Raw genomic sequence first — 72,089 nt, forward strand, 5'->3', positions numbered from 1 at the left:
GGTGTGTAACATCTTTTAGACACACAGAGGGATGTAATGAGAGGATACTTGTAAAAATTCCCGTAGTAAGAAATATACAGAGTTTTTGCTCTGCCTTCCCTTCTCATTTTGTGTTCACTTTTCTTTCTAGCCAAACAAACTCTGAGGATGATTTCTCAGGGGATGAGTGGTTTCTTGGAGTGAGGGAAGCTAGGTGAAGGACCCGAATGCAAAGATGGGAGTTGTCCTTGCTTTAAATGAAAGTTGTTGTTAACCATTAATGGTTTTTATTTTAAGGTTTAGCTTTAAATCCCTTAAAATCACCTTGAATGACCAATACTTGGTAAACTTTTTGGATTCTATGGATGCTTATTGCTAGATCCATGAATGTCTATTAGTTATCATTTACGAGTCATTGGAAGGTGGTTCAAGGTGAGGGTCTTTAGTGTTTAAAGCCATTAATGGGAAGCAACTATCATTTTCCATGAACCCTTTGGATCAAATCTTAATTACTAAATACAAAACCGGTCCGGGAGATAACCATCCTTTATGTTATTGTCCCCAACGCGAGGAGAAGATCCGAAATCTCCCTTTTTGCCTAAGGAACCCGATCCTAGTGACCTAAAGCTCCAAGAGACCTTTTCTTTGTAGTTAACTTCACTTATTGTTTTTGTTTATCTTCAAATCAATCTTTGCAACCACAATTCCATTTTCTTTAAAAGCTAATTTTCATAATGAAAAACACCATTTTATTTCCTGCACTAAAGTCAACTGTACGATGAAAACCCATCCCTGTGGACGATCTTAGATCCACTATACTATGTTAGCTATGCTACCCTAGTGTAAGGTGATTTAGGTTTTATAAATTTTGTTGATAACACCCGTCTGGGCCATAATCAAATGGTGTCGTTGTCGGGGATGGTGCCAAAGTACACTGACATGACTTTTGGTGAACACTTGTGATCTTCATCACAAGTTTGGTGATTTTTTTTTACTAATTCTTTTTCTTTGTCTCTATTTTAGCGTATCTTTTATTTAGTTTTTAGCTAACCTTAACTTTTTCCTAGAATTGTATTTCTTCTGTTTTCTTTGTTTTTGTTTTAGTGATTTTTAGTTGTGCATGCCCTATTGGATAAGAGATATTGAGGGAAGACTTGTGAAGATTGAAACTCCTCGAGAAACTGAGTTGGAAGTGTGCTTAAACATCATGGATGTTCCACGTGAAGACCAGAATAGCCAACATGGTCAAGAGGATAATTTCAACACATACCGATCCATGAGGGACCGCATGCATCCACCTTGTATGAGTGCACCGTCATGCATAGTGCCTCCCACTGAGCAGCTAGTAATCCGACCTCACATTGTGCCACTCCTACCTACTTTCCATGGTATGGAAAGTGAGAATCCCTACTCGCATATTAAGGAATTCGAGGAGGTTTGTAATACATTCCAAGAAGGAGGAACTTCAATTGACTTGATGAGGCTCAAGTTATTTCTTTTCACCTTCAAGGATAAGGCCAAGATTTGGCTCAATTCTCTAAGGCCAAGGAGTATCCGAACTTGGACTGATTTGCAAGCCGAGTTTCTTAAGAAGTTCTTCCTTACTCATAGGACCAATGGTTTGAAAATGCAAATTTCGAATTTCTTGGCTAAAGAGAATGAGAAATTCTATGAGTGTTGGGAAAGGTACATGGAAGCTATTAATGCTTGTCCTCATCATGACTTTGACACATGGCTCTTAGTGAGCTACTTTTATGATGGTATGTCTTCTTCAATGAAGCAACTCCTAGAAACTATGTGTGAAGGAGACTTCATGAGTAAGAATCCAGAGGAAGCCATGGACTTTTTGAGTTATGTGGCTGAAGTTTCAAGAGGATGGAATGAACCAAATGCTAGAGAGGTGGGAAGAATGAAGTCTCAACCTAATGCTAAGGGTGGGATGTATGTTTTGAATGAAGACATTGACATGAAAGCAAAGGTTGCAGTTATGGCAAGGAGATTGGAAGAGTTAGAAATGAAGAAGGTACAAGAAGTGCAAGTCATTTTTGAGACATCAGTGCAAGCTATGCCTTGTTCCATTTGTCAATCTTATGAGCACTTGGTGGAGGAGTGTCCTACAATTCCAGCAGTGAGAGAGATGTTTGGTGATCAAGCAAATGTTATTGGTCAATTCAAACCTAATAACAATGCTTCATATGGCAACACCTACAATTCAAATTGGAGGAACTATCCAAATTTCTCTTGGAAACCAAAGCCACCTCAGTACACACAACCTGCTCAAGCACCTCAGTAAGCCTCGAATCTTGAACAAGCTATTGTGAACCTTAGCAAGATTGTGAGAGACTTTGTGGGAGATCAGAAGTCTATCAATGCTCAACTGAATCAGAGATTTGATAGTGTGGAGAGTACATTGAACAAAAGGATGGATGGGATGCAAAATGATCTATCTCAAAAGATAGACAATGTCCAATACGCAATCTCAAGACTTACCAACCTCAAGACAGTGCAAGAGAAAGGAAAGTTTCCTTCTCAACCTCATCAAAATCCCAAGGGTATCCATGAAGTGAAGGCTCAAGAAGGAGAATCTTCAAAGGTGAGGGAAGTCAAAGCAGTTATCACCTTGAGGAGTGGTAAAGAGGTTGATTAGCCCACATCCAAGCCAAAGCATGATGAAGAGAGTGTAGCAAAAAAAGAAAAGAGTGAGGAAAATAAAGGGAAGAGAAAAGGGAAAAGTACAAAGAAAGATGACCATGAGTCTAGTGTGGATGAAGAAGCCGAGAGGATAGTGATCAAGGAAGATATGTTGAAGAAACATACGCCTCCACCTTTCCCCCAAGCTTTGCATGGCAAAAAGGGAACCAATAATGCATCATAAATTTTTTAAGTGTTGAGGCAAGTGAAGGTCAATATCTCTTTGCTAGACATGATCAAATAAGTGCTGACATATGCAAAATTCTTGAAGGACTTGTGCACTGTAAAGAGAGGGTTGAATGCGAACAAGAAAGCCTTCTTGACTAAGCAAGTGAGTGCCATCATACAGTGCAAGTCTCTAGTGAAGTACAAAGATCCGGGCTACCCTACCATCTCAGTGAGTATTGGAGGGACTTGTGTGGAGAAAGCTTTGTTGGACTTGGGAGCAAGTGTGAATTTGCTACCCTACTTTGTCTATAAGCAGTTGGGACTTGGAGAGTTAAAGCCAACATCCATCACTCTATCTCTGGCAGATAGATCAGTGAAGATTCCAAGAGGGATTATTGAACATGTCTTGGTTCAAGTTGACAAATTCAACTATCCAGTGGATTTTGTTGTTCTTGATACAAATCCGATTTTCAAAGGAACTAATTATGTTCCTATCATACTTGGAAGACCATTCCTAGCTACATCAAATGCAATCATCAATTGTAGGAATGGAGTCATGCAATTCACGTTTGACAACATGACATTGGAGCTCAACATCTTCCATTTGCACAAGAAGCATATCCATCTAGAAGAAGAAGAAGGTCCAGAGGAAGTGTGCATGATCGACACTTTAATGGAGGAGCATTGTGATAAGAGAATGCAAGAGGATTTGATTGAAAGTTTTGGGAATCTTGATGAAGGGTTACCTGAACCCTCATATTTGCTTGCTACCCTGCCCCCTTAGAGGAGGAGAGAAGAAATTCTACCCTTATTCAATGAGGAAGAGACACAAAGAGTTGATAAGGAGGAGCCCCCAAAGCTTATTCTTAAGCCACTACCCATAGAGTTGAAGTATGCATACTTGGAAGAAGACAAGAAGTGCCCTGTTGTTATATTTTCAGCTCTTACCATTCACTAGGAGGATTGTCAACTTGAAGTCCTTAGAAGATGTAAGAAGGCAATAGGGTGGCAAATTTCTAATTTGAAAGGGATTAGCCCTGTACCCATCATATTTACACGGATGATGAAGCTAAACTAGTTCGTCAACCTCAGAGAAGGTTGAACCCTCACATGCAAGAGGTGGTGCGAGCTGAAGTTCTTAAGCTACTTCAGGTCGGTATTATTTATCCCATATCAGATAGCCCATGGGTGAGTCCTAATCAAGTCATGCCATTTGATTCTAGCCCAAACGAGTGTTATCAATAAAATTTATAAAACCTAAACCACCTTACACTAGGGTAGCATAGCTAACATAGTATAGTGGTTCTAGGATCGTCCACAAGGATGGGTTTTCGTCGTACAGTTGACTTTAGTGTAGAAAATAAAATGGTGTTTTTCCTTATGAAAATTAGCTTTTAAAGAAAATGGAATTGTGGTTGCAAAGATTGATTTTAAGATAAGCAAAAACAATAAGTGAAGTTAACTACAAAGAAAAGGTCTCTTGGAGCTTTAGGTCATTAGGATCAGGTTCCTTAGGCAAAGGGGAAGATTCCGAATCTTCTCCTCGCGTTGGGGACAGTAACATAAAGGATGGTTATCTCTCGAACCGGTTTTGTATTTAGCAATTAAGATTTGAGCCAAAGGGATCATGGAAAATGATAGTTGCTTCCCATTAATGGCTTCAAACACTAAAGACTCTCACCTTGAACCGCCTTCCAATGGCTCATAAATGATAACTAATAGACATCCATGGATCTAGCAATAAGCATCCTTAGAATCCAAAAAGCTTACCAAGTATTGGCCATTCAAGGTGATTTTAAGGGATTTAAAGCTAAACCTTAAAATAAAAACCATTAATGGTTAACAACTACTTTCATTTAAAGCAAGGACAACTCCCATCTTTGCATTCGGGTCCTTCACCTAGCTTCCCTCACTCCAAGAAACGTAAAACCTAGCCACTTATCCCTTGAGAAATCATCCTCAGAGGTTGTTTGGTTAGAAAGAAAAGTGAACACAAAATGAGAAGGGAAGGCAAAACAAAAGCTCTATATATTTCTTACTATGGGAATTTTTACAAGTGTCCTCTGATTACATCCCTCTGTGTGTCTAAAAGATGTTACACACCCCAAATATATAAAAAGATATATAAGAAAATATCTAAGTTGATTACAAGGAGAAAATAGGAAATTACACAAAATATCTGGAGATAAAAATCTAACGGAGTGCTAAAAAGACATGTTAGGGGTGAAACATGAAGACTTAGAGTTAGAGATTAGGAGAAGTAATGGGTAAAATTGAATTAAAAGTGAAATGAATGAAAGATTGAGGTATAATAAATGAAAATAGAAATACCCTCTAATATTATTATGAATTAGTGAATGGTACAATAGCCTTTTCCTTGATATTAAGGATTCTTGATTTCTTAATCCCTCATTGTTCGAGGTTTTATTATTTTTATTTACTCTAGACAAATCTACACAAATAAGAAAAACCTAAGTGTCTAGACTAAAACTTGAATTTCAAATCCTTTCACTTAGATGATATCTACGTTATGGAATAAATCACTTACAAGTTGTGATGCAGATGCAATCTTGAGTTGTGGAACTTAGGTTGATCTCGTTTGACTACACATTTTTTAATACCCTAAGACCAACTATTCCCTACATTGGGTTGTGGAACCTTTAATTTTGGATCAATTGAATTTAGAAATTAGTACCTATTCTGATTGATAATTAAGTTCCTCAAGCAATCTTAATTTTCATTTAAACCAAATTCAAATATTTCCGATTTAGGAAATTACATAGTAACCAAATCATTTTAACCTAGTTTTGATAAAATTCCATGGGCCCATCCTTAAGGATGATACTTATATTACTACAAAAGGCTTTCTTTGGTTTTATCCTTTGTTAGAGTTACTACATAAAAAGGCTTAGTATTTTGGACAATAGACAATTGTGGCCAAGATATGCTTGACTACCTTAGTCTTAGATTAGACTAGCATATATTTACTATACCTACAACATTGTAAATGTCAGATTTGGTACATAACATCGCATACATCAAGCTACCCATTGTAGAAGCATAACAAATTACCTTCATGAGCTCTTTCTCCTCAAGTGTTTTAGGAAATTGATCATGATAAAAAAGAATTCCATCCATGAAAGTGAAAAATTCCTTTTGGAAATTTGCATCACATATTTTACCAAAAGCTTGTTAATGTGTGATTCGCGTATAACTCCAGTTGGGTCATTTAATCAAAAACATTTATAAAACCTATGACCTCATACTAGCGTAGCAAAGCTACTATAGTATAGTGGCTTTAGGGTCGAACTCTGGGATGGGTTTTCATTCTACCAGTGATATACTCAAGATTAGAAATCGAATTTAATGATTTCCTTTATAAAAAACTTAAAGTTTAAAAGAAAATAAAATTTGTTTTGAAAGGTGTTTGAAACTAAACTAACATAAAACTAAGTAAAAATGGAAGAAAGAAAGTCTCCCGGAGCTAAGGGTTGCTAGGATCAAGTTCAGAATGCAAAGTGGAAAATTCCGGATTTTTCTCCTCACATTGGGGATTTAACCTATAGTTATTTCCCGAATCGGTATAGGTTTGACAATGAAGATTTAATCCATAAAAAGTCAATAGAAATGGTAGTCAAGGTCCATTAATGGCTTTAGACACTATGGGTCTTCACCTTGAATCACTTTCCAATGGCTCGTACATGATAACTACTGGGCTGATATGGATCTAGCAATAAGCATCCACAGAGACTTGAAGCTTACCATGTATTGGCCATTCAAAGTGATTCTAAGGGATTGAAAGCAAAACTTTGGATTTAGAAGCCATTTATGAACTCCAACTACCTGTATTTAATGCACGGGAGTTTTCCACCTTTGCATTTGAACTTTTCACCTAGCTTCCTTCACTCCAAGAAACCAAAAGTTTAGCCTCTCATTCTCCGTGAAAACATCCTCAGAGGTTGTTTGGCTTCCAAGAAAAAGAAAATAGTAAAGAGAAAAGAGAAACGAGAGAGCTTTGTATATTTCTAAGTGTAAAATGTAACATACATGTTCTATATCTTTCAAGAGGTGATTTCCACCCCTTATATAGTCTTTACAAAAGCAAAAACTTGTGATTGGTTAGTTACAAGGATAAGAGAGGAAATTACATCAAAAAGATCTAAAGTGGAGTCGGCAAAAACAGAGGAAAATTCACACCACGCATGGGTTGTGCGAATTTTAAAGGTGTTGTGTGAGTGTTGTGTGAGTTTCGCACAAGGTTCGCACAACCAAGGTGTTGTGCGAAAATTTCGCACAAGCCTGGAGCAGTTGTCTTCCGAAGGCCATATCTTCCTCATTTCAGCTCCAAATCATATACGGTTTGAAGCGTTGGATTCTTGGCTTCCTGAGCTTTGAAATGGTATATAGCATATAGAAAATAGACTTTGGAAAGTGCTCCAAAAGTGCAAAAGAAGACTGCAGCTGCTGTCCTCTTTGCTTCTCTTCACTTTGCTTGCTTTTCCTCTTTACTTCTCTTTGCTTCTCTCCTTTACTTGGCTTGTCTTAATGATCCAAAAGGCTGTCAAAACACTAAAACTAGCCACAAATATGATTAGAAGTCATTGCTAGGTCCTTAACATGCCAATTGGAATAAAGATGGAGAATTACTATACAAAAGTGCTTAAAACATAATGAATTAAAGGTGTAAAATAGCACTTTTTGGGTAGTAATCAATGTGGGTAGCTTAGAATAATGTAATTTTCCTATTCTTGTGGTTTCTTACAACCTTAATCCCAAAAATATATAGTGTCTCTCCAAGATGTTTCATTTGAAACTGAGTAGATAATGGAATCTTGACTATAGACAAAATCATACATCATTATCAATGAGTAATATGTCAATGACATATAAAATCAAGAGCATTATACCATGATTGCCTTCACCTTTTTGTACCCACAAGGCTCATATTCACTTTGATCAAAACTAAAAGTTTTGATTGTTTGATCAAAACACTAGTTTTATGAGCAAGATGCTTGTTTTAGTTCATATACAAGTGTATGTAACTTGCATACTAGTGCTCTTGGCATTTTGTTACAAATCCATCTTGTTGTAGTAGATAGATGTTCTCATCAAGATAGTCCTCTAGACATACTACATTAACATGGATTTTTCATATCCCATGAACTTTTATGAACCCTAAGAGAGCATAGTCATTCATAAAAGTTTGATCCTCCAACTCTCACATTTTCAAGATCATTTTTTAGAGTAACTTTTGGCTACAACAAAGGTCAAAAATCTCATCATGAAGCTTCGAGGAAAGGGAGTGTAGGTGTTGATAGTATAAGACCATAGGTAGTAAGTGCATTTGATCAAGTAAAATTGTGTACCATTTTCTCATATTTAATAGATTATTTAACGATCGAGAGACCATCCATGGTTTTTTACACCTAGTAGTTTGCTAGATTATTTTTCCATGTTAAATCCTGTGTTCATTTGTGTGATTGATTTATGTATAATTGCATGAGATTTTTGCTCTCTCTAAAAGAATTAATATAAAAGGACAAACCTAAAATAGGTAATAAAATATTTACTTAGGGTTTAATTCATAGACTATCCATTCACCCATCATCTAGGTAGTTTCATTGTATCAAGACTAGAAATATTTTTTTTCCAATTATCATTTTTATTATTATTATTATTAGAATTATAGTATTTTTCTTATATTTATGGATTACTACCACATTTCTTCAAAAATTAAAATAAAAGCATAAAATAAAAACTTTTAGTTTTTAAAATTTTAAAATAAATATTTTTTAATATTTTAATACTATCATGTTTTAACATTGTTTTTCATATCTATTTCTTTTAATGAAAATTTATTTTAAATTAAGAAAATATTACATACTAAAAAAATATTATATCAATATTAAAAAAATATTAATTACTAGTAAAAATATAATGTATCGTTGATGAAAAAAACTATTTAAACATTTGGAAATCAATAATTTATTTGTAATTATAACAATTTTTTCATATTTGGAAATCAATAATTTATGTGTAATTATAACAATTTTTTCATATTCTAAAAATATTTTTATATAGGGATTATTTTTTGTGAGTTTGCATAAGACATTTGAACTAATTGTACAAGATTTGTACAAACAACCCATTGCAAAGGAATTTGAGTGTTTCTCAACCACTTCCTTACTTATTTCCCTCAACTAAGGACAACAAAAAGTGTTCCTAAGCATTGACACATCACACCCTTATTTGATTTATGTTGGAATGCATGCACTAAGAAAATTTTATTATCTACCCCCCTAAATGTGTTCAACGTATCCTCTACCAGCTCAATGTCTTTTTGTTCTTCCTATCAAACTATTCCAAATATTGTGAACATACTTGTGCACACACATCCTATAAGAGAAATTGTCATTTCCATAAATGTATAAGGCACTTGCACTAACGATACAAGGTAATTGAACTAATTGTGTAAGGGGTATATAAGGCAACCTATTGTGAAGGAATTTGAGTGTTTCTCAACTTCATTGTTTGTTTGCCTTACCCAAGGATTGGGAAATGTGTTCACACACATTAACACATCACACCTTCATTCAATTCACATTGGAACGCATGCACTAAGTAATTTTAATACCTATCCATAAATTGTGTTCACCATATCCTCTACCAAATTAACTTGTCTCTTTGTTCCTCCTACCAAGCTACTCAAAACATTATGCACAAACTTGTGTACACACATTCTATAAGAGAAATTATCATTTCCATAACTATACAAAGTACTTGCACTAACTATATATACAAGGTAATTGAACTACTTGTACAGGGGGTGTACAAACACTTGCACTAATTGTACAAGGATTGAACTAACTGTATAAGGCATGTACAAGGCAATCCATTGTAAAGGGATTTAAGTGTTTTTTAACAATTCTTTTGCCTATTTCCCTAACCTAAGGATTAGAAAATGTGTTCACATACATTGACACATTTTCTTTGTGAGTTTCGGGAATATCCCCATTCATAGGTCCGAGATCCACATCTATCGATTCACATTTGAATGCCTACACTAAGCAATTTTAATGTTTACCTCACTAATTGTGTTCAACATATCTTCTACTAAATCAACTTGTCTCGATCATTTCCTCTTCCAATCTACTCCAAACATTGTGAATATCATATAGAAATTATTATCATTTCTATAACTACATAAGACATTTGAACTAATTGTACAAGGGGTATATAAAACCCCTTGTTGTGAATATCTTTAATCATTTCCTTCATAGAAGTTGCTTTGATTTCTTACCAAACCATTGGAAACAATATATATTTACCCACTTGTACTTATATCATATTTATTTTATTCCCATTTGCATAGTATGTATTGTAAAAGGCAATTGTATTGATTGTACACAACTTATATAATTTAAATAAGTATAACCTTGGAAAAATTAAATAGAAAAATTTGTTTCAAGATTTTCATCCCTGTGGTTTTTTTTAATAATTTTTATTGTTTTTCTTGCAATTATTTGAATTGTATATATAAGTTTTATTAATCCGATTGATTCCATATGATTTGGCTACACAAAACCTCTTCAGGCATTGTATACTAGATATCTAGTCATATCACACTACTAAAAATGGACCATGTGAAGAGTAGTTGATTTTTAGTTGGGTTAGAGATACTTTAGGAGGTTAGAGCACCTCAGAAGGCTCCACCACTCATAAATTGTTGTAGTGGTTGTGGTCTACCTCCTTTCAATTTTTTAGTCGGCATGCAATGAATACAAAAGGTTGCATTTGATAATTCCCAAAATAAAAAAAAATAAAAATGAGAACCTATAGTTGCAGCCAAATCTTAATTGCAACTAATTAAATAAAAATTACATCTTTTAGTGGGATCCCTTATAAATATTGCAACTATATTAACCTTTTAGTGGGGGTCCTTTATAGATGCAACTATAAGAATACATTTGTTGCAACTTCCACCCACCATCATATGTTTCAAGTCTCATGGTCATGTTTACAATTGCAACTATAAGATGTAGTTGCAGCACTATGGCGGCACTCTGTTGCAGTCAATTTGGCATGCAACCATATATTTTAGTCATGCCATTTTTAGTTTTTAGTGGGGTTGTTGACCGCTACCATAAGTCATTCTTCTTGTAGTAAATATTTATACACTTGTACTTATATTATATTTATTTTATTCACATTTACACGGTATGTATTGTAAAAGGCAATCGCATTGACGGTTCATAACCTATATAATTTAAATAAGCATAACCTTAAAAAAATTAAATAGAAAAAATTATTTCAAGATTGTATCTAAAAGAAAATATAAAAAAATAAAATAAAATAAAAAATTATTTTTATTAAGAAACCATAAGAGAAAAATTAGCATTTGAAAATGATTAAAATAACAACTTTTATTGAATTTCGATGTAACTACTTTCATTAGTATTATCTTTTTATTTTAAAAAATAAAAATATATAAGAAAAGAGGAAATTAAAAATGGAAGGGATATATTGGCATAATAATAGACTTTTAGTTCTATATTTTTAATTTGTTTTTATTTTTCTAATTTAATTTAAATTTTATATTTAATAATTGAAAAGGTTCAATCTTACATTTTCTATAGTTTAAATCTATTTTTATTTTTTATTTCCATATTTTATTTTTTTATTATTAATATAACAATTTATTTTTAATAATGTTGTTGAAAGTAATTAACAAAACTTTTATTAATATTTAATGCTAATAATAACATTTTTAAAATATAATTATTTTTCATATATTTTAAAATTTTTCATATGATATAAGTTCTTATTATATGAAATAATAAGAAACAATTGATATTTATTATAAATATAGGTTTTTAGAATTTTAAAAATTAATATTTTAATTTAAAATTATGTTTTAGAAACAATTTAAAGTTACAAATTAAAATAGACTTTTCAAATCTTGATTTTGTTATTATTAGTTGGATTACTTTATTATTTTTATCATTTTTAAAAAGAAATGCTTTGAAAAACAAATTGCTAAACAGAAAACCAAAGAAAGAAACATATATAAAACAAGTAGAATGCATCATAGATGATACAACCAACTCACACAACCTTTTTTTTTCGTTTCCAACTCTTTAGTAAAGGTAGCATTGCACCTCTAACTCCATAAGGATATTTTCAGCATTATGATAAAACCGTATCTTGAGCTTAAAAACACAATTTTCCCCGTTTATAATAGTATCATTATTTAATAATAAAATAGATCATTTATCATTTTATTAAAATATTAATATTTATATGTTACTAAAACCTATTTATTTTTAGTTTATATGTAATATCAAAACTTTTTTCTTTTTAATAACAAAAAAAAAAAAAAGAAATGAATTCAGTTGATATTTATTATGAATTATAATTTTTTTACAAAATAAAAATAGAATTTTTTTTTTTTGAAAAACAAGTAAAATTTATTTATTAATTAAAACATTTTTTTTGAGAGGAGTTGTTAAAAACAACTAGCAAAATGTCATTATTTTTAGGGAAAAAATGAAAAAGAAAACTAGATTTTGTTCCTTAAATTAAAACCAAATTTTAGAAAATATGACTAAACAAATCCTTCGTTTCTTGATGATTTTTATTTTTATTTTTTAAAATATTTCTGTTATTATTTTACTTTTCATCATTTGTTTATCACCTTGATAAGTAGTTGATTGTAGTTGTAGTTGAATTACAAAATATTTATAAAAAAAAATCCCTCTTTTTCTTTCCAATAGTCAATAGCCAACTTATTCAAATGTCAACAACCAATCTCGTCACTATTAATCATGTCATTTTTATCTATTAAATGAAACAAAAATACAACCCTAAGATTGATTTCATTAATACATGAGGAAGACAAAAATCCCGGTGTTATCTTTCTCGGAAGACAGCGTGTTATTGCTACCACATTTCCATGGTCCAAGTAAATTGAGGTTTGACTCATTCGATCGGGGTTGGTAAAACAACCTTAATTTAGTTTTTTAGCTAGCTGTCTTCCTAGGAACTTCCTAATAAACTAGAATGTCGTAACTTTGGTTCTCTTCCGAGGAACTTCGACCTAATAAACTCCGAAGTCCTTTAAGTTGCACTCTCTTCCTAAACACAAGTTTGAATAAGTGAATGGCAAATGGTGGTTCAATTACGTGGTTGTGAAGTCAAGAGTTATGTCTTTCCTACCGTTGGAGTTGCTCCATTTTCTGGATTTGAAGTCAAGAGTTGACTTTCCAACCCATGGGGTTGCTCCATTTTCTGGATTTTGCAAATATATATATATATATATATATATATATATATATATATATATATATATATAGGTATAGATATAGTATTTTTTTTTTTAAAAATCAATGTGATGGTTAAAAAAATATTTACAAATTTACTTGACAGGAGTCAGATTCAATTGAAATATTGGATTTTGAAGGTTTTTATTTTTTATTTTTTTATTAAAAAAAAAAACTTTAAATTTTAAGTATTAAAATTATTTTTTCAAGAAACAATTTCAATATATATGTATGTTATTAAAATTTTAATTTTAATAAACAATTTTAATGTAAATTTATTTAAAATTATTTCTTTAAAAAATAATTTCAAATTTTAATATTTAAACTATAGTTGTTTCTTAAAAGACGCAACATGTTATTGATGATGTGTTAAAAAAGTATCCCATATTCAAAAATGGTTTTTGAACCACCATGTATTAAAAAATATTATATTTTTTTTGCTCAAAATCCCCTTCATCTCCTGCATAAGTAATTTTCTCATATTTGATTGTATTATAAAAAATAACTAATAAAATAAAATATAATAAAATTAATTAGGAATTTTCTCGGAAGACAGCATGTTATTGCGACCAAATTTCCATGGCCCAAGTATATTTGAGAATAGATTTTCAACGGTCAAATTTTTAAAAATATTGTATTTTTTTTTTTCCCCAAAATCCCCTCCATTTCGTGTATAAATGTCTCTACATCAAGCTAAACTCCTCAACCATTCTTCCAATTCTATGATCATGACCCAACTCATGGCTTCCTTGTTCATCCTTGTTCTAGCTCTTCTCTATAATTCACATGTTTGGGGTTCCCCTTTGGTTGGAGGAGAGACACAAGAAAGAAACGAAGCAGTGGCTCTTCTAAGGTGGAAAGCCAACCTTGATAACGAAAGCCAAACCTTCCTGTCTTCTTGGTTTGGAAGCAGCCCTTGCAACAATTGGGTTGGGATTGCTTGTTGGAAGCCGAAGCCCGGAAGCGTCACGCACTTAAACCTTAGCGGTTTTGGTTTGAGAGGTACACTCCAAAATCTCAGTTTCTCATCAATCTCCAACCTCCTTAGTTTCAATCTTTATAACAACTCATTCTATGGAACCATTCCCACCCATGTTAGTAAACTTTCCAAACTCACCAACCTTGATTTGTCCTTCAATCATCTGGTAGGATCAATTCCTGCTTCCATAGGAAACTTGGGAAACTTGACTGCTTTGTACCTTCACCATAACCAACTCTCTGGTTCCATTCCTTCAGAAATTGGACTCTTAAAATCCCTTATCATTGTTGATCTTTCAGATAATAATCTCAATGGTACAATCCCTCCTTCCATAGGAAACTTGATCAACTTGGCCACCCTATCCCTTTCTGGTAACAAACTTTTCGGGTCCGTCCCTTGGGAAATTGGACAGCTAAGATCTCTTACCAGTCTAAGTTTGTCGAATAATAGTTTCACGGGTCCAATCCCTTCTTCCCTGGGAAACTTGGTCAATTTAACCGTTTTGTGCTTCCTTAATAACAAATTTTCTGGCCCCATTCCTTCAAAAATGAATAATCTTATTCATTTGAAAGCTTTGCAATTGGGTGAGAATAAATTCAGTGGCCATTTGCCGCAACAAATATGCCTTGGTGGAGCTCTTGAAAATTTTACAGCTCATAACAATAATTTCACTGGCCCTATCCCAAAGAGCTTGAGAAACTGCTCCACACTTTTCAGAGTTAGGCTTGAAAGCAACCAACTTACAGGAAATATATCAGAGGATCTTGGTATATATCCAAACTTAAATTATATTGATTTAAGTAACAACAATTTGTATGGTGAGCTTTCTTATAAATGGGGACTATGCAAAAACTTGACATTCTTGAAAATCTCCAACAATAATATTTCTGGTACAATTCCTCCTGAGCTTGGGAATGCAGCTCGATTACATGTACTTGACCTATCTTCAAATGGTCTACACGGGGACATTCCAAAGAAATTGGGTAGCTTGACATTATTGTTTGATTTGGCTCTGAGTAACAACAAACTTTCAGGCAACCTTCCTTTGGAAATGGGAATGCTATCTGATTTTCAACATCTTAACTTGGCATCAAACAACTTAAGTGGCTCAATTCCTAAACAACTAGGAGAGTGTTGGAAATTACTGTCCTTGAATTTGAGCAAGAATAATTTTGAAGAAAGCATTCCATCTGAGATCGGCAATATGATCTCTCTTGGAAGTCTCGATCTTAGTGAAAATATGCTTACAGGAGAAATACCACAGCAGCTTGGCAAATTGCAGAACCTAGAAATATTGAATCTCTCTCATAATGGACTCTCTGGTTCTATACCATCCACTTTCAAGGATATGCTGGGCCTTAGTTCTGTTGATATATCGTACAACCAATTAGAGGGTCCTCTTCCCAACATCAAAGCCTTTCGAGAGGCTTCGTTTGAGGCACTTAGAAACAATAGTGGCTTGTGTGGAACTGCTGCTGTTCTGATGGCCTGTATCTCCTCTATAGAGAACAAAGCTAGTGAGAAGGACCATAAAATTGTGATTTTGATCATAATCCTTATCTCGAGCATTCTATTTCTTCTCTTCGTTTTCGTGGGACTTTATTTTCTTCTTTGTCGAAGGGTGAGGTTCAGAAAACACAAGTCAAGAGAGACTTGTGAAGATCTATTTGCATTATGGGGCCATGATGGAGAGATGTTGTATGAAGACATCATCAAGGTAACTAAGGAGTTCAATTCGAAATATTGCATTGGTGGGGGAGGATATGGAACGGTTTATAAGGCCGAGCTACCAACTGGTAGAGTTGTTGCTGTGAAAAAGCTTCATCCACAACAAGATGGGGGGATGGCTGACTTGAAAGCTTTTACTGCTGAGATTCGTGCTTTAACAGAAATGAGACATCGCAACATTGTGAAACTCTATGGGTTTTGTTCACATGCAGAACACACATTTTTAATTTATGAGTTTATGGAAAAGGGAAGCCTAAGACACATTCTAAGCAATGAGGAAGAAGCACTGGAATTGGACTGGAGCATGAGGCTGAATATTGTGAAAGGTGTCGCGGAGGCATTATCTTACATGCATCATGATTGCTCACCCCCTATAATTCATAGGGATATATCCAGTAGCAATGTTTTACTGGATTCTGAATACGAAGGTCACGTATCGGACTTTGGCACAGCAAGGCTCTTAAAGCCTGACTCCTCCAATTGGACCTCATTTGCAGGCACCTTTGGGTACACTGCTCCAGGTGAGTTTTCTTTGCACCTTTCTTCTTTCATAGTTGCACCAGCAAGATGATCCAAAGCTGATTACTATTGCATACATTTGAGTTGGCACCATATTATAGATTTAGTTTTTCATTAAAACATTATAGACTGGCAAATCTGCTTAGAATTTGATGAAACTATCTACAGTCCCTTCTTCCCGTGACCTGCAACTTTGAGGTCAAGACATGGCAATTTAATATCCTTTTGGTTTCCATTTTTGTTAGTTAATTTTTTTTAGGGCAATTTATTTGATTCTTAGCTATTAAATTCTAGGTTCCTTAAAGTTCTAAAGTAAAGAGTAGTAGTTTAAGTAAGCATGAGAAGTAACGTATGACTACATGCAAATTAATCATTATTAAGAAATTAATATTACATCATGATCACATCTTTTTTGCAGAGCTTGCTTACACATTGGAAGTGAATGATAAAACCGATGTTTTTAGTTTTGGAGTGGTAACATTGGAAGTGCTTATGGGAAGACATCCTGGTGATCTCATCTCATACCTATCATCCTCATCACCATCTTCTTCAACGTCTTATTTTTCACTGTTGAAAGATGTGTTAGACCCTCGCCTGTCACCTCCCACGGATCAAGTCGTTGAAGAAGTTGTCTTTGCTATGAAGCTAGCATTTACATGCTTGCATGCTAATCCCAAATCTCGGCCAACCATGCGACAAGTTTCTCAAGCACTATCCAGTAAGCAGAAGCCTCAGCAGCAGCAGCAGCAACAGGTTTCTAGCTCAGCATCTCAACCCAGCAGATCAATCTCAGCATCTCAACTTCCAGCTGAACTTCTCAACCTCCCAACCTCCTAACAGATTCTAGTTATGCTAACTATTTACTAGATTTAGAAAGTAACTCTTCTCTGTATGTTTGAATAAATAACTCTCCTCTGTATTCTATAAACAGAACACCCTTTATATCCTGAAATATAATAGCAAAGAGGAAGATGTTCTCTGTAATTCTTTCACTAAAATAGCTAAGTGAAAGAATTCTAATATCATATGAAGGGGAATATGTGACCCGCATTTTCCACGTATGTCCTCACTCGATAACGAAACTCATTTTTATAGGTTTAAAACTGTATTTTATAAAAAACTGGAGTCAGTCATTTATTTTTATATTTTTTTAAAGGGAAAATAAAATAAGAAACCAAAACCTTAAGAAAAATGATCCCTTAAACTTTTAAAAAAGCTTGTCTTTAAAAAATTTGAGTCTAGGTTTGGGAATCAGGTTAACTATTGGGAAAGTATTTTTAAATGTAGCACTCTTCTAAGCCCTAAAAATAAGTCTAACTAAGATGAGGGAAACATGTGATTAATAAATAAATCAAGAATATCAAAGAAAGTAAAGATGATCAAGTCTAAGGGCAAACAACATGCTATTCATAACTAAACAATCGTACCAAAAGAAACATTCATATAAGAAAAGGGGATTAGCATACCTGAGTTGCATCCCAAAGCATTTTCATGAAAACATCAAAGTTAGTTCCAAAAATAAAACACACAACTTGTATTTTACTCTAATATCTTAATCAAACAAGGTGAGTCACACAAACAACAAAAAAGATAATGCTAAACATGTTAACAATCACATACAAAGTAATACATAATGATCATAAATAAAGCAATATATCATTTCTGGAATTAAGATGCAAAGTTAAAGAAGTGTACCTGAAAAACATAATGCTTCCACATGACATGGGGGTTTAGATCAAAATTATAGTAATAAACAGTAAAGGAAAAAAATCCTAGCATGCTTGGTATTTAAATAGCATAACAAAAATAACTAGAATATACGGAAACATCAATTATCACACAAGTCATATATACAACTCCTACATAGACTAGTTTTTAATCAATAAACCAACAATGAATAATTGTAAACACATAAAATAGCATATTCAAAGGGACCCAAACATAAAGAACCTAGAACACAAGCTTACACTAAATTCATATTAAAACATGGAATTTTGAAAGTATAAATTAACAAAACAAATTAATGGAAACTAAACCTAAATAACTTAAGAATATATATAACAATCTCTAAATTATATCAAAAGACAATAAACTATAAACATATGAGATAACATAATCAAAGGAACCTAAACCTAAAAAGAAAATATATATATATATATAAGAACAAAAACTAGAATATGGAGTTTTGAAAGCATAAATTGACAAAAGAATTAATGGAAACTAACTCTAAACAAATTAAAAATATATTTATTAACCTTCAATTTAAATTAGTAAGCCAACAACAATAGATTATAGAAACATGGAATATCGAGATTAATGGGACAACAAAACTATCATTTTTAAAAGAAAGTAAACTAAGCATAATTGTAGACCCCGTAATTCTGCTCATGCGTTTTCCACTCGATGACGAGTTCAATTTTTACTTGAAAATGATTTTATATATATATATAAATGACTTGGAATAGCCGCTTATTTTTGTTTTATTTTTCAAAGGGTAAACAAAATATGAAAGAAAACCCTAAGTGTGACTCCTTATTTTGGAAAAGGTAGTCTGTGAAAAACCGAATCGAGCTCGGGGGTCAGGTTACTTATCGGGAAGGTATGGTAAAGACCGTAGCACCCCTCTAAGTCCCTAAAGTCGAGTCTCTACTAATAAAATGAAGCTGATGTGGCAATCAATAGGAAAATCAATGGATACTCAAATCAATCATGCACATATGGGAATCAAAACATGCATAGAGAATGACTAGAATGGGAGTGGATGCGTACTTGGGCCACGAATCAGCAATGCGCTATCATAAAAATGGGGTAAGTGTACAATAAAGAGCACAAAACATATCACATGCATCACCAAACAAAAATTAAAACTGTTCGAGAGAAAAATTGGATTTTTGAAATTTATTTGAAAATTGGAGTCTTAGAGATTATTTGAAAATTGGATTTTTAGGAATTAAATGTAAGAATGAGAATTTTAGAAATTAAATTTGAAAGAAATTGGAATTTTGAAAATTATTTGAGAGTTTGGGATTTAAAAAAAATTAAATTACAAAAATTGGGACTTTGGAAATTAAATTTTGAAAGAAATCAGAATTGAAAATTAAATTATAAAAATTGGAAATCTTGTAAATCATTTGAAGGCGGAATTTTTATAAATAAATGAATAAAATGATAATAATAATAATAATGACAATAATAAATAAGTAGCTGAATAAATGCGAGAATTGGAATATTGGAAACTGAAAATTAAGTTTGGAGATAGGAAAATTGGAATTTCAGAGAACTAAAATTTGAAATCGGAATTTTGAAGAATTATTTAAAGATGAAATTTTAAATAAATGAATAAGTGAATAAATAAATGAATGGAATAATAATAATGACGAAATAAAAATGATTGAATAAATAATTGCGAAAGTTAGAATTTTGGAAATTAAAAATTGAACTTAGAGATTGGAAATTTAAAGAATTATTTAGAGATGAAATTTTAAATAAACGAACAAATGAATAAATAAATGAATAGAATAACGAAAATAATAACGATTGGATAAATAATTGCGAAAGTTAGAATTTTAGAAATTGGAAATTCAATTTAGAGATTGGAAATTCAAAGGATTATTTAGAGATGAGATTTTAAATATATGAATAAGTGAATAAGTAAATGAATGAAATAATAATAATAACGAAAATAATCATTAAACAAATGAATGTGAATAGTGGAATTTTTTAGATTGGGAATTAGATTTGGAAGTCAGATTTTGAAGAATCGCTTAAAGATGAATTTTTTTTAAAAGAAATAAATAAATGGAATAAAAATAATAATAATAATGAAAATAATACTTAAACGAATGAACGTGAATAGTAAAAATTTTGAAATTGAAAATTAAATTTGAAAAACGGAATTTTGAAAAATTGAACTTTAATGATTGGAATTTTTAAAGGAAATAAATAAATAAATAAATGAAATAATGATAATAATAACGAAAATAATATTTAAACGAATGAATGTGAATAGTGGAATTTTTTATATTGGAAGTCAGATCTTTGAAAAATTGAACTTTAATGATTGGAATTTTTAAAAGAAATAAATAAATAAATATGGAATAATAATAATAATAACAAAAATAATATTTAAACGAATGAATGTGAATAGTGGAATTTTTTATATTGAAAATTAAATTTGGAAGTCAGATTTTTGAAGAATTGAACTTTAATGATTGAGATTTTTAAAATAAATAAATAAATAAATATGGAATAATAATAATAATAACAAAAATAATGTTTAAAAAAATGAATGTGAAAATTGGAATTTTTGAGATTTGAAAATTAAATTTGGAAGACATAATTTTGAAAAATTGTTTAAAGATTGGAAATTTTAAAATAAATAAATAAATATATGAAATAATAATAATAATAATAACGAAAATAATAATTAAATAAATGAATGTGAAAATTGGAATTTTTGAGATTTGAAAATTAAATTTGGAAGACGGAATTTTGAAAAATTGTTTAAAGATTGGAATTTTTAAAATAAATAAATAAATAAATGGAATAATAATAATAATAATAATAATAATAATAATAATAACGAAAAAAATAATAATTAAATCAATGAATGTGAAAATTGGAATTGAAAATTGTATTTGAAAGGAATTAGAATTTTGGAAATTAAATTTGAAAGAAATTGGAATTTCAGAAATTAGAGTTTTGGAGATTATTTCAAAATTAATTAATTCTTTTTTTAAAAAAAATAAAATAAAATAATGAAGTTTTGGAAATTAAGCCTAAAAATTGGAGATTTGGAGATTAAATTAAAATTTTGAATTTTGAAAACTAACTCTGGAAATTGAAAATTTGAAAATTACTCGAAAATGGAAACCTTGGAAATCATATTTTTTTTTAAAAAAAAAAAGGAAATTGAGAAATTAAACTTTGGAAATGAGGATTTTGAAAGTTAAATTTGGAAGTTAAAAAAATGGAAAATTACACCTTAATATCAAAGATGAATAATTTGAATAAATAAATAAATATAAGAATAAAAGGGTAGGGGTTGTTGGGGATGTGGGCCAAGGGTGGCCATGCAAGGTGGGGGACATTTGGATATGGGCCCAAGGTTGGACATGGGTCCAACCAACTTTTTGGGCAGCTGGGCTTCCAGCAGGCTGGGCATTTGGGTCACCATAGTTTTATTCTATAGCACCATTTAGTAGACTGCAGCACTGGTATTAGATCTCTTGTGTAGACCAAGACTTTTATCTCCAAGTTGCAGTGCCAACATCCTTTAATTTGTAAGGGTTCATATGGTTATCTCGCCATTTTCCATAGTCCATTGCCATGAGAGTACGACAGAGTGAGGCTAGCATAGGGGTTCCTCGGGTAGAAAATGACGATCTTGTTGCCATGCTGGGTATCAATAAGCAGAACATCAAGCGAACTAGCGTCGGCAAGTAGGATTGGCATCGAAAAGGACACCGCCATGAGCCTACCATCGTCACGTTTCTTCACCTAGTACGTCACCGGCGACGGCAGGAAGAAGACGAACTTCGCCGCTAAATGCAAGACCATGCACCCCATTCCTCCCAAAATGGTGGCTGGAGTCACAACTCATTGACGAAGAAAACAACCCAAATGCATGTGTAGACAGAAAACAAAAGAAAGGGAGAGCGAGAAAGAAGAGAGAGCTTTCTGGGTTTGTTCTTAAATGTAGAGAGAGAAAATGTGGTGAAATGAGTGGATGTATATAGATGTGGTGTGTATAGGAGATGTGGAGACTGAGTAGTAAATTATTATGGGTATGAATAGTGTGAGCTTAAGAGTGGGATGAATGATGCATGGTGACGGGTATGATGGTGTGTATATAAAAAAAACAGAGTGATGAGGTTTCCATGCATAGCATTAGGGAAATGGGCATATAGGTGATGAATGAGGGTGAAATGAGGAAACGAGTATGGGGAATGGGTTTGGAGGATGAGTAGAGGCACTCTTACCATGCGTATCAAAAGAAACAACTTCGCAGTGGATTAAAAACAGAGGATATTCACAAGAATAGAGCATAAAAATATAGCAAGCCCTTCAAATATTAAACCAAAAATCAACAGACCACAACAACCCAACAAACAGAATTAAAAATCAAAGAGAATGAGATACGAAAGGTATGAAGAGTGAAAAACAAGCAGCAGGTAGAATAGAGAAGATGAGATGAATAACACAACCAATGAAGTGTGATGAAAATGCAGTGGTGTAGTGATAGGAAAATATAATGAGAAGAGCATGCCCCTAGGTCCAAGACTCATGAAACTCCCAAACAATGAATGTATATACTAAAGGGCCCCTATCCCGATGTGAAAAATGTGAGCAAGGGGATAAGAAAGAAAGGTTATAATGTGCGTGCGAGGCTCAATGGGCTAGCAACGGACTATATATATTAAAAGGGTGAAAAGGTACATGGCTAACCGAAATGAAGGCCACCCATCCTACAACCACAGTCTCAAACATCATGCTCTCAAACCCTTAAATGATCAATACTAAAGATCAATGTCCATCTGATATAACCACGTCAACCCTTTGGAATCATGCGTCGAACCATACTGCAAATGCTCCGCAATAATCTCAAAGGAAATCCTCTCAAAGCAAAGCAAATGACGATCTCATCAGGCACAACTGCTCATCACAAGCTAACTCTCATCATACAAGATCAATCTCTATACTCATGGCAGAATAAGTGACAGTCTATCAAGTAATCGACCAATCCTCACATCGTAAGCCACCCAAAAATGGTAAGCCATCCCTCACCACACGAGATCAACCCTGGGCTCAAACTCCTCACACTCTACCTGGTCGGATCAAAGAAATGATATACAAAGCTAGAACACCTAGGGATGGAAAGGTCATGTAATGGTCTCAAGGGTGACGTTGTGTAATGCTCACACTGGATGGATGTAGGTCAAAGCAAAGTCAAGGTGTGAGAGTGTGTAAGACACTGCTCTGATCATAAGAAGATGGGTCATAGTCTCAAACTCCCTAGGTCAAATCTCCGATCCTAGGCTAATAGGCTCAATATCCTCCATGATAGGTCAGACCTCAAGACCTCAAGGTGCAAGTGAAGAAATGTCTCAAATCAAAAGTACAACACATCATATGATATATGGTCCTATGGTAGCAATCTAAAACTGGATAAATGACAAAAACTCTAAAGTCATAGAGGTGTCCACTATGAGATGGCTACTGATTACTACTCAAAAAGTGTTATTTTGTAGCTTATAATTAACTCTTTTAAACACTTTTGAGTAGTAGTTATTACCTTTTAACCCAATTAGCATATTAAGTACCTTTGCAATCGGTTCTAATCAAATTGTGTTAAGTTTTGGTGTTTTTGATAGTATTTTGATCACCAAAGCAATCCAAGATTGAGGAGAGTTCTATGGAATCCATGGCAAAGCAATTGGAAGCTCATTTACATGAAGAACCTAATCTTTGAAGCTTTATAAGTCCTTTTCCATAAGCAAATCATGAATGCAAGGAGGGAAAGCAGAGAGAGAAATCTAATATGAAGAATTCAAGAGGACATCAACTGTTGGACACTTGTGGAGTACTTTTTGGAGTCCATTTCATGTATACTATATGTCGTTTTGAAGCTCGAGAAGTCAGAAATCCAACGCTTCAAACAGTGCTCGGATCGGAGTTGAAATGAAGAAGTTATAGCCATTGGAAGCCAATCACACCAAGCTGAAGGCCAATTTCGCAGTTGCGAAATCAGCCTTTGGCTGCGAAATCACAAGGTGATCGCTACAAAATGGGCCTTTGGCTGCGAAATGGAGACCTTCAGCTTGCGAAATTCATAGCCCATCTTGCATGCCTGCGAAATCCTCCTGAGTGCTTTCAGATATTTGCGACCGACACTTTTAGATTTTTTCTTCAGATATTTGTTGTTTAAATCCCCATTTCCTCCTTGTAATCCACCAATCATAGGATTCCTTAGTTAATAAGTAAGAACAAAGGGTGAATAACCTCACATATTTAGTTTGTAATTTTCTTTGTAAACAGAATCTCGGGAGCTTGTTCTCAGAGACAACTTTTTGTATAGTTTTGAAGGAAGTAATATACAGAGCTTTGCTCTGCCTTATCTACTCACTTTGATTGTATTTTTCTTACTAGCCAAACAAGCTCTGAGGATGTTTCCTCAGAGAATGAGTGGCTAGGATTTTTGTTTCTTGGAGCTAAGGTAGCTGGGTAAGGTGCCGAGTGCAAGAATTGGTAGTTTTATTGTTTCAGCTATTAAGGAAGAGAAAGTGTGACCCGTTATTGGTTTCTATGTTTTTAGTTAACTTAAAACGCTTTTAAATCACTTGGGCCAACACTTGGTAAGGCAAGTGGTCTCCGTTCATTGAGATACACTAGTTTATCTCTTGCGAGCCTTTGGGAGGTGGTTTAAAGGTAGGATTTTCTAGAATGGCCAACACTTGGTAAGCTTTTGGACTCCAAGGAGACATCCATTAGTTATCTCTTGCGAGCTTGAGAAGGGAAACCCAAGGTTAAGGATGACCTTGAATGGTAAATGCTAGGTGAGAGGCACGCCATTGCAAGATGTATCAGTGAGAGGGATTTAGTATTTGAACCCATTAAGGGGAAGCATCTGTATCACACCGGTTAGAGAAATAACTATATGTTAATTCTCTAATGCGAGGAAAAGATTCAAGTGACCGGAACTCTGTTATTGTATTAGGAGCCTGACCCCAGTGATCCTAAAACTCCAAGAAACACTTTTCTTTATAAGTAACTTCCGTTACTTTCTTTTTAGTTAGCTTAAAACCAACCATTTCTAAACCAAAGTTTATGTTTTCTTTTAAAGCTAACCTTGAAATGAAAAAGCATCAATTCAACTTTGAATTAATGTCAATAGTAAGTTGAAAACCCTTCCCAGTGAACGATCCTAGAGCCACTATGCTATGCTAGCTGAGGCTATCCTAGGTTATAAATTTTGTTGATTACTCCTGTTTGAGGGCCAAAATCAAGGTACACCAGCTAGGCACGAATCAGCTACAAATGTGACTAAAGAATCTTTATTAGTAATCCAAAAAATGAATGAGGTGTGAAAAACAACCCTGTCATGAGATCGATACTCCATCTATAACAAAATATCCTTTATTCACTTTCACCCGAGCTCCATAAAAAAAAATGATAAGGTGACAAAGGTGGACCTCTCAAAACTGGTGTAAATGTGAAAACATACCTTTCACCTCTTTATAATGAAAATATTGGGTTGAAAATTGAAATAGGCAAATCGACCAAAGAATGAAGTATTGAGCCCATGACATGTGGAGAATATGAAAAAGTGAGCATAATCAATGAGCATATCCCAAAACGTCAAGTAGAAAGTGACAACAAACCGAAATAATGCTAACTCAAGAAAGGAAATCTATCTAAAACCCCTAAGAAGAAAGTATGGCAAACTCAATGAGTGACAGGAAGAAACCAAAATCATACAACAAGGGGTGGTCCAACTGATACTCAAACTCGCACCGATATCTAAGCACTCTCAACTGGAGACCAAAAGATGGAGTATGGGATCCAAACTGTAACTAAAGAGGCTCTAAAGGCCCTCAGATGCATCTACGTGTAGGGAAGAAAGTCTTGATCGAAAGATCTAAGGCTCAACCTACAAGGTCAAGGTGGCTCTAAAAAGAAAATTGGTAGACTTTAAAGGATCCTTAGTAGAAGCGATCATACCCTCTAATGGTATGCAACCCTCTGCACGCCTCCAAAGAGATGGGGCGCTTCCATGCAAGGTGGTCATCACCTCCACACATGCACTACCTCGAAATCCCAGGGGACTTCCTATGGTGAAAGCTCTCACAACTCTCAGCACTTAGTAGTCGACTAAAGTGCACAGTGAGTGGTGTAGGTGCATCCGAAAATCCTATCAAACTAAGCAGAGAGAAAACACACTAGTCACACAAATATCCTCAAATCTAGCTCTGGGCTATACAGATCTTCAATGATCAGACTCCAATTGACATCAAAGTGTCATTCTCCTCCAGAATGCTCCCAAACATCGGTAGAGCCCGTCGCTAGACCCTACTCCTAATTTCTGGTTCGGTCATAGTAACAAACACACACAAGGCCTCACACTTGCAAAAGTGAGAACTGGAATGAAGGGAATGACCAAAACCAAGAGAGTTGGAGGTAAGGGGATAGATGTGCGGCCCACATGGACATATGACATGCAGTCATATAGAAGAAAGGCAATCATGCAACATACAGTCAAGCAGAGTACAAAATATATCACTCATGTACACATACAAGCTATGACAATCAGGTGAAAAGTGATACAGACATCATGCTCAAAGATGATCAAGAGAATATACAAACAAGTGAGTCAATGTGTCAAATCAAGCAATATATAACAATGAATCCATACATGCAAGGCGATCAAAACAATCATGGCAAAAATCAGAATCATTATGCTAAGCAAAGCAAGATAAGCAATCAATGTAATCAGCATGTCAATATCTTAAACAAATATAGCAATGAAGTACTGAAGAAATAGCTATCTTGGAATCCTCAATCAAGACAAATCAATCATCACAATCAGCATGTCAAATATATCAAACAAATATACCAATGAAGCATAAAGAAAATCACTATATCAAAGTCCTCAACCAAGATAATCAACCAACACGATCAACATGTCAATGTCCCAAGTGAAAACAAACAACCAAGCATGCATCCAATGGTATCGAGAACTCTCAATGTGCAATCAAGAGATACGTGCCCACTAATCAACTCATCAAATGCCACATTTGCTTCATCTTAAGTTCAAGCTTGACCCTCTAAACGTTCCCTAGTGGAGTCGCCATTTTGTGGACCCCGCATTTTGCTCAATGTGTTCCCACTCGATGGCGAAACTTGCATTTTGTTTTATTTGGTGAAAATTTGATTTTTAGAAAAAGACTTAAGAGTCGCCACTTATTTTTGTTTTATTTTTTTAAAGGGAAAACAAAATAAGAAAGAAAAACCCTAAGTGTGACTCCTTATTTGGAAAAGCAGGTTTGTGAAAAATCGAGTCGGGGTTCGGGAGTCAGGTTACTTATCGGGAAAGTAGATCGGTCATTATCAGTTCAGTTGAGTTGAGTTGGGATTGCACCTATATCGATCGATCATTCATCTGGTTAGTTTAGTTTTGAGTTAGCGTTGTACCTATATTGATCGGTCATTCATCCTATCAGTTTGAGTTTAGTTTGAGTTTTTAGGACCGCACTTATATCGATCGGTCATTTTCTGTGTCAATTAGGGTTTTCGGGGCTGCACCTATATCGATCGGCCATCTTCCTATCATTTCCTTTTCTGTTTGAGTTTTTCGGGACCACACCTATATCGATCGGTCATTCATCCTATCAGTTCGAGTTTTGAGTTTGAGTTTTTAGGACTGCACCTATATCAATAGGTCATTTTTTGTGTCAGTTTGAGTTTTCGGGGCCGCACCTATATCGATTGGCCATCTTCCTATCATTTTCATGTCAGTTTGAGTTTTCGAGACCTCACCTATATCGATCGATCATTCTTCTTGTCAGTTTTTGTTCAATTTGAGTCGAGACCGCACCTATATCGATCGGTCATCATCTTATCAGTTAGAGTTCGGGGCCACACCTACATCAATCGGCCATCTTCATGTCAGTTTCGTTCCGTTTGAGTCAGGACCACACCTATATTGATTGGTCATCATCTTGTCTATTTCAGTTTGAGTCGGGGCTGCACCTATATCGATCGATCGTTCATTGTTTTGTCTATTTGAGTTTGAGTCGGGACCGCATCTATATCGACCGATCATCATCTTGTTAGTTCGAGTTTGTGTTTTGGGGCCGCACCCATATCGATCGGCCATATTCCTATCATTCACCCTGTGTTCAGTTTGAGTTTTCGGGATCATATCTATATCGATCGATCATTATCTTGTCAGTTTGAGTCGGGGTCGCACCTATATCAATCGACCATCTTTCTATCATTTCCATGTCAGTTTGAGTTTTCGGGACCGCACCTATATCGATCGATCATCATCTTATCAATTCGAGTTTGTGTTTTAGGGCCGCACCCATATCGATTGGTCATATTTCTATCATTTTGTGTTCAGTTTGAGTCAAGACTGCACCTATATCGATTGGTCATCACCTTGTTAGTTTGAGTTTGCGTTTTGGGGTCACACCCATATCAATTGGCCATATTCCTATTAGTTTGTGTTCAGTTTGAGTTGAGACTGCACCTATATCGATAGACCATATTCCTATCCGTTTGTGTTCAGTTTGAGTCGGGACCGCACCTATATCAATTGATCATTGTTTTGTCAAATTGAGTTGAGTTTTGTTCGCTTCTAAGTCGCATTTGCATAGTTGAGTCTTGTTCGATTTAGTGTCACCATCATTTTTCTCTAGTTTCGGCTTTCAGAGCCATTGTACCTGTTCATTTAGGCACCTATAGTCACTGACATCTTTCCATGTTTTTAACGTTCAAAGTCGTTCTTCCTTAGCCATATCATTCAGAGTCACAGTCCTTAGCATTCATGTTCACTAGCACTACACATCCTACCTTCATGGGTTTGCACTTGACCTCATTTTCATCACCTTGTCACCTTGTCACCCTGTGCTTATTGCCTATTCTTCATTGCTCTTCCAGATTCCCATTTTCACTACACATGACACGATCCTTCGAGTTTGTGACACGTATTTTGGTCATGTTTGTTGGACACCCTACACTTAGTATTCTCATGTAGTTCACATAGGGAGTCTCCTTTGGACGCATTCTTTCTTGTACTTCAGAGTGGTTCGACCGTTACTCATCTTTGATATGGTTTTTTGAGTCACTTTTGGAGACGTCTTAGAGGGAGCCTGGGTCCTTAGTGTGGCTTTAGAGACATTTTGAGACATTTTTTTCTCTCAGGATTAGAGTCTTTTTGTTCATCTGTTGGCTTGAGTAAATCCGTGTCTCACTAACATCCTTATAGGGTCTCATTTGTTCTTCGATAGAGTTCACTTCATTTCACTCACTATTCACACTTTCTTTTCACTCTAGTGTTCATATTTCATTACAACAACGAACTCTATCTAAGAGGGGCATATTTGTAGACCCCTTTTTGGGCTACCCGGGAGCTGGCTGAACATTTCATTTTTGGAGTAGGGGTTGGTTTCCGAAAGAGCAAGCCCCATGGGACGCATGGCCGAGGAAACCACCGCCTTGCCATGGTGGTGGTTGGGATAACAACTTATTTTCTGAGCCAAGAACAGTGAAGCTGGTAGCAGATAAGAGAGAGTTGGGGACTAAAAAAAATGGGGGATAGAGAAAAACGGGTTTTATGAGGGAGCTGGAGAAAAGGAGGGAACGAAACTGGGAGAGAAAAGAAACCAGAGAGCTAGTTGGAAGGGAAGAAAACTAGACGAGGAGAAGAAGGAGATGGGAAAGACAAAGTACCAGGGTGATGGTTAGAGGAGCGCCGCCAGTGCCATTTGTTTGGGATTTTGCCGACTGTGAGCTATTCAAAGAGAGGCGCGATTCAAAAGCTTTTCACCAGTCGAGCTGCGTCCATACATCAATGGCGTTCATTTCTTTCGTTGGGTGAGTTCTTTTTGCTTCCGTCTTCTTTATTTTCGCTTGGCAAGAGTTTGATGAATCTGGTGTTGATGGTGGGCCTATAGCAGAGTCGTTGGTCCCAAAGTTAAATGTTTTCTCTAAACATATGTCAACTAACGTTGGGGTCCAAGTGTCAGAAGTAGAAATTAAAGATTTAGTGGCTGCATCTATAGTTTTGAAAGGCCTTGGAAGCCTTCTTTTTATCTTTGGCAGTTCTCTTGGAGCGCATCTCTCACTTCTTCATCAGGCAATTGTCATTCCTATCTTGTATGACTTTTACAACTATGATGTTGACATAGAAGGCTGAAGGCTGAAGTACCACCTGGATATAGGGAATTAGAAAATTCAATAAAAATGTTTGGCCTCATAAAATTTAGAGAAAGCATTTGGAGATGGGCCCCGTTCCTACATGCAACCCAAAAAGCCATCCTCTTAATCCATCATCTTTTGGTCAAATGGTACATGGCTTGGTAAAACCATTCAAGTGAACCACGTGTCTTTTTTTTATTATTATTCTTCATGATTTGATATAAAAAATTAACTTCCATATTTGTAATTTTCAAGCTTAATTTTCCAAAACTCTATTTCCTAAATTTAATTTTCATAACTTCCATTCCCAAATAATTTTCCAAAGTTTCAATTCCCAAATTTAAGTTTTTTTTTTTTTTTAAAGATTCTAATTCTTAAGTTTAATTTTCAAAACTCTAATTCTCAAATGATTTTTTTTTAACAAATTCCAATTTCTTTCAAAAATAATTTTCAAAATTCCAATTTTCATATTTATTTATTTAATCATTATTATTTTTGTTATTATTATCGTTTTATTTATTTATCCATTTATTTATTTATAAATTCTATCTTTAAATAATTCTTCAAAATTCCGATTTTCAAATTTAATTTCCAATTTCCAAAATTCCAATTTTCACATTTGTTTATTATTATTATTATTATTGTTATTATTATTATTTTATTTATTTATTTATTTTTTTAAAAAAATTCATCTTCAAATAATTCTTCAGAATTGTGATTTCTTTCAAATTTAATTTCCAAAATCCAATTTATTTTAAATTTAATTTCCAAAATTCCATTTCCTAAATTTAATTTTTAAAACTCCAATCTCTTTCAAATTTAATTTCCGGAATTTCAATTTCCTTCAAATTTAATTTCCAAAATTCAAATTCTTCAATTTAATTTCCAAAATTTCATTTCTTTCAAATTTAATTTCCAAAAATTCTGATTTCTTTCAAATTTAATTTCCAAAAATTCTGATTTCTTTGAAATTTAATTTCCAAAATCCAATTTCTTTTAAATTTAATTTCTAAAATTCCATTTCCTAAATTTAATTTTTAAAACTCCAATTTCTTTCAAATTTAATTTTCGGAATTCCGATTTCCTTCAAATTTAATTTCCAAAATTCAAATTCTTCAATTTAATTTCCCAAAATTTCATTTCTTTCAAATTTAATTTTCAAAATTTTGATTTCTTTCAAATTTAATTTCCAAAATCCAATTTCTTTTAAATTTAATTTCCAAAATTCCATTTCCTAAATTTAATTTTTAAAACTCCAATTTCTTTTAAATTTAATTTCCAAAATTCTGATTTCTTTCAAATTTAATATCCAAAATCAAATTTCTTGTAAATTTAATATCCAAAATTCAAATTCTTAAATTTCATTTTTCAAAACTCCGATTTTCAAGTAATCTTCGAGACTCCAATTTTTCAAATAAATTTCAAAAATCCAATTTTCTCAAATAGTTTTAATTCCGCTCTGGTTTTCAAATAATCTTCTGCTCCTCTTGATTTTAATAACTAGTGAATGAATTTTTCATAATTCCAAAATAATGGAATTCGTGATATTAATTCATGAAAAATAAATTGGGCTTTGGTGGGGGCCCTACATATGAGATTTCTTTTCTGATTGTTAATTGCTATGTCTAATGAATATTGTTTGATTTTTGTTATGATATTTGACATACATGCTGATTACTACTCAAAAAGTGCTATTTTATAGCTTGTAATTAACTCTTTTAAACACTTTTAAGTGGTAGTTATTACCTTTTAACTCAATTAACATATTAAGGACCTTTGCAATCATTTATAATCAAAGTGTGTAAGTTTTGGTGTTTTTGTTAGTAAATTGATCACCAAAGCAATCCGAGATTGAGGAGAGTTCTTTGGAATCCATGGCAAAGCAATGGAAAGCTCAGAAACATGAAGAACCGAAGCTTTGAAGTCCTTTGTCATAAGCAAATCCGGAATGCAAGGATGGGAAGCAAAGAGAAATCTAACATGAAGCATTCTAGATGACAGTCATGTCAGCCACTTTTGGAGCACTTCCTGGAGTTCAATTTATGCATGCTATATGTCATTTCGAAGCTCAGGAAGTCAATAATCAAATTCTTCAAACGGTGCATGATTCGGAGTTGAAATGAAGGAGTTACAACCATTGGAAGCCGATCACTCCAAGTTGAAGGCAGATTTTGCACGGCTGCGAAATCAGCCTTGGGCTGTGAAAATGGTGTCCTTTTGCTGCGAAATTTCATAGCCATTTTGCACAGTTGCAATGGAATTTCTCCTGAAGATTCCCGATATTTGCGATTGACATTTTGAGATTTTTTGCTTTAGATATTTGATGTCTAAATCCCCAAACTCTCCTTGTAACCCACCTATCATAGGATTCCTTAGTCTTTAAGTAAGAACAAAGGGTGAATAACCTCTTATATATAGTTTGTAATTTTCTTCACACAAGCATCAATAATCGATCTCTCGGGAGCTTGTTCTCAGAGACAACCTTTTGTATAAGAAATATATTTTACAGAGCACTTGCTCTGTTTTTCCTTCATATTTTTGTTTTCTCGTTCTTTTTATTTCTAGCTAATCAAACTGTGAGGATTTTTCCTCAGAGGATGAGTGGCTAGGCTCTTTGTCTCTTGGAGTGAAGAAAGTCGGGTAAGTTTCCTCATGCATAAATTGGAAGTTTTGTTGTTTTAGTTTTTAATGAAGAGAAAGTGTGATCCGTTAATGGTTTTTATCTTTTTAGTTAACTTAAAACGCCTTTAAATCACCTGGGCCAACACTTGGTAAGGCAAGTGATCTCCGTCCATTGAGATGCACTAGTTTATCTCTTGCGAGCTTTTGGGAGGTGGGTTGAAGGTAGGATTTTCTAGAATAGCCAACACTTGGTAAGCTTTTGGACTCTAAGGAGACATCCATTAGTTATCTCTTGTGATCTTGTGAAGGGAAATCCAAGGTTAAGGATCACCTTGAATGGCAAATGCTAGGTGAGAGGCACGAGTCATTGCAAGATGCATCAGTGAAAGGGATTTAGTGTTTGAACCCATTAAAGGGAAGCATCTGTACCACACCGGTTAGAGAATTAACTATATGTTAATTCTCTAATGCGAGAAAAAGAAACAAGTGACCGGAACTCCCTTTTTGTATAAGGAACCCGAGCCTAGTGATCTAAACTCCAAGAAGCACTTTTCTTTGTAATTAAAATCAGTTGCTATTATTTTTGGTTAGCTTAAAACCAATCCTTTTTCCACCAAAGATTATGTTTTCTTTTAAAGCTAACCTTGAAATGAAAAAACACCAATTCATCTTTTAATTAATATCAATTGTGAAGTGAAAACCCATCCCAGTGAACGACCCTAGAGCCACTATGCTATGCTAGCTAAGGCTATCCTAGTACATGGTGTAATAGGTTATAAATTTTGTTGATTACTCCCTTCTGAGGACCACAATCAAGGGACACCAGCTGGACACGAATCAAATGGTACCACTGTCAGGGACCATTGAGAGGACATGAATTAGCTGAGACACCAATTGGGAACGAATCACATGCGATATATTTTGTATTTGTTATTGCGTACTAACTCTGCTTCATAATAACTCTTTATTACCTGCTGCCAAGGTACGCCATCGCTCTCACTTTGTCCATTTCTTCATTATCATGACTTGCTTCTAGTTTGTGATCACTTTGGTATCAATTGATTTCCTTACCAATTGCTATGTTTGCTTCATCTTATTAGTAGAGACCCGTTTTTAGGGACTTAGAGGGGTGCTACGGTCTTTATCGTACCTTCCCGATAAGTAACCTGACTCCCGAACCCTGACTCGGTTTTTCACAGACTTGCTTTTCCAAATAAGGAGTCACACTTAGGGTTTTTCTTTCTTATTTTGTTTTCCCTTTAAAAAAATAAAACAAAAATAAGTGATGACTCCAAGTCTTTTTCTAAAAATCAAATTTTCACCAAATAAAACAAAAAACAAGTTTCACCATCGAGTGGAAACGCATCAAGCAAAATGCGGGGTCCACAAAATGGCGACTCCACTAGGGAACGTTTAGAGGGTTAAGCTTGAACTTAAGATGAAACAAATGTAGCATTTGATGAGTCGATTAGTGGGCACCTATCTCTTGATTGCACATTGAGAGTTCCCGATACCATTGGATGCATGCTTGGTTGTTTGTTTTCACTTGGGACATTGGCATGTTGATTGTGTTGGTTGATTATCTTGGTTGAGGACTTTGATATAGTGATTTTCTTTATGTTTCATTGGTATATTTGTTTGATACATTTGACATGCTAATTGTGATGATTGATTTGTCTTGATTGAGGATTCCAAGATAGTTATTTCTTTAGTACTTCATTGCTATATTTGTTTGAGATATTGACATGCTGATTACATTGATTGCTTATCTTGCTTTGCTTAGCATAATGATTCTGATTTTTGCCATGATTGTTTTGATTGCCTTGCATGTATGGATTCATTGTTATATATTGCTTGATTTGACACATTGATTCACTTGTTTTTATATTTTCTTGATCGTCTTTGAGCATGATGTTTGTATCACTTTTCACCTGATTGTCATAGCTTCTATGTGTACATGAGTGATATATTTTGTACTCTGCTTGACTATATGTTGCATGATTGCCTTTCTTCTGTATTACTGCATGTCGTATGTCCATGTGGGCCGCATATCTATCCCCTGACCTCCAACTCTCTTGGTTTCAGTCATTCCCTTCATTCCAGTTCTCACTTTTGCAAGTGTGAGGCCTTGTGTGTGTTTGTTACTCTGACCAAGCCAGAAATTAGGAGTAGGGTCTAGCGACGGGCTATACCGATGTTTGGGAGCATTCTGGAGGAGAACGACACTTTGATATCGTTTGGAGTCCAATCATTGAAGACCTGTATAACCTAGAGCTAGATTTGAGGATATTTGTGTGACCAGTGTGTTTTCTCTCAGCTTAGTTTGATAGGATTTTCGGATGAACCTACACCACTCATTGTGCACTTTAGTCGACTACTAAGTGCTGAGAGTTGTGAAAGCTTTCACCATAGGAAGTCCCCTGGGATGTCAAGGTAGTGCATGTGTGGAGGTGATGACCACCTTGCATGGAAGCGTCCCATTTCTTCGGAGACGTGCAGAGGGTTGTGTACCATCGGAGGGTATGATTGCTTCTACTAGGGATCCTTTAAAGTCCATCAATTTTCTTTTTAAAGCCACCTTGACCTTGTAGGTTGAGCCTTAGATCCTTCGATCAGGACTTTCTTCCCTACACGTGGGTGCATCTGAGGGCCTTTAGAGCCTCTTTAATTATAGTTCGGATCCCATACTCCATCTTTTGGTCTCTTGTTGAGAGTGCTTAGATATTGGTGCGAGTTTGAGTATCAGTTGGACCACCCCTTGTTGTATGATTTTGGTTTCTTCCTGTCACTCATTGAGTTTGCCACACTTTCTTCTTAGGGGTTTTAGATAGATTTCCTTTCTTGAGTTAGCATTATTTCGGTTTGTTGTCAATTTCTACTTGACGTTTTTGGGATATGCTCATTGATTATGCTCACTTTTTCATATTCTCCACATGTCATGGGCTCAATACTTCATTCTTTGGTCGATTTGCCTATTTCAATTTTCAACCCAATATTTTCATAATAGAGAGGTGAAAGGCATGTTTTCACATTTACACCAGTTTTGAGAGGTCCGCCTTTGTCACCTTATCATTTTTTATTTATTTTTTTATGGAGTTCGGGTTGAAAGTGAATCAAGGATATTTTGTTATAGATGGAGTATTGATCTCATGACAGGGTTGTTTTTCACACCTCATTCATTTTCTGGATTACTGATAAAGATTCTTTAGTCACATTTGTAGCCATCTCATAGTGGACACCTCTATGACTTTAAAGTTTTTGTCATTTATCCAGCTTTAGATTGCTACCACAGGACCATATATCATATGATGTGTTGTAATTTTGATTTGAGACATCTCTTCACTTGCACCTTGAGGTCTTGAGGCCTGACCTATCATGGAGGATATTGAGCCTATTAGCCTAGGATCGGAGATTTGACCTAGGGATTTTGAGACTGTGACCCATCTTCTTATGATCAGAGCAGTGTCTTACCCACTCTCACACCTTGACTTTGCTTTGACCTACATCCATCCATTGTGAACGTTACACAGCGTCACCCTTGAGACCATTACACGACCTTTCCATCCCTAGGTGTTCTAGCTTTGTATATCATTTCTTTGATCTAACCAGGTAGAGTGTGAGGAGTTTGATCCCAGGGTTGATCTCGTGTGGCAAGGGATGGCTTACCATTTTTGGGTGGCTTACAAAGTGAGGATTGGTCGATTACTTGATAGACTGTCACTTATTCTGCCATGAGTATAAAGATTGATCTTGTATGATGAGAGTTAGCTTGTGACGAGCAGTTGTGCCTGATGAGATCATCATTTGCTTTGCTTTGAGAGGATTACCTTTTAGATTCTTGTAGAGCATTTGCAGTATGGTTCGGTGCACGATTCCAGAGGGTTGACGTGGTTATATCAGATGGACATTGATCTTTAGTATCGATCATTTAAGGGTTTGAGAGCACGATGTTTGAGACTGTGGTTGTAGGATGGGTTGCCTTCATTTCGGTTAGCCATGTACCTTTTCACCCTTTTGATATATATAGTTTGTTGCTAGCCCATTGAGCCTCGCACGTGCATTATAGCCTTTCTTTCTTATCGCCTTGCTCACATTTTTCACATCGGGATAGGAGCCCTTTAGTATATGATGCGACTCATGGTAGCTTAGCTTTAAAGGCGTATCAACAAAATTTATACCTTAAATACTATTACTAAAGTAGCCAAGCTACTATAGCATAGTGGTTCTAGGATCGTTCATTGGGAAGGGTTTTCGCAAACACTAGTGATATTCAAATTAAGAAAATAGGTGATTTTCTTATGGATGTTAGCTTTAAAAGAAGATGTAAATGTTTTAGAAAGATTTAAACTAATCTAAGCTAACATTAAAGACTAAAATGAAAGGGTGTAAAAACAAGTTTCTCAAAGATAGGATAGCTATGCTCTGACTCTTATGCAAATTGGAAATCTCAGGATAGGCTCCTCGCGTTGGGGTTGCAACTATGGTGATGCTTGCTTCCCGAACTAGTATGGATTTAGCAAATCAAGTTTTAATCCTTTAAAATGGCAAAACAGATGGTAGTGAATTTCATCAATGGTTATTCACCTTAGACTTCCTTTGAATGGCTCGTAAGAGATAACTAATGGTCTAAATCCAAAAGCTTACCAAATATTGGCAACTCAAAGTCATTCTAGGTGATAAACTCACCTTTCAATGGCCATTGAAATTGGTTCTAACGGATTAATGCAAAACTTGGAATTGAAAACCTCACATTCCAATAGCTCGTAGGAGATAACTAATGGATAGAAATCCAAAAGCTTATCAAGTATTGGCCGTTGGAAGTTGTCCAAAGGAAATAAAAACCAAACTTTGCATTAATGAACCATTAATGAAAAACGACTACCTTACCTTCCGGGTGCGAGAAATTTCCATGGGATTGCATCCAAGCCATCACATAACATCCATACTTTGAGAAACTAAAAGTTTTAGACAATCATCCTCTGAGGAAAAGCCCTCAGAGGTTGTTTGGCTTCCAAGAAAAATAAAATAGTAAAGAGAAAAGAGAAACGAGAGAGCTCTGTATTTCCTAAGTGTAAAACGCAACACGCATGTTCTATATATTCCAAGAGGTGATTTCCACCCCTTATATAGTCTTTACAAAAGCAAAAGCTTGTGATTGGTTAGTTACAAGGATAAGAAAGGAAATTACATCACAAAATACAAAGGAAAATATCTAAAGTGGAGTCAGCAAAAACAGAGAAAAATTCGCACCACGCATGGGTTATGCGAATTTTGAAGGTGTTATGCGAATTTCGCATAACACCTTGTGTCGTGCGAAATTTTCGCACAACCTGGAGCAGTTGGCTTCCGAAGGCCATATCTTCCTCATTTCAGCTCCAAATCGTACACGGTTTGAAGCGTTGGATTCTTAACTTCCAGAGCTTTGAAATGGTATATAGAATGTAAAAAATGGACTTTGGGAAGTGCTCCAAAAGTGCGAAAGAAGACTGCAGCTGCTGTCCTCTTTGCTTCTCTTCACTTTGCTTGCTTTTCCTCTTTTCCATTGTTCTTTCCTTGCATACTTTGAACGACTTTGGCAAAGGGCTATGGAGCTCCAAATCTTGGTTCTTCATGAATTTGAGCTTCCAAAAGCTTTGCCATAACTTGTCCAAGTAGCTCCTCCATCATTTGGCATGCTTGAATTGATTCATAAGCTGATAAAAACATGTAAACTTGCCACAAAATGGTTAAAACCAATTACTAAGGACCTTAATGAATTAATTGGGTTAAATGAATATGATTACTACTCAAAGGTGCTTAAAACCATTATAATTAGGTCTACAAAATAGCACTTTTTGGTAGTAATCACACCCCCCAACCGACCCATTGCTAGTCCCTTAGCAATGGAGGAGATAAAAACTAAGTAAACTATAATAATATACATAAAAGGGATCATGAAAATCACTCCAAAAAATGATATGGGTGGCATGATGGACATCCATGGATCAATAAAGATGTGAAACTCAACCTATAATAAGAGTTGTCAAAGCATTCACTTGATCATAGAGTACAAAGAATGGATATTATGCAATTTTAAGCATCAAAAGAATTTCCACTCTCAAAAGATCCAAATCAAATTCTTCCACTAAAAGCTAAGTGTTAATGTGATTAGCTTCCGAGTATAATATGTCAAACTAATCTCTCCCCTCAACCTAGTTCTTTTCAAAGCTTAGCAAACTAATCAACCTCCAATAGGCTAAGAACGCACCTCTTTTCTTTCACAATTTTTTTCTTGTAGGAGTGCAAAGCTTAAAGGCATTCTTTTCTAAATTGTCCATGTAACGGGGGTCCATCGATGACTCCCAACCAATCAAGGTTTAGGGCATCAAGCTTTAAGGATTTTTCAACCACTAACTCGGATTTCACCCCGGACTTTTGAGAATGAATTTTAATACCCAAGCACCTACAATATGTTAAACTCCACCTATTCACCCATGTAACGAGCATTGAGGTCGGTGACTCCCAACCATTGAAGGCTTAGGGCACCAGGTTTTAAAGATTTTCACCATATACCCCTTAGACCTTGCTCGGGTTTCAAGGCAAGTAAACATTTTTCTTTCTTTCTTTATTTTCTTCAAAGACTCATTGGCCTTTTACAAGGTGTCCCAACACTATTAAATGAGGTCAAAGGTACCAAGTCTAAAATTTTCCTAAGTCAAGAGGGAAATAGTTTTTCATCTTATAATCGGAACCTATTGTATGTGTGTGCGAATAGCTTAAGGTGGAAGAGATAAGTTTGCATGCAATGGGAGTTTCAACAATTCATCAACTTTTAGAAAAGCATAATACAAACTCTAAGACTCATGTAATCAAGTTGAAACTCGACTTCTCTTATTTAATTTTGAGAGTTAATCCTTAATATCCATGGAGTTTAAAGCAAAAAATTTTAAAATTTAAACAAAAAGTAGCTAATTTAACTAAGTATGATAAAAATTTAAACTAATACTTACTTCCTCATCTCTCCCCCCAACCGAGATGAACATTATCCTCAATGTTTGAATCGAAAATAAGGAGGAAGGAAGTGGTACCTCATGTGATGTGGACTTGGAGTTGAGAAGGTAAACCACCTGTTTCAAAATTCAAAAATTGAATGAGAGAGGAATTTATACTAAATATTTACAAAAATGATGAGTGGGCCCCACTTTGAGCAGCTGAGGACAAGGCTCAAAGGCTTGGGATTGGGAAGGGTAGGGATGAAGAAGCTAAAAAAAATTCGCACAAAGGAAGAGTGGTGCGAAAATTTCGCACAAGGCACTATTCACCCGCCCAAATGCAAAATTGGATTCTTTCAAATGGTCATAACTTCTTCGTTTCAAATCCAAATCGCACACCGTTTGAAGCACTGGACTCCTGACTTCCTAAGCTTCAAAAAGAGATATGGTATGCATAATTTGAGCTCCAGAAAGTACTCCAAAAACGTGTCCAACAGTAGCAAAATGAGGTGCGGCTGCCACATTCCCGTTCAGCTTTGCACAGTCATCTTCAAATGGCCATAACTTCTTCGTTTCAACTCCAAATCGAGCACCGTTTGAAGCTATGGACTCCTGACTTCCCAAGATTTGAAACGAGATATAGTACGCATGAAATGAACTTCAGGAAGTGATCGAAATGTTTCCAACAGTTGCCGAAATGGGGTGGTGCGAATTGCTCTGTTTTGGCTTTTCTCCCCTGTTTTCCCTTGTTTTCACCATAACTTCGATTTTTGCAAGCATCATACCTGCATGAACACTTCAAAAATCATCTTAAAAACATATTAAAACTAAATTAAAGCTAAGAATTCAAACTAAAACGTGCATAAATTTAAAGAAAGCATAGAATTTAAATGAAGCTGATAGCATGTACCCCAAAAAGAAGATGAACTATTTAGCTCATCCTCACTCACACACCCACTTCATGCTGAATTCCCCCTGGATCCCAAACAAAATTGGCATCCTTCCCATTTGGTCCAAGGGAATTCATTTCTCTTCTCTTCCCTGGAGAAGTGGATGCTTTAAAGGGTTCAGGTAACCCTTTGTCATCTTGAACCTTATGATTTTCAATGGAAGGTTGGTCCATGGAGTTGTCATAGCAATCCCCCACCAAAGTGTCGATCTTCAACACTTTCCTTGATCTTTTTGCATTGGTTCCTTGAAGGTTATGGTGGGGTTGAGGAGGAAGCTTCCTTTTCCCCCTTTCTATGTCGAGATTGGTGAGCTTCTCAATGGAGTCTTGAACTTTTTCTATCCTTAGTGATAGATCATTATAAACCCCCTCCATTCTTACATTTATTGAACTCTCCAAATTATCAATCTTTTCATTAAGATGAGAGTTGATCTTTTGTTGCTCACCTACAAAGTCTTCCATGACTTTGCTTATCTTCAAAATGGCTTGCTCCAATGAAGATGTACTCATTGATGGTTGAGGTTGAGGTTGGGTTGTAAGGTTGGGATGGTTATTCCAACTTGAGGTGTAGGAGCTTTGGTAACCGTACATGTCTCTCACAGTTGGAATGGTAGGGCACTCCCCTACCGTATGCTCATATGAATCATCTCCATTCAAAGCATACTTACTACCCCATTGGCTTTGTTGAACTTGTCTTTTCCCTAATTCAATCCGATCCCTCATGGATAAGTATGCAAATTTGTCCTTCTCATGATCATAATGAGAGCTTTGATCTTCATGTGGAATTTCCATTTCTAAAAAAAACGATATTCAACTAAGGCTCTTTTCTTCAACTTGTACCAAGGTTCCCTCTTGGTCTCGAATCCAACAAGGAATGCACAAATTGAAATTAAAACAAAAATAAAAGAAAAGAGAATAAAAAAATTTAACTAAATAAAAACTAAACTAAAAAAAATTATAAGAAAATTCACCAAACTTGTGATGAAGATCACAAGTTACCCTTAATGGTTGCTTCACTGTGCTTGTGGCACCTTCCCCGGCAACGACGCCATTTGATTCGATCCCCGATAACTTAGCTTTAAAGGCGTATCAACAAAATTTATACCTTAAATACAATTACTAAAGTAGCCAAGCTACTATAGCATAGTGGTTCTAGGATCGTTCACTGGGAAGGGTTTTCGCAAACACTAGTGATATTCAAATTAAGAAAATAGGTGATTTTCTTATGGATGTTAGCTTTAAAAAAAGATGTAAATGTTTTAGAAAGATTTAAACTAATCTAAGCTAACATTAAAGACTAAAATGAAAGGGTGTAAAAATAAGTTTCTCAAAGATAGGATAGATATGCTCTGGCTCTTATGCAAATTGAAAATCTCAGGATAGGCTCCTCGCGTTGGGGTTGCAACTATGGTGATGCTTGCTTCCCGAACCGGTATGGATTTAGCAAATCAAGTTTTAATCCTTTAAAATGGCAAAACAGATGGTAGTGAATTTCATCAATGGTTATTCACCTTAGACTTCCTTTGAATGGCTTGTAAGAGATAACTAATGGTCTAAAGCCAAAAGCTTACCAAATATTGGCAACTCAAAGTCATTCCAGGTGATAAACTCACCTTTCAATGGCCATTGAAATTGGTTCTAACGGATTAATGCAAAACTTGGAATTGAAAACCTCACCTTCCAATAGCTCGTAGGAGATAACTAATGGATAGAAATCCAAAAGCTTATCAAGTATTGGCCATTGGAAGTTGTCCAAAGGAAATAAAAACCAAACTTTGCATTAATGAACCATTAATGAAAAACGACTACCTTACCTTCCGGGTGCGAGAAATTTCCATAGGATTGCATCCAAGCCATCACATAACATCCATACTTTGAGAAACTAAAAGTTTTAGCCAATCATCCTCTGAGGAAAAGCCCTCAGAGGTTGTTTGGCTTCCAAGAAAAATAAAATAGTAAAGAGAAAAGAGAAACGAGAGAGCTCTGTATTTCCTAAGTGTAAAACGCAACACGCATGTTCTATATATTCCAAGAGGTGATTTCCACCCCTTATATAGTCTTTACAAAAGCAAAAGCTTGTGATTGGTTAGTTACAAGGATAAGAAAGGAAATTACATCACAAAATACAAAGGAAAATATCTAAAGTGGAGTCGGCAAAAACAGAGGAAAATTCGCACCACGCATGGGTTATGCGAATTTTGAAGGTGTTATGCGAATTTCGCATAACACCTTGTGTCGTGCGAAATTTTCGCACAACCTGGAGCAGTTGGCTTCCGAAGGCCATATCTTCCTCATTTCAGCTCCAAATCGTACACAGTTTGAAGCGTTGGATTCTTGACTTCCAGATCTTTGAAATGGTATATAGCATGTAAAAAATGGACTTAGGAAAGTGCTCCAAAAGTGCGAAAGAAGAATGCAGCTGCTGTCCTCTTTGCTTCTCTTCACTTTGCTTGCTTTTCCTCTTTTCCATTGTTCTTTCCTTGCATACTTTGAACGACTTTGGCAAAGGGCTATGGAGCTCCAAAGCTTGGTTCTTCATGAATTTGATCTTCCAAAAGCTTTGCCATAACTTGTCCAAGTAGCTTCTCCATCATTTGGCATGCTTGAATTGATTCATAAGCTGATAAAAACATGTAAACTTGCCACAAAATGGTTAAAACCAATTACTAAGGACCTTAATGAATTAATTGGGTTAAATGAATATGATTACTACTCAAAGGTGCTTAAAACCATTATAATTAGGTCTACAAAATAGCACTTTTTGGTAGTAATCAGTATATGCATTCATTGTTTGGGAGTTTCATGAGTCTTGGACCTAGGGGCACGCTCTTCTCATTATATTTTCCTATCACTACACCACTGCATTTTCATCACACTTCATCGGTTGTGTTATTCATCTCATCTTCTCTATCCTACCAGCTGCTTGTTTTGCACCATCTTCTTTCACCCTAAGTGGTGATCCTCCTCAGTTCATTACATGGAGGGTAGTCATATCATTTCCACTATCTATCCTGTAGACACTGATCCAGGGATCCTTAGCTTGAGAAGGTCACTTCGTTAGAGAGAGTTTATGTCATATTAGCATTTGAGAGTATGTTTATCCATTTTTTACCTCATCTTGGGAGCTTTTTCATTTGCGTTTAGAGCATGTGCATTTTGTATGTATGTTAAAAAAAATGAAATGAAAAAAAAACCGCATGTGTGTATTATTTTCTATCATTGAGTGTGTATATCGATGTTCGAGGGTCACTTGATTGAGTATGTTTGTTGATAGGAGTTCGTATGTGAGCTTTCCGAGACCCTTCATGCTTTGTATTCATCTTATTGTATATTTTGAGAGCGAGATGAGTGACCTTCTCTTAAAAGTCTTGGGTCATTGTCCCTTCCATCATTACGTTCATTGTTGATGTGACTTCACTCCATGTCTGATTTCAGTATATCACTACTCCTCTTTGTGTTATTTGTTTCATCATTATCCTCGTTTTCGCTTTTGATTCATCATTTTCACTTCACGTCTTATTCTTTTCTTACAACAACTCATCTCGGGTTTGATACTCTCTTCGCGCCATCATTTTACATATCATTATCAGTTCATTTTGCTCCATTCATCTCCTCATCGACATCATATTCGCGTTAGGCATCCTCAGGTCCATGGCTCACGGGATGTACTATATATAGTGCATTTCATATATGAGGGCATGAGTTTCTGATCATTAGGTATTTGAGCCTTGTTTCCTTTCATTTCTTTCACCTTATTACCTTAGCCTATGTTACGTCCTGGGTCTTAAGACCACCCTGAGGCCATGATATCATGCATCATGTTTTGATAGCTCTCATGTGGGTGATACTTAGGATTGTTTGGAGAGCATTTTGATTATGATAGGCCAGGAGTTGTGGTATGACCCTATACTAGGGCATAGCCCTCTCAGAGAGTTTTTTTTTTTTTTTTTTTTTATTGTCGGGTATGCAGCCATTCTGTTTGATACATCGCATTAGGGCACACCTTTCTTGGTCAAGGTTTGATTTTTTGTAGATGGCCATTATGCCAGGGCATACTTCTCTCAGTCGATGATGGATTTTTGAGTCATGACTACCATTCGGAGTAGATCAGACGTCCTTTTTCACATTGGAGCATGAAGCATGATTGGTATATTTCATCTAGTGTACTTTGCATAGGGGCATATTTCTCAGTCAATGATGGTTTTTGAGGCATAGTTGTTCCTTGGAGGTGATTAGATTCCTTTCACATTGGAACATGAGGCATGATTGGTATATTTCATCTGGTGTACTTTGCATAAGGGCATATTTCTCAATCGATGGTTTTTGAGGCATAGTTGTTCCTTGGAGGTGATTAGATTCCTTTCACATTAGGGTATGAGATATGACTGGGTGCTTTGATTGGATGTGCTTATAGGAGCATAACCTTCTCATCATTGTTGACAGATGTTTGCGATGATAGGATCAGGACACTGACACTTATGAGAGCATGCAGCGGAGTTTAGTCATTTCAGAGATTGCATTATACTGGGGCATAATCCTTTCATTGGTGATTGATCTTAGATATATCAGCTTACATCTGGGCATGATCATGTCAAAGCGCATTTTTGTTGAGGCATATCACTTTGATTGATCTTTTTCATATTGAGACATGCTCTTTCTTTGGATGAGGTCGGATACTCTCTTCACACCACCACTGATTACTACTCAAAAAGTGCTATTTTATAGCTTTTAATTAACTCTTTTAAACACTTTTGAGTAGTAGTTATTACCTTTTAACTCAATTAACATATTAAGGACCTTTGCAATCATTTCTAATCAAATTGTGTAAGTTTTGGTGCTTTTGATAGCAATTTGATCACCAAAACAATCCAAGATTGAGAAGAGTTCTATGGAATCTATGGCAAAGCAACTGGAAGCTCATTAACATGAAGAACCTAAGCTTTGAAGCTTTATAGTCATTTGCCATAAGCAAATCATGAATGCAAGGAGGGAGAGCAAAGAGAGAAATCTAACATGAAGAATTCAAGAGGACAGCCACTGTTGGACACTTTTGGAGCACTTCTTGAAGCTCAATTTATGCATACTATATGTCATTTTGAAGCTCGGGAAGTCAGCAATCCAACGCTTCAAATGGTGCACGACTCGGAGTTGAAATGAAGAAGTTAGAGCCATTGGAAGCCGATCACACCAAGCTGAAGGCCAATTTCGCAGGTTGCAAAATTAGCCTTTGGCTGCGAAATCATAAGAGGATGGCTGCGAAATGGTGTCCTTCAGGTTGCGAAATTTCGCAGCCATCTTGCACGCCTGCGAAATTCTCCTGAGTGCTTCCAGATATTTGCGACTGACATTTTTTGATTTTTTGCTTCAGATATTTGATGTCTAAATCCCCATTTTCTCCTTGTAATCCACCTATCATAGGATTCCTTAGTCTTTAAGTAAGAACAAAGGGTAAATAGCCTCATATATATTGTTTTGTAATTTTCATTACAGAAATATCTTGGGAGCTTGTTCTTAGAGACAACTTTTTGTATTGTTTTGGAAGGAAGTAAAATACAGAGCTTTGCTCTGCCTTACCTACTCAATTTGATTGTATTGTATTTATTTTTTCTTACTAGCCAAACAATCTCTGAGGATGTTTCCTTAGAGAATGAGTGGCTAGGCTTTTAGTTCCTTGGAGCTAAGGTAGCCGGGTAAGCCTCCGAATGCAAGAATTGGAAGTTTTGTTGTTTCAGTTGTTAATGAAGAGAAAGTGTAACCCGTTAATGATTTCTATGTTTTTAGTTAACTTAAAACGCCTTCAATTCACCTGGGCCAACACTTGGTAAGGAAAGTGATCTCCGTCCATGGAGATGCACTAGTTTATCTCTTGTGAGCCTTTGGGAGGTGACTTGAAGGTAAGATTTTCTAGAATTGCCAACACTTGGTAAGCTTTTGGACTCTAAGGAGACATCCATTAGTTATCTCTTGCGAGCTTGAGAAGGGAAGTCCAAGGTTAATGATTACCTTGAATGGCGAATGCTAGGTAAGAGGCACGAGCCATTGCAAGTTGCATTAGTGAGAGGAAATTAGTGCTGAAATCCATTAAAGGGAAACATCTGTACAACATCGGTTAGAGAATTCACTATATGTTAATTCTCTAATGCGAGGAAAAGATTCAAGTGACCAGAGCTCTGTTTTTGCATGAGGAGCCTGACCCCAGTGAACCTAAAACTCCAAAGAACGCTTTTCTTCATAAGTAATTCCCATTAATTTCTTTTTAGTTGGCCTAAAACAAATCCTTTTTCAACCAAAGTTTATGTTTTCTTCTTAAGCTAACCTTGAAATGAAAAAGCATCAATTCAACTTTGAATTGGTATCAGTTGTAAGTTGAAAACCCTTCTTAGTGAACGATCCTAGAGCCATTATGCTATATTAGCTAAGGCTATCCTAGTGCATGGTGATATAGGTTATAAATTTTGTTGATTACTCCCGTTTGAGGACCAAACTCATGATACGCCAATTGGGAACGAGTCAACCACGGTGACTTTGAGGAGTGGAGATTCATTTTGATTAGATAATGTATGATTGGTTGTACTCCTCTCATCGCTGTCTGCTTCGGAGCTGCTTACATTGGGGCATTGCCCACCCATCGGTGATGGATTTTGTGAGATGCAGGTTTATGCCAGACACATGCTTTTCGGATATTATCTTTCATTGAGGGCTTACCCATCTTGAGAGGATGGATTCATATTGGGGCATAGCCACCTTGCTGATTTTGACATTGAGACTCCACCTCCTATTTATGATCGCTGCTTTTGATGGATCGTAGAGTCGTTGACACTTTGGGTTCAGACTTCTCAACATACTTGGCTCGACTTGGATACCCACTTTCCTTTGTTACACACTCATACATCCTACATTCAGCACCATTATACCTGCATCCATCTTGTCAGAGCCTCACATCTTTTGAGCCCACATATTTCATCATCCTACATGGCTTTATCCCTTTCTTTTGATCAGAGGAAGATGTAGATTAGTCTTGAGATTTCTGGTTGAGTTTTCACGTGCCTTTGGACATTAGGTTCAACATTTTCCATGATGTTAGGGCCTATTAGGTTGTTGATATATTTGTGATGATGTTTTCATGTTAATAGTTGCTATGTTGTGTCTTGTTTTGCTTATATTTCAGACTTGGAGTTTTGGTCAGCATTTGTTTGGTCCGTTAGTTTAGTTTTGCTTTGATTTGTTTCTATGATGTATAGTCTTGTTTAAGCATTTATTCATTGATGTTAAACTTTTTCATTGCATCATCATTGAGCATATCCTAGAGTGTCTCGTACGGTGACATTCTGTGTCTTATGTTGGTTACTATTTTACACTGGGGTGTACCTCCATCATTGAGTTCATGAGATATTTTGCAGATTTTCTCCATACTCGTTCTACTTCTTGATTCTTATGAGTCGTCATACTGGGGCATACCCCATTTCTGGGTTTATCATATCTCTTGTTGATTTTATGGTCGTTCGACCCATTTGTTGATACTTCCGAGTCTTTTACTGGGGCATCCTCCCTTTTTCATTGAGTTTGTTATCTCAATCACTTATTCAGGGTTATTTTGGGTGTTTCTGGTTGTAGACCACATTCCTTGTTTCTTGTTTTTTCTTTAGATGTTTTTGTTTGCAAATTGCATGCTTTTCCCATTTCCTTAAGCTTATTTAGGGCATCCTCCTTCCTTCAGTTTGTTTAGGGTATCCCCCTACTATTTGTTTATTTAGGGTATCCCCCTATTATCATTTTGTTTAGGGCATCCCCCTTCCTTTAGTTTGTTTGGGGCATCCCCCTACTATCAGCTTATTTAGGGCATCCCACTTCCTTTAGTTCGTTTAGGGCACCTCCCTACTGTTTGTTTATTTCAGGCATCCCTCTACTGTCAGCTTATTTAGGGCATCCCCCTACTGTGAGTTTGTTTAGGACATCCTCATTCCTTTAGTTTGTCTAGGGCATCCTTTTTTGTCATTTTATTTCGGGCATCCCACTTCCTTCAATTTGTTTAGGGCAACTTTTTTCCATTAGTTTGCTTAGGGCATCCCTCTTCATTCAGTTTGTTTAGGACATCCCCTTACCGTTAATTTCATTTATGGCATCCTCTCATTTTGGTTTCATTAGTGGCATCTCTTTCCTTTGAGTTTCATCTAGGGCATACCTCATTTCCAAAGGTAGTTGTGTCCTCATTTTTAGTGAGTTGATCACCCTGATTTTAGTCACCCTTCAGTGGTTTGACTTAGAGTCGTAGACTACGATATCTCTTTCTAGGCATACAATGCCCCTCTTCATGGAGTCACATGACCCTCATCACTCATGAGACGCATGTCGAGTTGATGGCCAATTGTTATCTTATCATGGTCCCCCAGTGGAGTCTTTCTTAGGCCATTCAATCAGGCTCACACTTTTTAGCATTTAGATATCATCATGCTTCTTCTTCTGGAATATGTTTATTTGATCTACAGATTCGATTCAGTTGTGGACATGGGTGGTTAGGATTACACACTTGGTAAAGGATGATTTGGTGACATCCGGTTTTCTGATCTACCACGCATTTGATGCCATATTGGGGCATATTCCGTTTCAGATGAGATTTATGGATTTTCATGGAATTTGTATGCTTATCTCCATTTATGAGTTATGGACGTGGATGACTGGGATTGTATAGTTGAGGATTGATGATTTAGTGTCACCTGACTTTCAAATCTACCACACATTTGATGCCATACTAGGGCATATTCCATTTCGGTTGAGATTCGTAGATTTTCATGGAGTTGCGCGATCATCATCACTTACTGGACGCACACTGAGACGCTGATATGTTCGTTACCTTATCATGATACCTCAGTGGACCCTCTTTGGATCCATTTAACCAGACACTCAATTTTTGACATTTGGTTTCCGTCATGATACTTATTCTGGGAGACGTTCCTTAGATGTTTGGATTTCATTTGGATCACAGAGATCACATGTTCGATGATAAATGGTTTCATGTCATCTGATTTCCGACCTGTCGTACATTTGATGCCATATTGAGGCATATTTTCATTTTTTGTGAGGTTTACAGATCTTCATGGGGCTGTATGATCACCCCCACTTACGGGATGCGCACCGAGGCGATGACGTGTTCGTTATTTTTATAAGGATTTCTCAATGGAGCCTCTTAGGAGCCATCCACTTAACCCCACACTTCTCGGCACTTAGATTTCATCATGCTTCTCCATCCGAGAGATACCTCTTGGATCTGTAGGTTTGATTCTGTTATGGACGTGGATGACTAGGACCGTGCATTTGATGATGGATGATTTGATGTTATCTAATTTTCCGACCTGTCACACATTTGATGCCATATTGGGGCATATTCCCCTTTCGGTTGAGATTTGTAGATCCCCACTGATTCGCATGATGATCCCCAGTTATGAGATACACGCCAGGTTGGTGACTCGATTTCATTTTGTCCTAATACTCCGGGGGAGCCTTTCTTGAGTCAATCAGTCAGGCTTATACTTTCTGATATTGTTGTGATTCTTGGACGGAGTTATCTCCGGCACACGGATTCCCGCATTGCCATTTCAGTAGAGTACATGTCAGATCTCTTGCACATCCCTATTGAGTTATTAGTGAGTCATCAAGACAGATCGGGTACATCTGATGCCATACTGGGGCATATTTCCCTTATTCAGCTGTAAAGATGATGATTTGCTCATGGATCCATGGCAGTCTTCATCACTCGGTCGAGAGATATTTTATTTGCTTTATTGGCCACTATTCCTATGGTTTTCGTCGAGATGAGCCTTTAGTAGAGCACGATATTTGGGTTTTAACTGTCTCGCTATCCATGATCCTTCAGTAGATTGTTGGGTTAAGATCGTGGTGGTTACCCCAACAGACTATTCTCTTGAGACTCCCTAGTAGATCATTCGTTTCAGATGACGATGGACTCCTACAGTAGAGTATTTCGAGTTAGAGGCGCCTGACTCATTATGACATTTCGTCAGGCATCGTGGCCTAGGTACGCATCCACTCCCATTCTAGTCATTCTCTATGCATGTTTTGATTCCCATATGTGTATGATCGATTTGAGTATCCATTGATTTTCCTATTGATTGCCACGTCGGCTTCATTTTATTAGTAGAGACCCGACTTTAGGGACTTAGAGGGGTGCTACGGTCTTTACCGTACCTTCCTGATAAGTAACTTAACCCCCGAGCCTGATCCAGTTTTTCACAGACCACCTTTTCCAAAATAAAGAGTCACACTTAGGGTTTTCTTTCTTATTTTGTTTACCCTTTTAAAAATAAAACAAAAATAACTAGCGACTCCAAGTCATTTATCTATCTATATATATATAAAATCATTTTCAAATAAAAATTGAGCTCGCCATCGAGTGGAAAATGCATGAGCAGAAATACGGGGTCCACAATAGTATCTACAAAGCAACTAAACTAACAATTTTTAAAAACTAAACTAAACATGATATTAATGAAATAACCAAACTAAATTGATGTAAGCTAAAAACAAACATGAATTTTCAAACATTGAATCAATTTTATTAATGAACTAAAACTGTAAAAAAATATTTAAACTTAAGGATGAATTAAATACTAACTAAAGCAAATTTAAAACCAAATCTTTAATGTATAGGATCAATTATATTAACAAACTAAAAATTATAAAAACACTAAAACCTAAAGACGAATTAGAAACCAACTAGAGCAAATTTAAAATAGGATCTTTAACACATAGGATCAATTATATTCACTACCTAAAGTTATAATTTTTTAAAACATAAACAAATGAGTGTTTGATTAATTAAACTAAATAACTATAATTCAAAAAAAAAAATATAAACTAAAATAAGGTGAATCAAGATTTCAAATCAACAAACTTAAAATATGGGTATAATGAAATAAGAATCTATTAAACTAATTAACTGAAAATCTGATGAACTCGTGAACCCAAATTTGATCAACTTGGAAACAAAAATTAACAAACTTGCAGTGTGGATACAATGAAATGGAATCAGTTCAATCTAATCACCAAAATTCTAAAAACACATACTCAAATAGGATCTAAATCCAAGACCAAACAAAACTCAAACTTTTTCAATCTAATCCAATGAATTAGAATTAAAATTAAATAGAAATCAAACCATTTTTTTTTCTAGTATAATAAATCAAAACTACAACTAAACAAAAATCAAATTTTCTTAATTTAATATGATGAGTCAAAACTAAAATTAAACAAAATTAAAACCTTTGCAATTTAATATAATAGATCAAAGCTAAATCTAAATGAAATTCAAATTTCTATAATTTGATGTAACAAATCAAAACTAAGAACTCGTTTGGTAGTGATTTTAGGAAGCGTTTCTAATTTTTATCATTCAAGTGTTAAAAAGAGTAGAAACATTTTTTAGAATCATTGACAAATACACTCTAAAATTAAATAAAAATTCAATGCCTTTCAATTTGACATAGTGAATCGAAACCAAAACGAAACAAAATTTTAACTTTTCCAAGTCAATATTAAGGATGAAAGCTAACATAGAAAAAATTAACTTACCTCAGGTGCGTGTTACTCGAAGGATGCGGCTTTCTTCCTATGCGTAGAAAAGAGTCCATGCGTGGACTACGACTTTCTTCCCATGTGTGCGGACTATCTCAAGGATGCAACTGCTTCTTTAATAGCAGCATGTCTCTCACAAAGGTGCAGATTTGTATGGGAACGTGTGGGTTAATGGTGGATTGTGCATCCACTCATCTCCATGCATGCGTATATGTTGTCTTCAAAGTGGGTTGTGTATGTCGAGATTGTGACCACTCCTATCATCATGCATTCAAGGGATATTGATCATGTGTGCAGGTTGTGCACCCTCCAGATCATCTGATATGTTCCTCAGAGTCCGTGACTGTGCTTCTTTATGTATGTGTCATGATTCTCCCAATGGTCCCAGCTCAATGATTGATAGTCTTGTTTTTTCATAACTCCGTTGGCAGCCTAATCATGCTTTTCTTTGTCAGTGGCGGCTGATTTTTGATCCTTGTTTCTACTATCTAATCCTCAAGATACCTAGTGAATCTTCTTTCATGACCTCTGTGTGTGGTCAGAAAATTTTCAATGGATGCCTATGTTCGGGATGACCTTCCATACCACTCCATCTCTATTGCTCCTCGGGTGCATGCTGCGTATTCTAAGTGGCAGATTATCACTTTCCAATGGTGGTTATGCATCCTCTTAGTGGGCTGTGCATGGCTATTTTTTATGGCTGCCCCTTTGCTTGTTATATTGTCAAAGTGGCAGCCCTCAAATATGCATGAGTCCCCAAAAGACTCAAGATGTTGTTTCTCTATATCCAATCGTCCATACCATGCTCCACAAAAAATAAAAATAAAATAAAATAAAATAATAATCTGATGTTCATCACTTAGTTCCCGAACCGTGTACTCATCAATTCAGCATCAGCTTTCATCTAGAGCATTTAGATTCTCATCATTCACATGCAACTATAGACCCTCAATTTTGTCCCTTGACACTTGCATTGATCCTATGAGTGTCACATGCACCCATGTTTTCATATGGCACCACTAGGGCCTCCTTTTGGGCTTAGTCGGTTTTTTTTTAGCCTTGTTTAGGTTCGTATGTGGTTCATTGTGGTGCGAGTATGGTTCATTTTGGAGTGCCATCGTGGCCATTTTCCTATTTTTTGGCATCATGCCATAGGAAGGAAGTGGGGTCATCCTGAAGTTTTAGCTCAGTTGGAGTTTATCGGAATGTGTTTGGGCTCGGAGCACTTGGGCCTGTTTTAGCCATATCTCCCTCATCCTAACTCAGAATTGTGCACCGTTTTTTTTCATGGACTCCTTATTCTTCAAGGAAAATTCTATCAAAATTTTATAATTTTTCTCAACCGGCTCGACCGGTCCCCAAAGTTTCAGTTTAAGCAGAATGCATAGGAGCAAATCCGAATTTGGAGCACTTGGGCCTGTTTTTGGCCATATCTCCCTCATCCGAACTCAGAATTGTGCACCGTTTTTTTTTTCATGGACTCCTTATTCTTCAAGAAAAATTCTTTCAAAATTTCATAATTTTTCTCAACTGGCTCGACCAGTCCCCATAGTTTCAGTTTAGGCAGAATGCATGGGAGCAAGTCTGAATTCGAAGCACTTGGCCTTGTTTTGGCCATATCTCCCTCATCCGACCTCGGAATTGTACACCATTTTTTTTCATGGACTCCTTATTCTTCAAGAAACCTTCTATCAAAATTTCATAATTTTTATCAACCAGTTCGATTAGTTGGTGTTCGGTTCAACTGGTTCATCGAGCTAGCTTGTATGGAGAACTGGTTTTGATGATTTTGAAGCCCAATTCCTACATGGCTTGGGCCCATAAGCTCCAGATCGGTCTTGGGCTATGTTGTGGGTCCATTTTGGGCTTTGGTTTGGGTTCCTTGCAGCCCACCATGAATTCATATGGATCCTTGGTGGTGAAGCAAGCCGAAAACTTAAAGAAGTCAGCTTGCATGGAGAATTGGTGAGGAGAGTTATTGAGGAGTGTGGTTTCGAGGTTGAATGGCTGTTTTCCAGAGCTGAATGCATGGGAAAATGAATGGAAGCTGGAGGAACAAAGGGGTCTGATATAAAAGCCAAAAAAGGGGAAGAAGATGGGGACTTCTCTCTAGATTCTAGGAGAAAACTCTGTCAAAATGGTGAAAGCCAAAGGAGAAGAGGGTGAGAGCTTAAAAAAAAAAAAAAAAAAAAGTGGAGGAAGAGTTCTGGACCTGAGAAAGTTTTGTGTGTTGGGAGAGAAAGGAAAAGAAAGAAGAGAGAAAAAAAATAGAAAAAAGAAACAGAGGAAAGAGTGAAGGAGACGGAGGTTTTGAGATATTTTTTGGTTGTAGAGGGAGTAGTTTCTTGTTCGTGTTGTTGAAGGGGAAGGCCTTGATTTCTAGAAGTGGAACTTGGATGTTTGCTACCCCAGTGACTTCATTTCTACCTCGTGATTACTACCCAAAGAGTGTTATTTTATACCTTTAATTCAATATCTTTTAAGCACTTTTGTGTAGTAATTCTCCATCTTTATTCCAATTGGCATGTTAAGGACCTAGCAATGACTTCTAATCATATTTGTGGCTAGTTTTAGTGTTTTGACAGCCTTTTGGATCATTAAGACAAGCCAAGTAAAGGAGAGAAGCAAAGAGAAGCAAAGAGGAAAAGCAAGCAAAGTGAAGAGAAGCAAAGAGGACAGCAGCTGCAGTCTTATTTCGAACTTTTCGAGCACTTTCCGAAGTCCATTTTCTACATGCTATATACCATTTCAAAGCTCAGGAAGTCAAGAATCCAACGCTTCAAACCGTGTACGATTTGGAGCTGAAATGAGGAAGATATGGCCTTCGGAAGCCAACTGCTCCAGGCTTGTGCGAAAATTTCGCACGACACCTTGTGTTGTGCGAAATTCGCACAACACCTTCAAAATTCGCACAGCCCATGCGTGGTGCGAATTTTGCTCTGTTTTTGCCGACTCCACTTTAGATATTTTCCTATGTATTTTTTGATGTAATTTCCTTTCTTATCCTTGTAACTAACCAATCAAAAGCTTTTGCTTTTGTAAAGACTATATAAGGGGTGGAAATCACCTCTTGGAATATATAGAACATGCGTGTTACGTTTTACACTGAGTGATATACAGAGCTCTCTCATCTCTCTTTTCTCTTTACTAATTTATTTTCTTGGAAGCCAAACAACCTCTGAGGGCTTTTCCTCAGAGGATGATTGGCTAAAACTTTTAGTTTCTCAAAGTATGGATGTTATGTGATGGCTTGGATGCAATCCCATGGAAATTTCTCGCACCCGGAAGGTAAGGTAGTCATTTTTCATTGATGGTTCATTAATGCAAAGTTTGGTTTTTATTTCCTTTGGACAACTTCCAACGGCCAATACTTGATAAGCTTTTGGATTTCTATCCGTTAGTTATCTCCTACGAGCTATTGGAAGGTGAGGTTTTCAATTCCAAGTTTTGCATTAATCCGTTAGAACCAATTTCAATGGCCATTGAAAGGTGAGTTTATCACCTGGAATGACTTTGAGTTGCCAATATTTGGTAAGCTTTTGGCTTTAGACCATTAGTTATCTCTTACGAGCCATTCAAAGGAAGTCTAAGGTGAATAACCATTGATGAAATTCACTACCATCTGTTTTGCCATTTTAAAGGATTAAAACTTGATTTGCTAAATCCATACCGGTTCGGGAAGCAAGCATCACCATAGTTGCAACCCCAACGCGAGGAGCCTATCCTGAGATTTCCAATTTGCATAAGAGCCAGAGCATAGCTATCCTATCTTTGAGAAACTTGTTTTTACACCCTTTCATTTTAGTCTTTAATGTTAGCTTAGATTAGTTTAAATCTTTCTAAAACATTTACATCTTCTTTTAAAGCTAACATCCATAAGAAAATCATCTATTTTCCTAATTTCAATATCACTAGTGTTTGCGAAAACCCTTCCCAGTGAACGATCCTAGAACCACTATGCTATAGTAGCTTGGCTACTTTAGTAATAGTATTTAAGGTATAAATTTTGTTGATACGCCTTTAAAGCTAAGCTACCATGAGTCGAATCACCTTGACATTTTCAACGCATGCATAGGTAACTCTTTGATCCTGCTTTCTGCTATTTTATATTCTCATTCTTTCTGAGGTTTGTTGCAATAATCTGTTTAGACAAGAAAATGAGGGCCTTTGCTGATTAGTCTTTGGGTCAAGTTTGTATGTTTTCTGAGACTATGAATGTCTGATTCAACTGAGAGTGAGTTTGTTATTTTTTTAGCATTCGAAACGGTCATTGGAGTTATATGAAAGATAAGGTTGGGATCCTTGCATTTTCGTTATTACATGCCTAAGCTCCCATGTATGGTGTGATTTGTTTTGTGAAAAAAACAAGTATTTCTCTCATTAGCAACCAGTTTTGATTTGCTTTGAGTAAGCAAAGGTCTCTGGTGCTCGGATTCAGGTTTGGAATGAGGGTTCCTTAGCCCTCAATTTAGGTTTGTTTTGCTTCCTTCATAAGGCCTTCGTGGTTCCCCTTGTCATTGCATTTAGAGGTTCTTTGTGGTTTTGGTGCCCATTTCTGGGTAAGGTTTTGGGTTTTAGAATTAAACTAATCTCTTGTGTGATTTGGTTGCTACTGGAGATCCTCTGTTTTTGGGGCCTCGTTGGTCCTGGATTTGGCAAGGGATGGGACATGGTGTTCATTTCCTTTGATTGTAGGAAATACGGTTAATTTGTTTGAGAAGTAAGCCCTTTCATTTGTGGCCTTGCCTTTTTAGGCATGCATGCTAAAGGCTTATGGAAAAATTGCATCTACTAAAGCATTAGCTTAAGTGGCGAATTTAAAAAAAAAACAATGGATTTTGGGTGGCTCGGGTTTGGCTTTTTATGGAACACATCGCATTGTTTCGGCCGGTTCTCCCTCATCCAGGCTCGGAATTGAGTGTCATTTATTTTGTTGGATTACTTATTCTCTGAGAAATATTATGGCAAAGGTTCAAAGTTTTTCTCAATCGGATGAACCAGTTGAGAACCGCTTCAACAGGTGGCTTGGTGGCAGCCCTGTTTTATAAATGCTTTGCATTGTTTCGGCCAGTTCTCCCTCATCCGGGCTCGGAATTGAGAGCCGTTTTTTGGATTCCTTGTTCTTTGAGGAATATTCTGGTAAAGTTTTAGATTTTTTCTCAACCGGTTGAGCCAGTTGGGAACCAGTTCAACCGGTTCTACTAGGTAGTTCCAATTTCAGCGTGTTTTGACCCCTATTTTTGTTATAGATTGGGCACTTAGTCTCCAAGGCACTTGTAGGCTACCTTTAGGGTCTGAATCTAGATTTGGTTTGAATTAATGTGGGCCCACCCATGAGTTAAGGGTATTATTGGCTAGGAAGGTCGGGGGGGTTTATTGTGAATGTTTGGCTTGGACACATTTTGATGTTTGTTTAAAAAATGCTTGCCACGTGTTGACTAACCCCTCATTGCAACGCTTGGCTAGGGACCCAAGGTATGTACTTTGACCCATGGTTTGAGCTCATTTGTGGGCCTTGGTATCTAGTGATTGATGTTTTGACATGTGATTGTCAAGCATGCTTGTTGAGTATTTATTCCTATTGGCTAATCATTTATGCAGCGCTTGGCTAGGGACCATAGGTATGTGTTTGATTGTTGGCTTTTGTGTTAGTATGCCCACATGGAATTTAGATTGCGATGCTTGTTGTGCATTGATTCTTATTGACTAATATTTTCTACAGCGCATGGCTAGGGACCTCAGGTACGCCATTTGTTGATTTATTGAGTGCCTATGCATGCTAGATATCGAGTAGGTTTATGTGATTTGTGTTGTCTATGATTAGCCTAAGAAGTTATTTGATCCTTGACCCATATACTCCCACATGCCCAATTCAATAGTAGAGACCAAGTTCCGGGCCTAAAGGGGTGCTACCTCACATGAGGTACCTTCCCGATAGGTAACCTGATCCCCGGACCCAGACTCGAGTTTCATAGACCTCTTTTTCCATACTGGAGTCATCAGGGGTTTTTGTTCTTACTTAATTTTTCCCCTTTAAAAAATAAAAATAAGAAGTAAGTGGCGACTCCAAACAAAACCATTCCTCATTGGGAACGGATTTTTCAAAACTTGAAAACCACTTTTCCAATCCATTCCACACTACTTTTTTTTAAAAAAAGATAGCGAGTCGCGCCATCCGAGTGGATTAGGCCTGGTTCCACAAATTGGCGACTTCACTGGGGATCGAATCTAGAATCTTTGGTTTCATAAGAGGATCAAGCTTGAATTTGAGTTGGGTATATGAGAGCACATGGTTCATTGATCAGTAGACTCTTGGGCTATTTAGATGACTGATGATCACTTACTTGATTGGTATCTAGTTTGCACTTGTGATGTGATGATTGCTTGTGTGTTCACTTGTTGGATTCTAGCATGCTTACTCGCTATTGTTGGTTCTTGGCTATATGATTCTTGTTGGCATAGATGATTAAACTGTGTGTAGATTTTGTGGTAGGATTGCTATGTGTGCATGACCGCTTGTTGCATGAATACCCTTTCTCATGCATGGCTGCTTGATTGCTTGTGTTTGTGGGACTCGTGTGTATCCCCTTATTTCCGAGCCACTAGTCTTGGTCGACTATTTCACATTGGTTGCTTGAGTTGCTTAGGAGTCATTCCCAATTGATTGCCTTTGATCAAGCTAGGGGTTTGGAGTAAGGTCTAGCATAAGGGCTATATCGATGTTTGGGAGCACTATGGAGATGATGGATATCCGAGCAATGAGGACCTGTATATCCCTGAGCTGGATTTCATGGATACATGCGTGGCCAGTGTGTCACTTTGGTTTGTTGGTTAGGATCTTAGGTTGCGTATCCCACTGTGGGTATGGTCATCCAGTCTTTAAACACCTTCAATTCACCTGAGCCAACACTTGGTAAGGCAAGTGATCTTCGTCCATGGAGATGCACTAGTTTATCTCTTGCGAGCTTTTGGGAGGTGACTTGAAGGTAGGATTTTCTAGAATTGTCAACACTTGGTAAGCTTTTGGACTCCAAGGAGACATCCATTAGTTATCTCTTGCGAGCTTGAGAAGGGAAGTCCAAGGTTAATGATCACCTTGAATGGCAAATGCTACGTGAGAGGCACGAGCCATTGCAAGTTGCATCAGTGAGAGGGAATTAGTGCTGAAATCCATTAAAGGGAAACATCTATACAACACCGGTTAGAGAATTAACTATATGTTAATTTTCTAATGCGAGGAAAAGATTCAAGTGACCGGAGCTCTGTTTTTGCATGAGGAGCCTCCCCTGTGAACCTAAAACTCCAAGGAATGCTTTTCTTCATAAGTAATTTCCATTACTTTCTTTTTAGTTAGCTTAAAACAAAACCTTTTTCAACCAAAGTTTATGTTTTCTTCTTAAGCTAACCTTGAAATGAAAAGGCATCAATTCAACTTTGAATTGGTATCAGTTATAAGTTGAAAACCCTTCCCAGTGAACAATCCTAGAGCCATTGGGCTATATTAGCTAAGGCTATCCTAATGCATGGTGATATAGGTTATAAATTTTGTTGATTACTTCCTTCTGAGGACCACAATCAAGGAACACCAGCTAGACACAAATCAAATGGCACCATTGTCAGGGACCATTGAGAGGACATGAATCAGCTGAGACACCAATTGGGAATGAATCACAGAGTACCAAGCACGGGGTGCTTGTTTTAGTCCATAGATTGCCTTTGTAAGGTAACAAACATGATCTGGTTTTTCCGGACTCCTAAAGCCAGGTGGTTGCTTCATATACACTTTTTATGTGAGATGCCCATGAAAAAAGGCATTATTGACGTCTAATTGCCTTAGAGACCAACCTTGCATAACAGCAAGAGTTAAGATAGTGCGTATTGTGACCGGTTTGACAACAGGACTGAATGTTTCTTTGTAATCAAGTCCTAGTCTCTGATTGAATCCTATGCCACAAGTTTGGCCTTGAACCGATCAACAGATCCATCAACATGTCTCTTAATTCGAAACACCCACTTACAACGAACAATATTTTAATCATTCGGAGGTGGTACGAGTTGCCATGTATTATGACACATTAACGCAATCAATTCAGAAGACATAACGTCACGCCATCGGGAATCAGTGAGTGCTTCAGTAACATTAGTGGGTTCTAAGGAGGATGGAAGAGGGTGTTTAGTGATAAGAAACAATTTTTTTGGCTTATATATATCATTCATGGATCGGGTAGTCATTCGGTGGGTGCGCGCTTCATTATTAGAGACAACAAGGACATGCACTTCTACTGAAGGGAATGGGCTCAAAATTAAGGGAGAAGAAGAGAGAGTTCTTACCTGGAAAGGAGTCAGTGCAGAGGATGACCCATTCTCAAGCGATGGTGAGACTTCAGTACCCACGTCTGGAGATTCAGTAGTGCCGCGTGGAACCAAGAGGAGTTACTGCAACGAGATCGTGATAGACGGGTCTTCAGCAGCAGATGAAGGAGAGCCATGATTTTTAGGGTTTGAAAAAGGGAAAGTCCCTTCGTGAAATATGACATGCCGAGAAGTGAAAAGTTTTCGGGTAGTGGGCTCAAAACATAGATATGCGTTTTAGGAAAGACTGTAACCCATGAATGTGCATGGTTGGGTCTTGGGCTTAAGTTTGTGTTTATTACAAGGCCTAGTTAATGGATAACATAGGCATCCAAATTATTTGAGCTTGAGATAATTTGGCATTTGTTTGAGCAATTTTTCAAACGGAGATTGATTGTTCAAAGTCAAGGTGGGCATTCGATTTATAAGATAGACAGTAGTTTGAAATGCATATGACCAATATGAGAGAGACATGTGAGCATCCATGAGTAAGGTGAGACCAGTCTCGACTAGATGGCGATGTCGTCTTTCAGACATACCATTTTGTTGTGGAGTGTGTGGAGCGGTTGTGTAATGACTAATCCCATGAACGGAAAGATAGGATTTGAGGCCAATATATTCCCCACCATTATCAGAGTAGAGACTTTTTATTTTTGTGTTAAACTTATTTTCCACAAGATTTCGGAATTGCGGAAAAATTGTTTGAACATTTGATTTATGAGTCATGGGATAAAGCCAAATGTACTTGGTATAGTGGTCAACAAAAATAATATAATATTTTGAACCATCAATACCAATATCATGAAATGGACCCCAAACATCCGTGTAAATCAATTCCATGGGAGTAGTGCTAGTAAGATCATGAGTATTAAAAGTTTGGCAATGAGCTTTATTTTGAGAACATGAAGTACAAAGAGATAAATGGCCATTTTTATTGGTGGGTAAAGAAAAAACATGAATTAAATGGTTGACCAATTTTGACGATGGATGCCCAAGTCGTTTGTGCCATCCATCAGGTGTAGGACGTTCATGAACGTAGGCAATGACATTTTTGAAGTTTGGTGGTAGATGCTCTGAAAATGGGTAAACTCCATCTTCACATTCGCCTTTGAGTAGTATCGCCCCCGTGATCTGATCCTTCACCAAAAAATAAGTAGGATGAAATTCAAGGTAAACATTATTATGCTTGGTAAAGTGGTGAACAGAAATAATATTTTTTTGAATTGTGGGAACACAAAGGTGTGGACCCGCATTTTTCACGTGCGTCCCCACTCGATCAGTGAGACTCGCTTTTTATTTGTGAAAAATTAATTTTCGGAAAAGTCGGAGTCGCCATTTATTTTATTTTATTTTAAAGGGAAAATAAAACAAGAAAGAAAAACCCTAAAGAAGTGACTCCATAGTTTTTGGAAAAGCGTGTCTTTAAAAAACCCGAGTTTAGGTCCGGGGATCAGGTTACTTATTGGGAAGGTATCTCTAGGAGATAGCACCCCTCTAAAGTCCTATAAAGGTCTCTATTGACTAAGTTGAGGAAATGTGGCAATTAATTGATTAATTATAGTTACCTAAGTAAACTAAGGTGATTTCAAAAAATAGTATGTCTAACAAGAAAGTCTGATCATAAGAGAAAGTCAAAGTGCGTACCTGAACGGCTTCTCAAGTGCTATCATGAAACATAAGAGGTTAGTTTGGAAATGTGAAACAACATTTATTTTATCCAAGAAAATCAAGCATATATCTAAACACCCAAGAATCACATGATGTATGGATATGGTCACCAATAGCATACGTGTCCACATGATTCTCGAGGGTAGGCATGGAGGAGCGTACCTGGATAGCAAGCTAAAATGCCTCTATGGGAAACAAGATTGCTTAATAATAGGTGCATAATAATCTCACGTACCACAAAGAGGAAACACAAACAATATTGATGAGAATATCATGAATGTCGGGCCCCCACCAAAGCCCAAGTTGATTTTGCATAAGTTGATTCTATGAATATCATTATTTGGAATCATAAAGTTTGTTCATGCTTGCTTAAAAAATATCGAGAAAACAATGAAAATAGTTAAAAATAGAATAAAATAGTGAAAATGCATGCCGGGAGGAAAATGGCAACAAATTTATTAAAATCTGAATTTTAGTGACTAGAAAGGCTCTAAAGATGGATTTTTCAAAGCTGGAAATGATTAGTTGAAAAAGGATCCAAAAAATTCAATTTAAAATAGTAAACTCCCAATCAAATGAGCAAATAGAGGAGGAGGTGTATGTGGCAAGGTAGCCATGATGGAGTGGAGCCTAGGAATGAGATTGAGACTATCTTGCTGGTGTTGAATCCCTAAATACATTATGCTCTCTCTTGGCACTTTCCGGGGCCCCCCTGTTGCTCTAAGTTTTGGTGACTTCCAATAAGGGATGAAGAGTTCCAGTAAACTTGAGTTGCTCTTGAGAAGTACAAACCCTGATGTAATAAGCTTTCCCTATCCGTGTTTCCCTTGGATCCATGAGCTGAAACTGACATGTAATAGGTTACCAGAGTGAGACTGATATGGTACAGAAAATGGTTCACTGCCCTGATGAGAAGAGTTCATGAAGCAAATCTAGTCACAACTCTTCACTTTACTACTGACTTGAAGCAGTTACTGAATGGGGATTATGGCGGGCATTTGATACCAGAGATATTGCTGGAAGAGAGCTTGAGGGCTTCATTTAGTCATGGCTGACAGTGGAACTTAATAGGAAATGATAATTCCGACTCTTACTTAGTTGGGGCCACTGCAATGCTAGGAGCCCAAATTGAGAATTCATCTACCCGATTTGGCAACATAGCCTTTGGAGCCATAATCAAATGAGACCCAATTACACCTTTATTCCTGTAATTGAATTTCAATGAAAGCAACTGAATGTGGGTTCTATAATTGTCCTCTTGTTTGCCAATCATCAAGTGAAACCAAATTTTCTATGGCTAATCATGTGTACCACCATTGATGCTATGGCTTCTCAACACTCTTCAGTTTACCCTCTGTGAGCAATGGATATTTTCTGGTTGCAAGTATTAGTACCTAAGTGCCTGCTGCAATTTTTTTCTAGATCATCAAAAACAATGCTGAGCTTAGTACGGTTTTCAGGATTTAAGCTTGCAATTTCTAAGCAAATCTTCATGGAGTAGTCTCACTGAGATTGGCCCCTGCAACATGATTCCCGTGGTGGTAACTTCGGATTCCATTATGGCTCTATTTAGAGTCAATGTCTCACTCAAGATTCAATGCTTTTGATCCTCCCACTGCGCATAAAGGGAAACAAGATAGAACCGACTGAAGTCATTCTTCCATATATTGTCTTATTTCTCAGGTAGTTAAGGGTAGGAACGATAGAGTTCTTTGAACCCAATCCTTGATAGTATCACATATCTTATTTTCCTCAAAATAGGTGGGTACAACATTTATATGCAATTCACCAGATTCTATGGTGTATGATGGTCGAATGAGAACACTTAAAATCAGAGGAATAATCCTCAAACATTCTGCGTTCACTGAATCACCAATGAAAAGTTTATTTGCTAACAGCCCAAAAAGTGTCACAACTTGGTCATTTCCCCATATATTTTCTGTGAACAGAGTAATAAGGAATGATACTAGAGCTCTCAAAAAAGGACACCTCAATGCTTTCCACCTCATCATCTGATGTGGGCCAAACATTGATAAAAATCTCAATTCACCACTTGCACCATAAACAAGAGCATCATCAAGTAAAATGTTGACAATGGAATCCAACGAGCCTTCTTTGGGAGAACAATTTCCACTCTTCGTATATGAGGATAGTAAATGTAAGAAAGAACTTAGAACACTGCCTCCTTGCCATTTCCATGTGCATAATATTTCAACTTCAAGCCCGGCTCGAGAATAAAAATGAGAGGTAGCCGGTTCTTTTTGTTAAGGATACTTAGCCTTTCCATTACAATTTACCATATGTATCATATTTGACCCTTGATTACATGCTATTTATTTTGTAATCAGTTTGATATTATTTGATTTGTAATATTCTATAAATGATTATAAATAGAAAACTCTCACCACCTTCTCATGTGTGGTGGTTTGGCAAATATTCTTATGGTATCAGAGCCAGTCTGGTTTAGCAACCCCAATCCATTTTTCTCTATGGCTTCCGAATCCTCTCATCTTCTTCCTTTCAACACTCTAATCCACATGATCACCATCAAGCTTTTTTCCTCCAATTATCTTCTCTGGAAAAACCAACTTCTTCCTCTCCTTGAGAGTCAAGACTTGTTGGGCTACGTTGATGGAACTCTTGTTCCACCACCCCGTTTTGAACCAGAAACTTCTACCACACTCAGCACCAAATATCTGGCATGGAAAGCAGCTGATCAACGGCTTCTCTGTCTCTTGCTCTCCTCTCTCACCGAGGAAGCCATTGCTATCATTGTTGGTCTCTCCACTGCCCGTGAAGTTTGGCTCGCATTGGAGAATACATTTAGCCATCATTCGAAAGCCCATGAACTACGACTCAAGGATGACTTGCAGCTGATGAAACGCGGCACCAAACCCGTTGCTGAGTATGCCCGTACCTTCAAAACACTTTGTGACCAACTTCATGCCATTGGAAGACCCGTTGAGGACACTGAAAAAGTGCACTGGTTCCTTCGTGGACTCGGCACCAATTTTTCCAGTTTTTCTACAGCTCAAATGGCTCTCACCCCTCTCCCCTATTTTGTAGATCTAGTTTCTAAAGCTGAAAGTTTTGAGTTGTTCCAGCGATCCCTTGAGTCTTCTGAACCCACCACTGCGACATTCACAACCACTAATCACAGTCGCACCACTTCCCATGGAACTCCATTTGCTTTCCGTAGCAACCAGCGAGGTCGTTCTCATTCCCACAACAACAACTCTTCCAACCGAGGACGAACCTACTCTGGTCATGGTCGTCGACCACCTCGCTAACAAATTTGTCGCATAGAGGGCCATTATGCTGATCGCTGCAACCAACGGTATGCTCGGACTGATTCTTCTGCTCATCTTGCCGAGGCCTTCAACACATCTTGTTCTCTTTCTAGACCTGAGGCTGTTGACTGGTTTTTGGACACCGGAGCTTCGGCTCATATGACCACCGATCCATCTATTTTGGATCAGTCCAAAAATTACATGGGTAAAGACTCTATGATTGTAGGAAACGGTGCCTCTCTACCCATTACCCATACTGGTACTCTTTCTCCTGTTCCAAATATTCACTTATTAGATGTATTGGTTGTCCCTCATCTCACTAAAAATCTTCTTTCAATTAGTAAATTAACGTCTGATTTTCCTCTCTCCGTTACATTTACTAATAATCTTTTTACTATCCAGAATCGTCAAACAGGAAGGGTGGTGGTGACCGGTAAAAGAGATGGAGGGTTATATGTGTTGGAGTGCGGCAACTCTGCCTTTATTTCTGTCCTTAAAAATAAATCTCTACGTGCTTCATATGATTTATGGCATGCTCGCCTAGGTCATGTGAATTATTCTGTAATTTCTTTTTTAAATAAAAAAGGACATCTTTCTCTTACGTCTTTATTGCTTTCTCCCTCACTATGTAGTACTTGTCAACTTGCGAAAAATCATCGATTACCTTATTCTCAAAATGAACATAGGTCATCTCATGTGTTAGATCTTATTCATTGTGACTTTTGGGGTCCTTTCCCCATCAAATCAAATTCAGGTTTTCTTTACTATGTTATTTTTATTGATGATTATTCCCGATTTACTTGGCTTTATCCTTTGAAATTTAAATCTGATTTCTTTGATATTTTTCTTCAATTTCAAAAATTTATGGAAAACCAACATTCCGCTCGTATCAAGGTTTTTCAAAGTGATGGAGGTGCTGAATTTACTAATACTTGCTTCAAAGCTCACTTACGTACTTTTGGCATACATCATCAACTCTCTTGTCCATATACACTTGCTCAAAATGGTCGTGCTGAGAGAAAACATCGTCATGTGACTGAGACTGGCTTGACCCTTCTCTTCCACTCCCACCTTTCTCCTCGTTTCTGGGTTGACGCTTTCAGCACTGCAACTTATATCATCAACTGGTTGCCCACTCCACTTCTTGGTGGTAAGTCACCCTTTGAACTTTTATACGGCTACTCTCCGCATTATGAGAATTTTCATCCTTTTGGTTGTCGTGTTTATCCTTGCTTGCGTGATTATATGCCTAACAAACTTTCTCCCCGCAGCATTCCTTGCATTTTCTTGGGTTATAGTCCCTCTCATAAAGGGTTTCGTTGTCTTGATCCCACCACCTCTAAGCTATACATCACCCGCCACGCTCAATTTGATGAAACTCATTTTCCTACTATCCCAAGCTCCCAGGCCCAACCTCTTTCCTCTCTTCATATTTCAAATTTCTTGGAACCACGTCTTCACCATATTGATCCATCTCCCCCTTCCCTTACCTCTCATTCCTCGCACATTCCTCGATCCAACTCCTCTCCATGTAATATTTGTTCTGATCTTGTGGATGAGTCTGTGTAGGTTGATACTTCTCTTGCAGGTTCCTCTTTGCCACCCTTAGCTTCCAGTCCACATTCTATTGAGCTTGCTGCTGATTCCTCTTCTTCTTTGGGCTCTCATCCTATGATCACACGAGCCAAAGTTGGTATTTTCAAGACTCGTCATCCAGCGAATCTTGGTGTCTTGGGCTCCTCTGGACTTCTTTCTGCTCTTCTTACATCCACTGAGCCAAAAGGATTCAAATCTGCTGCTAAGAATCCTGCTTGGCTTGCTGCCATGGATGAAGAAGTTCAAGCTTTACAACAAAATGGTACTTGGATTTTGGTCCCTCGGCCTGTCAACACCAACATCGTGGGCTCTAAATGGGTGTTTGGCACTAAATATTTTCCGGATGGATCCGTCGAGCGTCTCAAGGCTCGCCTTGTTGCTAAAGGTTATACCCAGGTACCTGGTCTCGACTACACTGACACTTTCAGTCCGGTTGTCAAAGCTACTACTGTCCGTGTTGTGCTTTCTCTTGCTGTCACAAATAAATGGCCTCTTCGACAACTTGATGTCAAGAATGCTTTCCTCAATGGCACCCTTACTGAACATGTTTATATGGAACAACCTCCTGGGTATATTGATTCTCGTTTTCCTACTCATGTCTGCCTGTTAAAGAAAGCCCTCTATGGTTTAAAGCAAGCTCCTCGTGCCTGGTTTCAACGTTTCAGCTCATTTCTTCTTACACTTGGTTTTTCTTCTAGCCGTGCTGACACCTCTCTTTTTGTCTTTCATCAGCAGTCTAGCCTTATTTATTTGCTTCTTTATGTTGATGACATTATTGTTACTGGCAACAACCCATCACTTCTTGACAGTTTTACTCGCAAGCTTCATTCTGAGTTTGCTACCAAGGATTTGGGCTCCCTCAGTTACTTTCTTGGTCTTAAAGCTTCGCCCACTCCTGATGGTCTCTTTATCAGTCAGTTAAAATATGCTCGAGATATTCTTACTTGTGCTCAGTTGCTCGACAGCAAACCTATTCACACCCCCATGGTTGTTTCCCAACACCTGACTGTTGCTGGTTCTCCTTTCTCTAATCCTACTTTTTATCGATCTCTTGTTGGCGCTCTTCAGTACTTGACCATTACGCGTCCTGATTACTACTCAATATGTGCTATTTCATAGCTTGTAATTAACTCTTTTAAAAACTTTTGAGAAGTAGTTATTGCCTTTTAACCCAATTAACATATTAAGGACCTTTGCAAGCACTTCTAATCAATATGTGTTAAGTTTTGGTGTTTTGATAGCTTTTTGATCACCAAAGCAATCCGAGATTGAGGAGAGTTATGTGGAATCTTTGGAAGAAATTTGAAGCTCAGAAACATGAAGAACTAAAGCTTTGAAGTCCTTTGCTGCCATGAGTAAATCCGGAATGTAAGGAGAAGAAGCAAAGAGAAATCTGTCATGAAGCATATTCTTGATGACAGTCATTTCAGCCATTTTTGGAGCACTTTCTGAAGTCCAATTTATGCATGTTATATGTCGTTTCGAATCTCAGGAAGTCAACAATCCAATGCTTCAAACGGTGCGCAATTCGGAGTTGAAATGAAGGAGTTATAGCCATTGCAAGTCAATCACTCTAAGCTGAAGGAAGAATTTTGCAAAGTGTTGCGAAATCACCCTTTTGTTGCGAAATGATTTCGCAGCCTTTTTGAACAGTGCTGTGGAATTCCTCCTGAAGTTTCCCGATATATGCTACACGTTGGAGCTGAGCATTGCAAGTTGAAAGCCGACTTTGCAGCGCTGCGAGATTAGCCTTTTGCTACGAAATGATTTCGCAGCCCTTTTTGTGTGTCTGCGAAATCTCGCAGACATCATTTTCACTTGCGAAATGATCCTTAGTGCGTCCCGATATTTGCTACCGACATTGGGAGATATTTTTCATCAGATTTTTGTTGTCTAAATCCCAAAATTCTCCTTGAAAGCCACCAATTATAAGATTCCTTAGCTTTTAAGTTAGTAAAAAGAGTAAATATCCGTGTAATAATTAGTATTCGTTTTTGTTGATATAAATAGCTCTCGGGAGCCTGTTCTCAGAGAGGAACCCTTTTGTAAAAGTTTGAAAGCAAGTAAAATTCAGGACCTTTGTTTTGCCTTACCTTCTCACTTTGTATTTTTCGTTTTTTCTAAGTTATGCACTCTCTGAGGAAGTTTCCCCAGAGAATGAGTAACTAAACCTTTAGTTCCTTGGAGCTAAGGTTGCCGGGAAAGGTTCCAAGTGCAAGAATGCAAAGCTTTGTGGTTTCAGCCATGAATGAAGAGGAAGTGAAATCCTTTAGTGATTTCTATGTTTTTAGTTAACTTAAAACACCTTAGAGTCACTTGGGCCAACACTTGGTAAGGCAAGTGATCTCCAACCATGGAGATGCACTAGTTTACCCCTTGCGAGCCTCTGGGAGGTGACTTGAAGGTAGGATTTTCTGGAATTGCCAACACTTGGTAAGCTTTTGGACTCCAAGGAGACATCCATTAGTTATCTCTTGTGAGCTTTTGAAGGGAAGTCCAAGGTTAAAGATCACCTTGAATGGTTAAGGCTTAGTGAAAGGCTCGAACCGTTGCAAGTTGCATCAGTGAGAGAATTAAAGCTGAAATCTAATTAAAGGATGTATCTGTACAACACCGGTTAGAGAATTGACTATATGTTGATTCTTTAACGCGAGGAAATGAACCAACTGACCGGAGCTATGTCTTTTGCATGAGGAACCTCCCCAGTGAACTTGACCTTCCAAGGAATGTTTTTCTTCCTAAGTAATTTCCATTACTTGTTTTTCCGTTAGCTTAAATCTAAATCTTTCTAAACCAAAGTTTGTGTTTTATTTCTTGAGCTAACCTTGAAATGAAAAAGCACCAATTCACTTTGAATTGGTATCATTTGTAATTTGGAAACCCTTCCCAGTGAACGATCCTAGAACCACTATACTATAGTAGCTTTTTCTTTGCTACCCTAGTATATGGTGTAATAGGTTATAAATTTTGTTGATTACTCCCTCAATCAAAGAGCACCAGCTGGACACGAATCAGTTGAGACACCAATTGGACACGAATCAAATGGCGCCGTTGCCGGGGAAGGTGTCAAGTTTATAGTGATACTATTTCAGAGCACTTGTGATTTTCATCACAAGATTGGGACCATTTCTTTCGCTTTACTAATTCTCATTCTTTTTCTACTAATTCATAATCCAAATTTATCTTTTAAATTCAGCTTAGTTTTATTTTGTTTTTCGTAGCCCTGTTTTCTTTTGTTGTCCTTTATTTTCATTTTAGTTACAGATAGATACTAGTTGTGTATGCCAAATTGGATACGAGACAGTGGAGGAAGGCTTGTTAAACGTGATACACCTCATAACAAGGAATTGGAATTGAGCTTGAATATCATGGAAGCTACACCTAAAGATCAGCATAGTCACCAAGGTTGTCAAGACAATCTCAATGAATTCAGATCAATGAGGGACCGCATGCATCCACCTCGTATGAGTGCACCATCATGTATAGTGCACCCTACAGAGCAGCTAGTGATCAGACCGTATCTTGTTCCATTTCTACCAACATTCCATGGGATGGAAAGTGAAAATCCCTACGCACACATCAAGGAATTTGAAGATGTTAGTAATACATTCCAAGAGGGAGGAGCTTCAATTGACTTGATGAGGCTTAAGTTATTTCCTTTTACTTTAAAGGATAAGGCCAAAATTTGGCTTAATTCTTTAAGGCCAAGGAGTATCCGCACTTGGACTGACTTACAAGCTGAATTCCTCAAGAAATTTTTTCCCACTCATAGAATAAATGGCTTGAAAAGGCAAATTTCAAACTTCTCAGCTAAAGAGAATGAGAAATTTTATGAGTGTTGGGAGAGATATATGGAAGCTATAAATGCTTGCCCTCACCATGGTTTTGATACTTGGCTATTGGTGAGCTATTTTTATGATGGGATGTCTTCCTCAATGAAGCAACTCCTCGAGACAATGTGTGGAGGAGATTTCATGAGCAAAAATCCGGAGGAAGCTATGGATTTCTTGAGTTATGTAGCTGATGTTTCAAGGGGATGGGATGAACCAACCAAAGGAGAAGTGGGAAAGATGAAACCTCAACTCAGTGCTTTCAATGCCAAGGCTGGGATGTATACCTTAAAAGAATATGATGATATGAAAGCAAAGTTTGCAGCTGTGACAAGAAGATTGGAGGAGTTGGTGCTGAAAAGGATACATGAAGTGCAAGCTGTTGCTGAAGCACCAGTGCAAGTGAAGCTGTGTCCTAATTGTCAATCATATGAACATTTGGTGGAGGAATGCCCTGCAATTTCAGCTGAAAGAGAAATGTTTAGAGATCAAGCAAATGTTGTTGGACAATTCAAGCCCAATAACAATGCGCCTTATGGAAATACTTACAACTCAAGTTGGAGGAATCATCCAAATTTCTCATGGAAGGCCAGAGCAACTCAGTACTAACAGCCGGATCAACCATTTCAACAATCTTCAAGTCTTGAACAAGCAATAGCGAATCTCAGCAAGGTAGTGGGAGATTTTGTTGGAAACCAAGAAGCCATCAATGCTCAATGATTCGACTCATGGTAGCTTAGCTTTAAAGGCGTATCAACAAAATTTATACCTTAAATACTATTACTAAAGTAGCCAAGCTACTATAGCATAGTGGTTCTAGGATCGTTCACTGGGAAGGGTTTTCGCAAACACTAGTGATATTCAAATTAGGAAAATAGGTGATTTTCTTATGGATGTTAGCTTTAAAAGAAGATGTAAA

General features: G+C 36.6%; 1 protein-coding gene across 1 annotated transcript; it reads left to right on the forward strand.

The window, feature by feature from the left end:
- The first annotated feature begins 13,890 nt into the window (after window positions 1–13,890).
- On the forward strand, window positions 13,891–17,410 carry LOC100265667 (MDIS1-interacting receptor like kinase 2). Its single transcript, XM_002274398.4, has 2 exons — window positions 13,891–16,385; window positions 16,802–17,410. The coding sequence occupies exons 1-2, from the start codon at window positions 13,898–13,900 to the stop codon at window positions 17,218–17,220; spliced, it is 2,907 nt and encodes a 968-aa protein (XP_002274434.3). The 5' UTR covers window positions 13,891–13,897; the 3' UTR covers window positions 17,221–17,410.
- The last annotated feature ends 54,679 nt before the right edge of the window (window positions 17,411–72,089 follow it).

The sequence above is a fragment of the Vitis vinifera genome, chromosome 11 (genome assembly GCF_030704535.1).
Source record: "Vitis vinifera cultivar Pinot Noir 40024 chromosome 11, ASM3070453v1".
NCBI classification, from domain to species: domain Eukaryota; kingdom Viridiplantae; phylum Streptophyta; class Magnoliopsida; order Vitales; family Vitaceae; genus Vitis; species Vitis vinifera.

Bases quoted from the DNA above. Each gene is read 5' to 3' on its own strand.
- LOC100265667 (XM_002274398.4), top strand. From the start codon at position 13,898: ATGGCTTCCTTGTTCATCCTTGTTCTAGCTCTTCTCTATAATTCACAT. The intron at 16,386-16,801 runs GTGAGTTTTCTT...TCTTTTTTGCAG, and splicing joins CTTTGGGTACACTGCTCCAG to AGCTTGCTTACACATTGGAA.